Consider the following 72,089-nt stretch of genomic DNA (forward strand, 5'->3'; position numbering starts at 1 on the left):
AACACCAACAGCTTTTATTTTTTTAATATCTAAACACATTTAAAATAAGCAGGAAAAAAAATAGGTCATCAGCAATTATAAGTAGATTTTGTTATCAATATTTTAAAACATGGAGCAAAAACAAAAAAAATCAAGAAAAAAGTGAAGACAACATGCAAGAAATGTTTTTATTAAAAACAAACAGAACACAAACACAATTTCTCTGCCATCCAAATCCTTCAATACTGTGTAATTCCCACATGAACTCACAATCATGTCTACAAAGAAACATCCATTGTGTTGTTAAGAGAACATGAAACAAATTTTTATATAATCGTGCAAGATAAACTCTGCCGTATGCAAAACATGTAAAACCAATAAGCAATTTCTATTTTATTTTTCTTGTCTTAAAAGCAGGTGCAAATCGTAAAAATAGAAAAACATTCAGTATCAAGCTGCTTTAGTACTGCTGCTATATTCCAACATGACAAACATAATAAAACACGACTTTATCAGTGGCAAACGCAGTAGTTTGAAACTAAAAGACCCCAACAAATATTTTCAGTGTTTAGCAATGATAGCCTCGATTATTCTGACAACCCAAATTACCTTAAATGTGCTGATTTTATATAAAAAACTAAAGAAATATATACTTAAACTGAACACATGCCAAATAGCAATACTAGCACAAAATCTACTATTACAAACACCTTCTAGGGATTTGGCACTTTACTTTTAAATACAGGCAAGAAAAAAATAGGTAGAAATTACAATTAAGTAGGCTGTTTGAGATACTTTAATGGCAAAGTAAAATAAATATATTTGTTTAGAGGTTAGAATGACCTTCAGGTAGAAAAAAAATGAATCAGTGTTCATTTACATGTGCATCTAAGTCGACCTAGGTGGATCTAAAGTAATAAACCAGGAGGCTTCATCTAACTGAATTCAAACCGTTTGTTCCACTCCGGTTCAGTAGGTGGCGATATGTGCAATTTCAATTTGACATTCTTCCAGATAGCTTAAAGCAACACAAATAGTAAACAATCGCGGATGGGAGTGAAGCAGATGGAGTTATTAACATGCACAACAACCGAAGGAATGGACAACGATGCTGCAGCAAAGCTTATTTGGTACGTACTCTGTTTGATGGTGCAACACTTGTTACATTGTGGTAATGATATTAGAAGTCTGCTTGCACAGTCGTGTCATTTCCAGAAGTTACCGGTATCAGCACGACTCAGCCGCTTACATGCATATGAAGGTTTTCTACCGCATTAACTGGGTGCTTCAGCACAATTACAACCAGTTTACCTTCAGCAAGACTAACGCGTTTACATGGGTTTAAAATAGCATCAATCTATTTGGGGCAATAGTTCAGTTTTCTGATGTGCATGTAAACCCACTGATTACAGCTGCTCAGCAGGTTTGACGTTACAAAAAACAGGAAGTTACTAATCTTTGGTTAAAACAGAATCAGAACTTATAGAATGTCTAAATAGAAACTATAAGTTGGGAAGCAATTTTTAGTTGAGATGTTTTGTACATTTTTAGTTCTAGAAATAAAAGCATCGTGTGTAAATAATAGTTCACTCATTTTCCCTAAAAAACATTTTTTTCCTCAATAAATTTAGCCATCATTATCATTAATGTAGAACAGATATCATGTACACGTATCTCAACATAACAGTAGACAGAGTAAAGCTTCAGGTCAAGCAGTTCAGATCTTCATATTTTCTTTTAAACCCCAAATCTATTTGCAAGAACATTTGTACAACAGTGCATTTCACTCAACAAATATATACATCATGATGTGTCAATCAGGCACGCGTGTTAGTCTCAGTGACGGTGACTTTTTTATGCTGCACAACCACCCTCGGGCTTCCCTGAGCTTTGGGTGTGGTCATGAGTGGAAAGTCCTCCTTTGAGCCTGCTGAACCACGTGAACTCGTGGAAAAAGATTGCAACTGCACACCTTTACCCCTCTTGTCAAAACCAGCCTCTAGAGAGCCCAGACCTGTTTGACCAAAGCCCTGCACTAAATTAGTGCTCTGACTTCCTCCAGCAGATCCATTCTCCACCAACAGCACTTGACTAGACTCGGAGACAACTCCCTGCGAGACGCCCTGTACTTTTTGTCCTTTCACTCCACCCACAGCTACCTGTCTTGTTGCTGTTCCCCCCATAGGTACCTGACTTGTTGCTCCACCCAGAACTACCTGCCTTGTTGTTCCACTCATAGGTACCTGACTTGTTGCTCCACCCAGAACTACCTGCCTTGCTGTTGTTCCACTCATAGCTATCTGACTAGTTGCTCCACCCATTCCAACCTGTCCTTCAACAAGGACCACACCCTGAGAGCCTTGGAGGCCACCAACCTGCACTATCCCCTGACTGAGCCCAGCTTGGCTCACCTGACCAACTGCCTGCTGAGCTCCTGACACAAGCACCATCTGGGGATTAGACTCAACTACATACATAGGCGTAGCAGCATAATACATGGTGGGCTGCTGTATGAGCAGCGTTTGGTTAGGGATGATCACGTTTTCTTGAACTTGTACTTTTGGAAGAGTTGTGAAACCTTGGGACCTGTCAGTGACTCTCTGCTCTTGGACGATTGTAGACGACTCAGATGCTACTTTGGAGGCACTGAGCGTGTTAACGCGGTCCCTTTCTCTGACGGTTTCAGTGTGAGTGTGAACGTGAGTGTGGGTTGAGGCGGAGGGCATAACTGGAGGTATGGTTTTAACTGGAGGCTTTGAAACTTCAACAGTCACCGAGTTGCTGGTGAAGGTTCCTCCATTACAGATTTCAGCCAAGGTTTTGAATTTTGGCCCCAGGTCATCAAGGAATGCAAGGTCGTAATTATTTTCAAGGAGGCTGCAGCAGCCTACGGAACCTGCCGGCGATTCTTGACCCTCGTAGTTGTAAGCCAGAGAATTTTCCTTCTCCTTATACTGTTCCATACTGCCCAATTTCTGGAAAAAAAAAAGAAAGTTATACATTTTATAATTTAATTTCAACCCATCTTTCTATATTAATGAATACAACCTAGGTATTTACTCACATTTGAAAGGTACTCCCCCAGATAATGATCCGGCAAAGCCATCTCGTTTAAGCCATCAAATTTGTATTTAGAGATCTCCATTCCTTTTCCTGCTCCCATCAGCACTGAACCCATCATTCCCACCTTCTCCTGCCCGTATCTGTATTGGTTGTACATGTGCATCTCCTCCGCCGTCATGGTCGCTCCTCCACCCATAGCTCCTCCTACACCTCTATCTGTTTCAACCACATTTGATAGATATCCATTTCTCCCTGACACGAGAATGTCCTTTGTGCTCATATTGCCATTTTCAACAATCACCGGGATGGGTAACATAGGTACAGCCTGTGTTTTCCAAGGAAACAATTTACAATTATAAACTGAGCATTTTCACTTTTATTTCCATTTTAAACACATTTTATCTGTAAATAAGTACATACCCTGTCTTCTCCCTGTCCTTCTGTCTGGTATGAGATGAGATGTTCTCTTGCTTCATAGGGGATAGCCTTGAAATCGCTTGCTACATTTCCACACAGACACAACAGCAGAAGAAGGGGAATCACTGCAAAAAAAGAGAAGTATTAATTAACCTGAATAAATCAAGTTTTGTATTTAACTGGAAATTGCATTTCTGACATTTAGCTTCTTTAACTGTTTAATTTGATTCCTAAGAAGGAAAAAGCAAGTGATTGTGTAGTGTTTACAGTAATCATCACATTTCTCTTCCCAAGCTTGCATGGCCCACCCTTTTTACAGGCTACAACTTGCTCCATTGGGCAACTTTATGAAGCTAAGGTAAAGCATCTCATTTAAAAAAAATAAAAATAAAAACAATTGGGGGAAAAATGGAAAAGACCATCAAACATTATCTGCTCTACTTACACAGGAGAAGCAGCAGTCCAAGCAGCAGGAGCAAGATGCCAGCAGCTCCAAAAACGGCAGAACCTTTCCTGCGCGCCACACAGGATTTGGTGTCCTTATCGCATGAACACACCACTAAATCTACTATCTGGAGATCGTCGCAAGACTTTCCCTGCTGGTCCTTAATCTCCAGTTTGACTTTGTAGTTGCCTGGCCACAATTTGCCTTTGTCTCGCAGAATCACGGTGGTTTCTGAAGAAAGATGATTCAAAATGTATGAAACATTTACACAAACAGTTCAGTCATCTCTTTGATGTTTGCAAAATGCAATTTTAAAACTGAACTTTCTTAACCAATTGTTCCTAAGAACGTCTTGCTATTAAACACATTTACCATTGAGAACCTCCACTGCCCAGTTCTGTTTACTGTCGTCTTGAATTACATTGAAGTCAAAAGGTGCTGAATTGGGGAACTCATCCTGATCTACAGCCGTGGCATAAATCACACGATCCTCCAAGCACATGGTCTTAACTGTGCTGGTGAGTTGTGGGCAGTGATCATTGAAGTCCTCCACCTGAATGGCTATAGTCCCAGTTGCAGTTTTGGAGGGAATTTCTGAAATAAATAAATAAAATAAATAAATCAAAAAGTTGAAGCTGAATTGAGTCAGTTGTATCTCTATAAAGCAGCAGGAGTGTGAAACATGTTGCAGAACTCACCATTGGAAATACATAGAATTTCAGCATAATATGTTCCGTTTTTTAGGTATATGGACTCTCGGTCAGGCAATTTATTCAGTTTGATTTCTGCTGTCTTTTCATCAATAGACAACCAGTTGTCCTGATCCTTTAGCTTTAAATACCTGCAGACAAAATAACATTTCAAAACTGAATGCATAGGTGCATGTTCTACACAAATTATGACAAATTATTACACTTCATCCATCCATTTTCATCCGCTTATCCGGAGTCGGGTCGCGGGGGCAGTAGCCTAAGGTGAGAGGCCCAGACTTCCCTCTCCCCAGCCACTTGGGCCAGCTCCTCCGGGGGGATCCCAAGGTGTTCCCTGGCCAGGTGAGAGACATAGTCCCTCCACCGTGTCCTGGGTCTACCTTTAGGCCTCCTCCCGGTTGGACGTGCCCAGAAAACCTCGCCAGGGAGGTGTCCAGGAGGCATCCTGACCAGATGCCCGAGCCACCTCAACTGGCTCCTTTCGATGTGGAGGAGCAGTGGGTCTACTCTGAGCCCCTCCCGAATGACCGAGCTTCTCACCCTATCTCTAAGGGAGAGCCCAGCCACTCTTCAGAGAGAACTCATTCCGGCCGCTTGTATCCGCGATCTCGTTCTTTCGGTCACTACCCAAAGCTCGTGACCATAGGTGAGGTTAGGAACGTAGATCGACCGGTAAATTGAGAGCCTCACCTTCTGACTCAGCTCTCTCTTCACCACGACAGACCGGTACAACGCCCGCATCACTGTAGATAGCACCAATCCGCCTATCGATCTCACACTCCAGTTTTCCCTCACACGTGAACAAGACCCCGAGATACTTATGGGCCATTCCCATCTGTACCGGGTCGGCCCAGGCCGGGTAGCCCCAGTCGGCCCCAGCCTGGCCCGGTTGATTCCACACATACTTGTCTTAAGCCCATGTGGGCTGATTCTACCCACCAATCAGAGGCTTGCTCTAATGGAAGGTGTGAATTTGCTGTCAGCAGTGGGTGTGTTGGCCCTGGTCGGCCTGAAGCAGACCCCCTCGAGAAGAGGGCTGAGAATGAGCCTTGGTTGGCCCGGAAAAATACCAGGCCACCCAGATATGTAAACAACCTACGCTACCCGGCCCGGGCCGACCCGGTACAGATGGGAATGGCCCATTTAACTCCTCCACTTGGGGCAGGACCTCATCCCTGACCTGGAGAAGGCATTCTACCATTTTCCGAATCAAGACCATGGTCTCAGATTTAGACGAACTGATTCTCATCCCAGCTACTTCACACTCGGCTGCGAACCGCTCCAGCGAAAGCTGAAGATCACGTTCTGATGAAGCCAGCAGGACCACATCATCTGCAAAAAGCAGAGACCTGATCCTCAGGCCACCAAAACGGATGCCTTCCACACCTTGGCTGTGCCTAGAAGTCCTGACTATAAAGGTTATGAACAGAATCGGTGACAAAGGGCAGCCTTGGCGGAGTCCAACTCTCACTGGGAACGAGCCCGACTTACTGCCGGCAATGCGGACCAAGCTCTGACACTGGCCATAAAGGGACCTAACAGCCCTTATCTGAGGGCCTGGTACCCCATACTCCCGGAGTACCCCCCACAGGGCCCCCGGAGGGACGCAGTCAAACGCCTTCTCCAAATCCTCAAAACACATGTAGACTGGTTGGGCAAGGATGGGCAAATTCCGACGCACCCTCAAGGATCCCCCTAAGGGTATAGAGCTGGTTCAGTGTTCCACGGCCAGGACGAAAACGACATTGCTCCTCCTGAATCTGAGGTCTGACGGACCCTCCTCTCCAGAACCCCTGAATAGACCTTACCAGGAAGGCTCAGGAGTTTGATCCCCCTGTAGTTGGAACACACACTGCGGTCTCCCTTTTTAAATAAGGGGACCACCACCCCGGTCTGCCAGTCCAGTGGGACTGCCCCCAATGTCCACGCGATATTGCAGAGTCGCGTCAGCCAACACAGCCCCACAACATCCAGAGCCTTAAGGAACTCCAGGCGGATCTCATCCACCCCCGGAGCCTTGCAACAGAGGAGCTTTTTTACCACCTCAGTGACCTCAGCACCAGAGATTTGAGAGGCCAACCCAAAGTCCCCAGACTCTGCTTCCTCACTGGAAGACGTGTCGTTGGGATCGAGGAGGTCTTCGAAGTATTCTGCTCACCGATCCACAACGTCCTGAGTAGAGGTCAGCAGCACACCGTCCCCACTATAGATAGTGTTGGTAGCGCACTGCTTTCCCCCCGAGGCGCCGGATGGTGGACCAGAATCTCCTCGAAGCTGTACGGAAGTCTTGCTCCATGGTCTCACCGAACTCCTCCCATGCCCGGGTTTTTGCCTTGGCGACCACCCGAGCCGCGTTCCGCTTGGACTGCCGGTACCCGTCAGCTGCCTCTGGAGTCACACAGGCCAAAAAGACCTGATAGGAATCTTTCTTCAGCTTGACAGCATCCCTAACCGCTGGTGTCCACCAGCGGGTTCGGGGGTTGCCACCACGACAGGCACCGACAATCCTGCGACCACAGCTCCGGTCGGCCGCCTCAACAATGGAGGCATGGAACAGGGTCCGTTCAGACTCAATGTCCCCCGCCTCCCCCGCAACATTTTGGAAGTTCTGTCGGAGGTGGGAATTGAAGCTCCTTCTGACAGAAGACTGCCAGACGTTCCCAGCAGGCCCTCACGATACGTTTGGGCCTGCCTGGTCTGACCGGCATCCTCCCCCACCATCTGAGCCAACTCACCACCAGGTAGTGGTCAGTTGACAGCTCCACCCCTCTCTTCACCCGAGTGTTCAAGACATGCGGCCGCAGGTCAGATGAAACAACAACAAAGTTGATCATCGAGCTGCAGCCTAAGGTATCCTGGTGCCAAGAGCACATATGGACACCTTTATGTCTAAACATGGTGTTCATTATGGACAATCCATGACTGGCACAGAAGTCCAATAACAAAATACCACTCGAATTCAGATCGGGGGGCCGTTCCTCCCAACCACACCTCTCCAGGTCTCACTGTCGTTGCCCATTTTAGCGTTAAAGTCCCCCAGCAGAACGAGGGAGTCACCGGAAGGAGCGCTTTCCAGCACCCCCTCCAAGGTCTCCAAAAAGGGTGGGTAGTCTGAACTGTAGTTTGGTGCATAAGCACAGACCAGTCAGAACCCGTCCCCCCACACGTAGGCGGAGGGAGGCTACCCTCTCATTCACTGGGGTAAACCCCAACGTACAGGCACCAAGATGGGGGACAACTAGTATGCCCACCCCTGCTCAGCACCTCTCAGTGGGAGCAACTCCAGAGTGGTAGAAAGTCCAACCCCTCTCAAGGAAACTGGTTCCAGAGCCAGAGCCATGCATTGAGGTGAGTCCGACTATATCCAGTCGGAACCTCTCAACCTCACACACCAACTCAGGCTCCTTCCCCACCAGAGCGGTGACATTCCATGTGCCAAGAGCCAGCTTCTGTAGCCGAGGATCAGGCCACCAAGGTCCCCGTCCTCGACTACCACCCATCACACACTGCACCCGACCCCTTTGGCCCCTTGCACGAGTGGTGAGCTCATGGGAAGGGAGACCCACGTTTCCTCTTCTGGCTGTGCCCGGCTGGGCTCTATGGGTGAAAGCCTGGCCAACATGCCCCACCTCCAGGCCTGGCTCCAGAGGGGGGCCCCGGTGACCCACGTTCGGGCGAGGGAACACGTTTTCCATTTATATAATTCATCATAAGAGGTCTTTGGGCTGCTCTGTCTGATCCCTCACCTAAGACCTGTTTGCCATGGGTGACCCTACCAGACGCAGAAAACCTCAACTTAGCTCCTAGGATCTTTGAGACACTCAAACCCCTCCACCATGGTAAGGTGTAGGGATGCACCGATCAGGTTTTTTGCTGCCGATCACCGATACCGATATCAAAGAATGCTGATCACGATACCGATCACGAGGATTGGCCAGAAATTTTCTACAACATTATAATGAGTGCTACAAACTACATAATCTGGGAATAAAGGAAATGTAACCTAATCTAAAATGGTCTGCTGATCGGTCTGCTTTGATCTATTTTGAAAACTCCGATCAAAACCGATAGGGGCGCTATCGGCCGATTGGGATCAAATGCCGATCCATCGGTGCATCCCTGGTAAGGTGTTCCATGAAATGCTATGTTTTCTATATATGAACCAAGTGACAGCTGTGTGGTGAGCATTACCTCACGTTGGTGGCAGTTTGTTGAGTGTCACTGTCGATAGCGGTGTAGGTCGCTATGACTTTGTTGAGAGAGATTGATGACTTATCCTCTGAAACGGCCACCACTTTAACAGTAGGCTGGAAACGGGGACCCTCTTTCTGATTGACAACATTTATTTTGATGGGATACGATTTTGATGGCATTGATGCCCCTGTCATTCCACTGCTGCCCATGTTGTACTTTGCTTTGTTGGAAACCCTCACATCTAAATTCAGTGTCTTTAGTTCCTCGTAGTCCACAGCCTGTGGATTCAAAATAGAATCATGGTTAAATGAAACTTTAACTTTTACTCATAGAAAATGCCATTCAGTAAAAAAAAAAAAAAAAGCTTTTACCTTGTTAATCATGATGACTCCCTCATTGGTTTTGGCATCAGTTGTGATGGTGAAATAACCAGCCTCATTCCCTGAAGCAATCTCGTAGACGGCAGCCCAATTGTCTGTGTTGACTTCATCCAGATCGTAGGCTTTTAACCTCAAAACCTCCACACCGACAGTGTTCTCCTCCACACTTGCCTCATACTACAAGAAAAAGCACTCGTTTTTAGCATAATCTGATAAAGGCAAGCTAAACAACCAAGTACTGGAGGCTTACCGAATTTTTTTCCAGGTATGGAACATTGTCATTTATGTCTGTAACTTTAATTGTAATTTCACCAGTTCCCATGTTTCCTCCTGCTCTTCCATTCAAATCAGAGGCAAAAATAACCAGCTTATATACATCTTGTGTCTAAAAGAAAAATGGTAAGACATGGAATGCACTGATTAATGTTTTCTAAGTCATATTTTATGCAAAGATTTTTGATCTAAGGACATAAAATTTTTATTTCTTTAAAAAAAATATGTCAAGTTTTTATTGTAATTGACTACATTCAAGTGACAATTAGTTACTTACCTCCCTATCAAGATTGTTACTGCTAACTTTGATCTCTCCGGTGCTTGCATCGATGTAGAACATCCCAGCTCTATTGCTACGCTCATCGATTCGGTAAAAGATTTTTGCATTTTCAGTGTTTGGATCATCAGCATCAGTCGCGATCACTTTCATGACAACAGTGCCTAAAAAGACCAAATTGTGCAGTTGTCTGAATGTAGTAAGGAGATGTTTTTGAGCCGTAAAACATGAATATGTAGCATGTCTTACCTGCTTTGCAGCCTTCACTGACATTTCCGACTTGCTGTGTTTGGATGATTGGTGTATTGTCATTCATATCCAAAACTTCAAATTTCAGGTCAAGATCTCTTTCAGCCCGAGACCTATTGGCGAAGAAGGCCACACCTTTCAACTAAAAGAAAAAAAAAGTTATTTTTTACTTTTTTCATTTGAAAAGTGTTCATTCAACAGCAACATTTTAAAAAGGAACTTACTAAATAACGAGCCCTTTCTTCTCGGTCCAGTATGGCATGGACTTTCACAAAGCCAGTGTCTTTATCAATGCTAAATATACCCGTAGGGTCCTGGTCAACACCAGGACCTTGTATGGCATATATTATCTTTGTGAAATTCTCTTTATCAGAGCGAATCTGAAACAAAAAACATACAGGATTAGTGTTAAAACATGCTCTATACAAACTCGCTGAGTCTCATTCCACAGATTATAATGCCTACAAGTTCTAACTCACAGTAAATGTGACTAATTAAACATTCCAGCGATAATCATAAAAAAATATTAAAAAAAATTCATATTTCGTGAAAAGTTTGAATTTGTTGATATAACATAAAACTATTTTATTTTTTATTACACAATTGCAAAAGAAAAGACAGATCTGGGCATCATTTGTGTTTATTCCTTTGTTGGATGCTGTTTTAGATGTTTTGGATCGTTTGTCAAAAGTAATATTTTAGGTCTGAGTCAAACTTTATCTGGACTGAGTTAGATTAATTTTGATTTGGTGGGTGAAACTGATTTTTTTGGTTTGTTTAATATTATTATTTTAAAATATGGCATCAGATTAGAAAATCAGTGAATAAATGAGACAAAATCTTATTTACAAAAAAATTCTTTGATACTTTTTGCAACTCGGTCTGAAAACGTTATGGCCTCAGCTGTATTCTGCTTAGTGATTTAAAATAAATGTATTCAACAAGGTTGACAATCACTAATAAATAAATGGAGACAGTCCTAAAAGACATTGTTGTCCCAACACATATGTTGGCTTTAAAAGAATAATGTGAAATTAGTTGTAATTTTTAATTTTCACTAAACAAGGTTCTTTCTTAGGTCTGGAGCGAAAAAACAAGCAAACACAATTGGGACATGGGACATTTGTTTATTTGAGACTACTATAAAAACATCATTCATCATGTTGGGAATTTTTAATAAGAAAATGATTCAGTAAACAACATTTCCATTGTCTCTTCCTGAAACTGTTCTCATGCTAGGTGTGTATTAAAGAAACAAACCCAGCTATCAAAACAAAATATTACTCAGACATTTTTTTAACAACACACCTAGAATTAAAACACCCTACCATTTAAAACAGGGTTATTTGTTATAAAATAAAATATTTTCTTTAAAAGAGAAGAACAAACCTTGGCAAGAAAGTCATAACCGGTGTAATCCGTGTTCTCATAAAGAGGCCGGGGAGCCAGAATCCACTCTCCCCTCACACAAACGAGCTGCAAGTAAACAAAGGAGAAGGAAAACATTCAATTTAATTATGTATATGTGTAATAATCACAACAAGCCACCCTTGTTGACTAGTTACTGATAACAAGTGTAGGGACCTTTTATGCAATAGTTCGAGACAGTTTTTATTTATTTACTTTCTGTGCTCTGACTTTAACACTTTAATAACTGGAAGATAGTGATAATAAGCATACCTAAATATATCCAAGGACATTATTAATGTTGCAGACATTTTTTTAAATGTTTAAATTTACGTTTTTATTTCAGAGGAAATAAAATCTGTTAAGACATTTTATTTTAAATGTCAATACCAAAATACTGAGTATTTATAAAGGCTCAATTAACGTGAAGGGAACAATCTGACACATGACACCAGGACCTAATTAAACTCAGTGCCTCCAGATACTTTTCCACATGTAAAATTTATGGGAAAAAAACAACTAAAAGCTGTCACGTGGGAGATGAAATGAAACAATTACTCGGTAAGAGTCACTTTAATCAAGGAATGGATGAAAATGTAGTTTTAAAGTAAACTATTCTCCGATTTTCACCTACAAACCGAGTGGAGCCACACCTGTCCGGGATCCGAGTGTGTCTAAAACACCCTCTGAAAATAAGTAAGGGTTTAACGTTTTACTTACAGCGAGGTAGAAGAGCAGGAGGACAAAAACGCTGCATTTCAGCAGATGCGCCATCGACTGTAGGTGAAAATCTACTTTCAAGTCCTGGATTTGGAGCGAGGAAGACTCCGTGTGAATTCCGCTTTAGTCTATTGTTGGTTGGGACAGACTTTAACCCTGAGAGGGAGGAGAATGGAGCTTTTAGCACGCGGGGCGGGACCAAAAGTTTCTGTTTGATACGTAGAAGATTAAAAAAATGCTGTTTGTTTTCATAGCTACGCTCTTTCCTGTTGCTAAATAAATAAAATCATTATAAACAGGTGGGAAATATGGACATCATCAGGGCAGGCTGGTCAGACATGTTGGTCCGGTGGGCGTTTCTGTGTGAGGCACCAACAGAGAACAGACCCACACTTCTCAGATTACAGATTAGATTAATCCCGCTAACAAACAGTAGCAGATACACCTGCACAGCTAGCAACACGTTAATTTCAAAATAAAGGTGATCAAAAGCAAACTCAAATACAGAATAAGTACTGCCTGTCACTCATTTAAAACAGACAGAAATATGTTCTATTAAATCTTTGAGAAAAACTGTTGACCACAATAGGGATTTATAATGGGAGCACTGATTTCAACCTCTGTGTGCAAATTAGAGCCGTTACCACCATTACACCTAAACACACACCTTTAATAAAGGTGTAGGCTACACATTGCAAACAATAAATAACAACATGTAAGCAAACTGTGGTGATTACATATAAAAAATATGGGGATAAATGTACTTTATTTGTGACTAGAAGTCCTCAAAGATAAAGCATTTGGTTATTTATAATGGAGTATCTTAGCAGCAAATTAAAGCAGTAATAATGGAGAAACAAACAGGAAAAAAAGTATCTAAAAAGTAGTTTAACAGTATAAATTGGGTATTTTTTTTCCAAATATTTAACAGTTTCTGAAATCATGATGAAAGTTTGTAGTGGTTTTTAGTTTTAGGTTTCATGGTTTAGGATCTTGCCGTAACTCATTGTTCAGAGTTGCACACACACACATACACTGCAGAGAAACACACACCTCTGAGTGCAGCCACTGACAACAGAGTGATTTATCCAGCGTTGGAGTACACATTTAACCTGCTTTGATGCTGTGAAACTACATTTTGCTATCCTTTCTCAAAGTGCCAATCTGCAACCAAATATGAGCTTTAATGTTTTATTCAGCTCTTTTTAAGGAAGGTAACCAAGGAAACTGAGTCTATTGCTGTGAAATGTAAATTTCCAATAATAACAACAAGTTTATTCCTCTTAAAAAAGTGATTTTTATTGTGTTTTTAAAATTCAAATGAGAATTAGATTATGGTGACTTTTGGCCTGTGTTTTCTCACCCACCTGTAATATTTCAAGGCTGAAAATGAAATTCCTTAGTTGACAACCTTTGGGCTGTGTGCAAGCATGAGCTTGTAGGTTCTAGTTGGTCTGTTTTCTAGCTAAAACATGCCTAATTTTCAAAAAACAAAGAAAAAAAAGGTTGAAACAGGCTCACTGTCTACACCACACACAAAAAATAAGCCTCTCCATGGCGACAGGTGTGTGTGGGAAAACACAGTACCGGTTTTATCTAGTCTGAGATCCCTTTCAAGTAGCCATGAATCACTGATCGGTCACAATGAGAGCGGTTTAATTTGACTTTGTTTTTTCCCATCGGCAGAAGTGAAGGAGTGCTTTTGATGAGGGGTGACCAATACACGTTAAAATAAACATGGCACCATTTAAAGTGTCTACTTTTTACAAACAGCCTTTTTGTGTTTTTTTCATATATTTGCACTAAAATGTAGACGAGCGAGTCTCATTTAATGATGATGCTTGTCTTTAAAGCTCCAGGGACCAAACTACTTTCGGAGAATGTCCTCAGGTGACACAATACCACTTTATGCAAGTCAAAGCAGAGCGATAAATCTGCTCTTTGAAGTATTGATGTGAAAAATTTTACTGATGACATATAGGATTTAGTCCGACTCATCTGATGTTTGTGAAACAGTTTGGGAGCATTTGAGGTAACCTAGAAAAGTGAACAAAACTTGATTTCAGCTGTCACAGTTTCAAAACACAAACTAAAGACTATGGATGGGACAATCTAAGGCTAATACCAGGACTAACGTGTGCACATGATAGAGGACTGAAACTGTACTTACCCAGAGGGCAAAAGGTGTGTGAGGGGTGGAGCATTTTGGCTGTGGGCATAAAATCCACCCTGATAGTGCACGTGTTCACAAACTGACAGGATCCATGGCAGCTTCCTTGACATGAATGCATGAAGAACACCGTGTAACTAACAACCCTTGAGGCATTTTTCACTTGGCAGCACAGACACCTTTACCGTGCCGACGTAAGTTCAAAACATCATCATTTGGAAGTGACACGCCCATGCCAGCCACTTGAAACTGTCTCGGCAGCCTGGGGCAGGTGTGACCCTATATTCCAGAGAATAACAGTGAGCAGTACAAATACTGTATGTGATCATTTAATTTTTTAAACTTCCATGTTATCACATCCGTTTTTTTTTTTTGCAGTGTAATTATGTTGTGGCTTTCTATTCGTTTTGTGGCTTTTGTATTTCCTGGCTACCGTAAAAAAAATGACTCACCTATAGCTGTCTGAGCTACTCAGCAAAATCTAAGGCTTAGATTATGTGCAAAATCTAAAACTGGCGTTTTATGGCTTATTTTCTCGTCATCATGCTGCAGAATGTGTGGCGAGGAAGATGAAGGGACACTAGAATCAATAGCAGCAAAAGCACTGGTGTTTACTCGTCAAACAAACTTTCGTTTTAGCTGGAGGCACTCTCAAAAATGACTATTTGCTGAGTGTGTTTTGTTTTGTTGGTCCCAAATGTAAGCCTTCTCCTTATGTCCACACCCATGACTCACAGCGAACAAGCTTCCTGACATTTTTCTCACCTTTCCTGTTGTCCCCCCCCCTTGCACACAACCCCCCTACAGTCTCAACTTCCCAAGGCGCTTTAAACAAGGCCTTCTTGTCTGGCTGACCTGAATGGGGGATGCATATTTTAGAACGACAGCCGCTTTTCTTTTATCAGTAGTTTATAGTGATAGTGAGCGTTGTGTTGTGGGAACGCAGCCTCCCCCACACCAGGCTTGGTTTAGGCTCACATTCCTGCGGTGCTAAGTGAGGATCCCAGTTATGTTTCTAAAGCCAGAAATGCTTGACTGAAACTGCTGAAGAGGAGGAGGAGGAGTGCGAAGAGGTCAAACGCTGTGCAGCTCTGGGAGACGACTTGTAAAAACAAACTTAACTCTTAGGGGACACACAGAAAGGGGCAACAGAGCGCTTTCACCTTCATCATGTGTGTTATTTTAATATAAATATGTTAAATACAACAAATGTAAAATTAATCTGCCTGCGTTTGAACAACAGGGGGCTTACAAAGTTTTAAAACTTAGGAAATGTTTCCCCCTGCTGGAAGGAAAAGGAATATTTTTGTGTGCTTTTTCGGTTTAGTTTGTTGAAACCATCGAACATAGTACATACTCCACCCAAAGGTGCAGCCAGCTTATCTGGGGTGTGTGTGTGTCTAGGTGTGTCGACTTCCTGCTAGTGCCGACTGAAGAACATATCTGAGCACACACACACCTTAAAAAGTGAAAAAGAGCGTCGGATGACAGACAGACCGTAGCGAAACCTCGATCATTTGTCATTTTATGACTCAGTGAGCAGCATCTAGTGGACTTTCATTCCCTTGGACCGGGTCGAAATCCATATTTTCTTTAGTTTTAATTAAAAAATGGCAAAAGTTTTAATGCTCACCCTCTTCTTCACAGCGCTGGTAAGTTCTTATTCCGTTTTTATGACATTCCGTTTACCAAACAGCTTTGTCCACACATTTATGCCGTGAACGCGACGCTTAAATAATACCTTTTAAAAGCTTGACTTCTGTGATGTGTCGAATTTCTTTAGATGTCGTCGCGCGGACAGTCCTGTTATGTTCAGAGTCCTTTTTACGTGCGCGTGCCACTAACTATTCCAGCTGGATACGTCGCAAAAGGTACATAAATGATTGACATTTGTACATTAACTCGACATATTTAAAACTCTTTTCGTATGGTTTAGAGACGTGTGTCACTTATTTTATTACTTTTTCCATTTTCATTTTCGAAGTTGAAACATCCGGCTGCGACCCCACATCTCTGTGGTTTTCATCAAAGGACCCGAGTTTTACTGTCCGAAGTGATGGAGTTATTATAGCGCTGAGGTCTGTGACGATGGAAACCGGAGAGCGGACATTTTCTGTGGGAGTACATGACAACAATGGGCCGGAAAGTGAGATGGAAGTTCACCTTGTTTATAAAAGAACAAGGAAGACAAATGTAAGACTGCTGATCACTATTCTGCTTTCATTTGGGTTGTATGGGCTCTAAATAAAAATCTATATCGATATATCTATATTGGTCGATCTTATTTGACTTCTTTGTATTTCAGGAAAAACGTGAAGCAGTTCTGAAGCGCACCAAAAGACACTGGAGACCTGCACCCTTCCACATACTGGAGAATGGCAAACCCCCTTTCCCCATATATATTGATCAAGTATGTCAAATATTCTCATTTTAACTCAGTTTTAATGAAATTCAAACGTACCTTCTTAATGTTAGTCATATCGGGCCACTGAAAGGCCAAGGTAGGGCTGGGCGATATGGCCTCAAATCTATATTGCGATATAATCTGAAGCATGTGCAGTAACGATATATATTGCTATATATTTTTTCCTCTGTTTACCGGGTATATATGTCAAAATGACATGCTTTTAAATATCCTCATGTGGCAAATCTATGCCACTTGAGGCATATAGGCCTCCTCCTCCGCCCACTCCATGCTTGCAGTCACTGCCATTCTGTTGCCCCAATGTCAGCAGGGTGCACATCTCAGTGACGTCATGTGTTATAGTGATATTGTGGTTTTGTGATATAGCCAAAAACTCTATTACCCAATTTTATATTGTTTCTACCTTATATGGTTTATATTGCCCACCCCTAGGTCAAGGCTTTTGAATTTTGTAATTAGATGGTAACTCTAGAATAAAACCTTAATTGGCTTTGTTTGTGGTAAAACGGAACACCTGTGTACAGCCCGAATTTGGAGTGAAGGTGATGATTATCTTGGGCAGTGGCAGTGCAGCAGTACTGTTTAGACAAAACTTTAATATACAACTCATCCTGAATAACTGTTCAGATATTATACAAGATTTTTCACTATAATCAATGTAAACACAACATGTTTGAGACCATTTTTTGTTTGTTTTTTTATAGTTTGTGTCAGATTCAAGTCAAAACTACAGTGTCTTCTACACTCTCAGAGGACCTGGAATAGACGAGTACCCATTTGACATCTTCTCATTCAATTCTGAGAACGGAAAACTTTATTTGAAACAATCTGTGGACCGTGAAGAGTATTCAGAGTTTCATGTGAGTGTTGACAAACAGAACCCACCCAGCTGTGAACCATAAACAAATGCATTGCTAAGTGTACCATTCATGGTTGTGCATCAGTTTTTAGAGGAAAATAAAACCATATAAAACTTAGTTTTATTTTATGAAATATTTTTAAGGGTAGTTGAGTTTCTTCAACATATAAAAAAGTGCAAAGTGCCATAATGATAGAAACTGAATATTTCTCCCCTGATAACAAGTCTTCGTAAATGTTTTGTCAAATCTTTATTTGCAGTTAACTGCCCGTGTCTTTGACAAATTAAATCAAAAAGAAAGAGACAACCCTGCACCCATCACAGTCATTGTTGATGATGAAAATGATAATGCACCAGAATTTATAGGCCCACTGCAGTTTGTTGTAGATGAGCAAAACGGCCCAGGTGAGCAACAGGAAATGCACATTTGCCACATTTTATTAGACATTACTGTGCTCTAAATGAGAATGATTTCCATCACAGGCACATTGGTGGGGCAGCTGAAATCAACAGACAGAGATGACCCAAACACTGATCATTCTAGGGTCCAGTACAAGCTTCTGTCTGGATTAAATTATTTTGCCATCCACCCAAAAAGTGGCACCATCACTACTGTCACCAACACGCTGGACAGAGAGGTTTGCAAATGTTTTACTTGTTTAAACCCAACAAACTGGTTTCGTATCATCTCAAATTTCAACATTAGATTTTCTTTCTTCTAATCTGGTTGTTTTGTTTGCATTTTAAGACAACAGACAAGCACTTTGTCATAGTAGAGGCCAGAGATAGGGAAGGTGCAGCGAACGGCCTCTTCACCACCTGCACGGTAACCATTAATCTGAGAGACGTCAATGACAACCCACCGACTTTCCTAAAAACACCAGTAAGTAAACAAGGGAAAACAAATTAAGGAAAAAAGTAGTTAGGGATGCATTCTCATTCATTTTAAAAAATTTTCCCCAGTACAAAGCAACTATAGCAGAAAACGTGGGGGAAAAACTTCTCCTGAGAATTCCTGTGGAAGACAAGGACTTAATAAACACACCCAACTGGATTTCCAAATTTATCATCACAAAAGGAAACGAAAATGGAAATTTTAGGATTGATAGAGATCCTGCAACAAACGAGGGATGTCTTTATGTTACTAAGGTGGGTATAATATTCAGATATTTTCAGAAGCAATTCAAACATCATAATTATTTCATCCAAACTGCCTCTAATAAATGAAAGTAATGCATGTTGCCCACTACCTCTCAAGGTGGAGTTTTGCTTACAGAGAATTTTATGTTGGTAAATCTAGTTGTTTTTTTGGGGAATGCTTGAAAATAACATTATGCATATCACTAGAAATTGCAACATTTTGCCTAAATTGATAGCAGTCATGAAATAAAATGCGTTATAAATTAGTCTCAGCTACAATTGCATTAAAATTTAGCTCAATATCAGTAAAATTGACTGATTTATAGCTTGTTTTTGTTTAGTTGTGGCAGCCATCTTGAAATGTAAAGAGTCCAAAAGTGAACCACTTGTAGATGTACGAGTCTTTCTTCAAAATCTGTCCTGTAATTCATGAAATATTTGATTAACCTTTTTAATGTGTTTCTTTTTTCAGCCCTTAGATTATGAGATCAGCCCAATTGTCAGGCTGGAGGTTTTGGCTCGTAATGAAGCGGAGCTGAATAGCACCTCGGCCCAGTGGCAGACAGTTCCTGTAAATGTCACTGTGACCGACGTTGACGAAGGCCCGGAGTTCTCAGCTCCCACTATCACCTTCACAATCAAGGAAAACACACCAAATGGCACACTAATAGGAACATATTCAGCTAAAGACCCTGAGACCAAAAAGAGTGATGGCATCACGTAAGCTCTTTTAATTTAATCCTTCTAAGGAAGTGGTCTTGAGTTTCTGTTCGAGCTTTTAAACACTGGAGGGCAGCCTCTGACTGCTGAACCTTTTTACTGTTCCAGCTATTACAAGTCTTCTGATCCAGGCGGTTGGGTTAATGTGGATAAAAACACCGGACAGCTGACGGTTGCAAACACGATTGACAGAGAGTCAGATCTTGTCCGCGATGGGATGTACAACATCACCGTGAGGGCTGTTGATGCAAGTAAGTTACCTCCTGTGGTTGCTCTTCTGAACGCTACACAAATATTCATGTAAAAACAAGCATTTCCCACCTTCCTTTGTTGATTCTTTAACTTCACTATCTGACAAAGTAATCAAAGTCTTCAACGTCGCGCCTCTGGCTCAATCTCACCCAAATAGATGCTCGTCAAACCTGAATGGAAATCTTGGTTTGGAAGCATGTCTAGTCTGCCCGTTCTGTTACATCACAGGACATAATGTTCACAATCTTTCCTTGTGATGAAAGCTGTTTAATAGTCAAATGTTCAAAGGAATCACAGCCCCACCTTATTCCTGCCTGAACACCGTCTTTGTTTCACCTGAGAACATCTGTTTACCAGCAAGTTCTCACTTACACTGACCTCAAGGGTGTTTTTAATGACTCATTCTTGGTCCAGTCTTGTTTGAATTTCCATGTAATTGAAATCTCAGATGGACTAACAAAAGCAAAACAGACTATTCCTTTACTACTTGCATTCTTTACTGATCTAATCCCATCTGCATTTCAGCTTCCAAATCCGGAACAGGAACTGTCATCCTTAAAATTATAGACGAGAATGACAACATGCCAGTATTCCCCCCCGGACTGGTGCTGTGTCAGAAGACGGAAGACGAGCTTGGCTCTGTGGTGGTCACGGCCGAAGACAAGGATGGAAGTCCAAATACTTTCCCCTTCAGCTTCAGACTCCCACCTGACAATGATGGCACTTGGTCTCTGGAACCACTTAATGGTTGGTGTCTTTAGTTTAGGTCATTTTAATTATGCCTGTTTTTTTTATTATTTTCAATGCATTTTTATAACAAGTCATTTTTTCTGAAAACATAAAAAAAATTAACTTCTGTGACTTTTTTTTGTGTGTTTTACAGCAACTTCTGCTAAATTGAAGCAGGTGAAACCCCTTTCTACAGGGATATACGACGTCCCGATAACTGTGAGAGATCAGCAGGGATACGGTGCTGAAAAGATAACAAAAGTCACCATCTGCAGGTGTAGAAGTGGAGTCTGTTTGGCCCAGAAAAGAGCTGTGGCTTTAGGGCCAATGGGTGCTCTGGCTTTGTTTTTGCCATTGCTCCTCCTCCTTCTGCTCTGTAAGTCCTTCAGATTGTACTCAAATAATTATTTGAAATGTAGACATCGACAGGGAAGGTGTGCTCTTATGTATTTAAAGTGGTACTTCACTAAAAAAAACATTTTTAAAATTTTATTTCTGAATTCAATCAGTCACTCTGAGTTTTTCATGCAGGCCGGACATGAAAATAGTCTCCTACACCTGTCTCCTGCATTAGATTCTGATTGAAAATAGACGGTGAAACTCTAGGATTTAAAAAGCCTGATAGATCCACATCACACTGTCACTTAATATTCGCGGACTCATCCATCTTGACTCGCGACGGGGAAAGCTGTTCTTGGTTTAGTGTCAGCAGAGAACATCTCGATTAGTTAAAGCTAATTGTTAGCATTAGCAACTCCATAGCACAGCAGAACTCCTTCAGACTTGGTGTTATTTGTGGAGATAAAACATCAACGTTGCAGAGCAAATGGAGTCAGTGATAGTTTCATTGCAGTTAGCCAATCAGAAGCAAGGCGTCCAAAGATCCAGACTCCAAATCCTGCCATGTTCAGCTCAAGTCTGATCTGGCTTCCTTCTAGTCCCTGAAATATGAGTAAAGTACCACTTTAATGCTGTTCTACCTACTTTTGTACACCTACTGAATGTGTCACACTCTTTCTTTGCTATTTGCAGGTTTGTTTCTCATATTTATCTGTGCAACCAAGAAACAAAAGGCCCAAATCATGGAAGCAGACGACTACAAGGGAACACTGCTAGAATCGAACACAGAAGCCCTGGGAGACAACGTGGTAAGGCCAGAAAACCATCCTTTGTACATGCAGCTCTTATAATGAAACTTTTCCTGAAGATATACTGTATGTATAAACCTTTTATTTAGAACTAATTGTGAATTATGTTCCTCCTCAGGATGCCAATTTCCTCTCTATGGGGCTTGACCAAGGAGCAAAAGGCTCAAAGGTTTCTATAATGAATCAAGGATGGGCAGGAAACAAAAGCTTCAGTACAATTGGAGGCCATAGCATGCACGACTTTGGATATAACCAGTCTGGTATGACCATGACTAACATTCAGGATGTCTACTCTAGACAGTTTGACCACTATGGTACTCAACATGTTGGAAGTACGCTTCTTGGTAACGGCATGGACTATAGGGGCCAGGATTCATCTTTACTTCACTGGCAAACAGTAGAGCTCATGCTACAGGAGGTAAGTTTGCCCTATATTGTATAGACTTTGATATTTATAACAGAAAACAGTAGTTTAACAATGAGTATTTCCACTTCTCATATCTGACGGTCAGTCATATCTCGAGCTACCTTTCTATCCAGATGTAGTCCACAAAAATAACACCCACCTTCTCCTTTCACTTTTAGAGAATGAAGTATATGGGGCAAAAGGAAAGGGAGGAGGAGGAGGTCAACGACACCCTTCACTGCTATGGTTATGAGGGGGCGGGCTCTACAGCTGGCTCTGTGGGATGCCACAGTGACATCGGCGACAGAGATAACCTCGAATTTCTAAACACACTCGGACCAAAGTTCAAATCTCTTGCAGAAGTTTGCACAAAGTCATGAACAAAGACATTCATCTGTGTTTATTTTTCTATTCTACAGGAATTTGAGACAGCAGAACACTTAGCACACCTTTGGATGTTATTAGTATTTCCGTTGCCTTTTTTGTGTTATAATTATTATTTTGAAGCTTTTGGTAGAAGTCATTTGCACTGAGAACAAAGTAAATGCAGTCAGCTTTACAAGACTTGCATTGCTGTGTGTTAACATGCCTCTAGAGTTCTGGTTTAACCCCTAAATGTTTGAATTCAAAGAAGGGATGCAAGGTTTTATATTGATTTGTAAAGAAAAACTTGTGGTATTTTGGTTTGTTTTAATCTGTTAAAATGTTTTGTAACTTGTGTGATTTTTGTCTAACTTTCATTGATTTGTTTTTATTTTGTAAATATGTTTTAAAGTGAAAACCAACCTAAATGTACAATGAAATCAATGCAGCTGCCTTCATTGACATTTCATAAAGTATTTCATGCAAATTCACATCTTTCTGAAGGAATGGGCAGATTGGGCTTGGAGGGTTTCTTCAACTTGAAGTCGCTTCATATTTCTTGTGTCTTGCTGTAATTATCAGTGTGAACGCGTTCCAGCCACATTGGAATGTGTTTACGGTTAACTGGGTGTGGTTTCGCCGCAGCGTCGGTCGGATTTTTGCAACATTCCGACAGCGACCTTGTGAAAGTTACCATGAGGGCGTGAACGCTGGTGTGAGGCGTGACTCCTCAGAAGACTTTACACTGTTCAGACTTGTATAAGAAACCTGGCCATCATATTGCCTATTTAACATGCTGTAATGATTCATTAAAAGAATATTCAATTTTTGCTGTTGTTGCTTGGTTTCAATGAGTTATTAATGGGTAAATAAAATTCAAGATTTGAATTTACTGTGCTAATACAAACTCAAACTGCTATCTCTGAGGTTCAGATTTCATGTTGGGACCTTTATTCTTCAAGCTGAAACAAGCCACTCTGTCTTTGTGTACTTTGAGTGAATGATTCACTGGGTGTGTCTCTTGAACTACCACCATGTTAGAGCACACGCAAAATCCCTTAACAAGCTAATATTGACCTGCAAGTCGGAGCACTGGGATTATCAAACTTCCCTTTGCGTATCCATGACAACTAGGCCATGCAAAGTTCTGCAGCACACAGAAAAAAAATGTTTCAGCAAATTGTTGCCATTTTCAGTGACATTTTTGTAAATAAACAACCGCGTGCTAAATAATTCACAGGTATCTGTAAATAATTCATCAAAAGTTGAAATGCTAATATGAATCCCTGCTGAGCTTTAGATCACTAATTGAAGGATCATCAGCACACTGCTTTCATTGAAACATAATCAGTGTGATTAAAATCTATAAAAGACCTTCGGTCGTTTGATCGTTTAGGAACAAACAAAAGTAATGATGGCGAACAGCAGGAAAAAAAAGGATTGGGAATTTAAAATCCTGGAGTGAAAAACAATCTCCCTTCATGATCAAACACTGGGATCTTGTTAAAACTACCAGAATATCATCTGCATAGATTAAAGATAATACTGGAACAATTAAGATGTAAGTGAGATGCTAACATCAAAGCTTTCTTTTTTTTATATAAAAGACTCTTGGAGAGTCACATCATTTTTAAAGGTGTGGAATACTGAAAAAACATGTTTAATGATTATCTCTGATATATTTGGTCACTGAGCTTTTCATGCAGGCTGAACATGAAAATAATCTTCTACCCCTATGTCCTGTGTTAGCTTCTGATAGTAAATAGATGTTAAAATGGAAGGATTTTGAAAATCCTCACATATCTATGTCACACTGAATTTACGTACATGGCCTCGCCCATCTTGTCTCACGCCTGCCCACAGGAAGGCTTTTTTTTGCTGAAGGGAGAGAGGGCGGAGAGTGTTTTGGTGATGGTGACTTTGCAACATGGTAAATGGTAAAATGGCCTGTATTTGTATAGCGCCTTCTTAGGGTTCTACAACCCCCCAAGGCGCTTCACAGCACAATCAGTCATTCACACACACATACTGTATGCTTTTGGGGATGAGCTACATTCTCCCTGGGGCGCACTGACAGAGGCGAGGCTGCCCTGCTGAGGCGCCACCGGTCCCTCCGACCACCACCAGCAGGCAAGATGGGTTAAGTGTCCTGCCCAAGGACACAACAGCAGCATTCTCTGGCCGGAGCCGGGATCGAACCTGCAACCTTTTGATTACTGGACAACCTGCTCTACCTCCTGAGCTTCTGCTGGCTGAATGCGTTCTGCTAGCCAATCAGAAGTGAGGTATGTGCATATGATTAACAATTCCATTCCATTCCATTTTTTTGATAAAGCACATTTAAAAACAGCATGTGAGCTGACCAAAGTGCTGTACAGGGGTAAAAACATATAAGGTTAAACGAATAATATAAAAGAATAAAACAACTAGAGCATAGCACAAAGAACCGAACAAGAGATGAACAATAATGAGTAATCCTGCTGTTTTCAGCCCTCATCAACACCAGCAAACTTCTGCATCTCCGAACTGGAACATCATACCTTTTTTAATGACTCACAAGGCATTGGTTTACAATAGAAAACACTGCAAACGTATAGAAAAAGTGAGTAAACCACACCATTTAAGAAAATGTTAAATAACTGACAGTTAAAGGAGAATTAGGCAGTTTTGGCTTGCTTTTAGCACCCCCTAGTGTTAATTTGCATCTCCTCACTGTGCGTTTTTAACACGTTAATCAGCTTAACTGTCTCCCCAGTCTTCCTCATCGCTAAATTAAACAAATCAGCTGTTTTCATAATTTGAAGGAAACATGCTGGAAGCAGACTGTAGCGCCAGGTATGTCAGCTCAATTTTTTCGAACTCCCAACAGACTGGACCAGCAATTCTGAAGTTTTGGCCACAGGGAATCTACAAGGGCTGGGTGACCTTTCATTAAACCTGTAAAGGGTCATTTTAACACATACTGGTTCAAGAAAATGATTGGAAAGTATCCCTTTAATCAAAAATGTCCTTCAAAAAGCAGCATTGACTTCTACTTCACTAATCTGTAGTTTCTAACACCTATACATTTTAACTGTTGCAGTGAGTTTTTTTTCTCCATTAAAACAAAAGTGTCAGATAGAAAATGTCGTGATGTAGTCATGTTAACCTTTTGTAACCTCTCACAGTGATGGCTTTGCTCTGAGGTCTGGTTGTATGAACAGCAAAATCATTTGACACAGTTTATTTATAGATGGTTACCACTGCGTGAGTGTGAAATCTATCACCTTCCTTTAAACTGAGAACCAGGGTGCAATGAGTTTCACATAAAACGGCAGCATACCTCATCATAAAAACCTACTTTGTGCAGTGCAGTGATTTAAAATGTGTAATTTTCTTGCGCAGAAACAGCCAGATATTCACAAAAAATAGTGTGTTGCTTGCAAGCAACACACTGACATATCCTAATGAGGATTTATTCAAAACAAATAATCCAGGCTGATCAAAATGCATCCTCAAATTTATAACGTGTCAGATTATTTGCATAATTCGGTACACCATTTTACACATCCACCCGTATAAAAGGACTGCTTGAGCCATCACTCCCAGTCACCTCTGTGGAGATGCAATTAATTTTAAGGCAATAGCGTGAAATTCATTTAATGCTTGTAATTAGTTTTCGTCATACTGCGAAAACAATCTCTCCTCATAAGGTGTATTAGATTTCCCTCCATCAAAAAATCTGAAGCCACTTATCCTCCACGTGAGTTTTATTTTTGTGCTCGGAAGTTAACAAACAAACAAAATGTCACATGTTCCTGATAGCTCTTTGAATGACCTCATGCATAGTTCTGAACTGACCTACTAGCTAGAGTCCAATCAGGATTGGGTGAAGAAAACGAGTTGCACATTTATGCTAATGCTATTTTGAAAACCTTTAAAATGCATCATGCATATATTGATCATTGTGGCAAAAATAATAAAATGATCTGAACATACAGTAAGTGTTGTACAGGAAATGCTACAGAAAGCTAGCTAGCACTGTTTTTAATTTCTTATATAATGTGTTCAAATAACTGTGTTACGTAATGTAAAAGTTTATAAAAATTATTTTCATGAATTGTGACAAATGTGACATTTAAGTTGTTTTAGGACATCAGTAATCCCTTTGGAAATGAGTCTGGTCAGACTAGTTGTTAGCTCATCGATCCAATCCAGTTTGTATTTCTCCAAAATGATATTATTCAAATAACTGACAATAACATATATGGTGCTATTTGTCCTTGAGCTTACTGCAAAACCCTACTTAACTGGCATTATGTAATTCTTTTAGTTTCTTTGGCATCATTTGTGTGACAAGTGAGCATAAAACAGGTCATGCATGTATGCAATTTAGGTTGATTTATGAATATTTAAATCACTTGTGTGTATTCTGCCCCATGCAAAATGACACACAGGCCACTGTAAGAAATTCCTGAGGGTAAGTTTGTGTCAGCTTCCCCCTTTTGCATTTTCTTTTTAAGTGGATGCAATGAAGTCATTAGTGTGACAGACACTAGGTGGCACACTTACCCTCCCTTCTGAGCTTCTGTCCTTGCTGTGGAGAATATTTTTAGAAGCCGGCTGCTGGTGTCAGTGTAGACACTTTTCTGTTTGTCACATCTGTATCCAAACACCTGAAACAACTTCAATTAAGCTGTGAATTCACAACAGCACATTAAAAGTTTGAGTTGGAGGCAGGAAACTCATCCCACTTTGATGCCAGACAGTTGTCACATGCTCCGTTTCCCCCAGTGGTGCTTTACTTTCCTAACAAGCCCAGGCTTCCCACTGCACTACACGTTCAAATGTGTAATCATTATGGCTAAGTGAGAGTGGAGCTGGCCTCTGATGGTGGTCCAACCTGTCAAGATGGTGTTAAGTGCAGTTTAAACATCTAGCCAAATGCATAAATAATCAGACTAATGTCTTTAGATGAGTTTTTCCTGAGTAACGTGTATCTTCATGATAGTTAATACGTAAATATTCAATTCTGAGTATTTAATTTAGGTTTTTATCCCTTAATTTCTTTGGATAATTCGTTTTTTTTATCTCAGTTAAATGTTGAATTTTGAACAATTTAATAAAAAGGTATATTTATAAAAATGCTTCCATGGGGAGTTTAAATGTGTGCATAATGAAGGTACAGTATTTCCTTAAAAAGCCATATTTTAATGAAAAAAAGTCAAATGACACCAGATTTGCGTTTAAATCTTCCAGCCAGTAGAGGGCACCATTATGAGTTGCCAAACAGTCCGTTCAGCACAGCGAGGCTGGCGCTGTGGAAAATGGAGGTCTCGGCAAGTCAAGCGGCTACTTCTGAGCCCAGAAAATGTCGTTTTTCTTCCCACAAGAGGGACGACCATAAAATATCTAAAACCAGAGAGAGTTTAGGTAAAGTCTAAGGCAGAGGTACAGAAATAAAAAATGTCACGTTTTAGCAACAAAGCTGGTATCCCGAAGGCTGGAAACCTTGTTCTATTGTTGCAAATACAACCTCCACACACTAGGTGTCACGATGGTGTTCCATATTCTACCTTAAAAATTTTGCACCTCCTTTAGTTTTTTTACTCCCACATTTATTTTTTTCACACATGAATCAGTTTATGTCTCTTCAAGTTTTTTTGTGATCATTTCATTTAGTACTTCACGTCAGCACTCTCTTCGTATTTATTCGTTGAGTTTTTTTTTTGCCTTTTTACACTTTTTTCTTTTAAATTAAAATAATGTTATACTTAATTTTTTATCCCTTTGGTCACAAATGACTTGGACACAGAATGAGGGCGCATCCTTTAGTCCATGAGCACCTCTATAAAAAAAGAAAACGTGTAAGAGAAGAAAAACAAAACCTTCCACAAAGAAATATAGAAAACTTCAACTTTCCTCCCATTAGGCATTTATGAACTTGCATTATACATAGTTGGCCTTCACACTTTAATATAATATACAGCTTTACATTTTAATTAGACACTTTTGGAAAGCTCAAAGCCTCAGACACCCACGTATGTCTCAACTCAAAAGGATTCAAATGCTGTGTAATGTAAACATTTCATTAATAAATTCAAGAACTTTTTTTTATGCTAACTTTTAATTACAGGTTAACAGTAAAGTTTGTGTTTGGGAAATAAAAACTGTCTAAAAAAAGCTCAGAAACACATCACAGAATGGACAAAGAAGCTGTCGATGCTCATCAAGCAGCAAAGCACGGGAGTGCTAGTATCATGCTATGTAGATATATGAAGCAGAAAGGGGAATTTGTTTAAAATAGGAGCCAATTGTTGCAAATGTTGACATTTACTTAAATAAAATAAAAGATAAAAAGCACATGCTGCACCTGAAACCTGAGACTGGAGTAATCTATTTGCATTACAGGGGAGGGAACGCCAACGCTTCCTGGAAAGATTTCAGAAACAGCCTTCGACTGTCTTTGAGTGACCTCGCCAAGCCTCAGCTTTAAATCCAATCTAACATCTGTGGAGAGATGCTTCACTTATAATCTGATGAAACCAGACAGGACCTGCCAGGAAGAATTGGAGGAATTGTAATAAATCCAGGTGTACAAAACCTGCAGAGACTCACACCGAATCCTCAGAGCAGCGATGACTGCCAAATAAGCTTTTTCAAACAAGACTTTCATGAACAATACATGTCAACTTTTGGTTAATAGTTTGGTTCAGGTTTTTTTAATCATCTGTGGTGATCAACTGAGTCGCTAGAGGATATTTTCACCATCGCTGGAGGATGGAGCTGCTGCACTCATCACACCTGTTCTCCACCATCGAGTATCCACCAGCAACAACCAGGTGAAGGACAAAGCCTTGTACTCATTACTGTGCCAGATGAATGGCTGAGGGTGGCCACTCCTGATGCCATTCGGATGCACCGTGGCACCTCTGACCTGCATCAAAAGGCTGTTAAGGTGTGTGGGTCGAGATATCCACCTGTGTTTGCCTTTATTGAACAGAAGTACTGAAGTGCAATAAACTGGAGGTCAAAGAGCAGCGGCGGGACACGGAACACGAAAAAAGAAAATCCAGTTGAGGTTTACATTACTCGGCTCACTGTTGGTAGACATCATCACAGTTTGGAGTTTCCAGCTGCAGACAATGGTTGCAGTATCAGTTTGACAGCACTGGTGCAAGAAGGCTTTTATAGAAGATGATCCGTGTGATGTCGTTGCCTTTCAAAAGCGGCGTATTGGCCCATTTTGTTTGATGGAAACCAAAAAGAGGGCGGCTGAAAACAAGTTTTCTTTTTCCTCTCTCTGTATTTATAATAATCAAAGCGAGCCTCTGCAAAGCCAATCTGTCATGTTTTACTAACTGCTAGAATTTTAACAGCCGCGGTGCCGGGATTTAGCAGCTGAGCACGCAGAGATCAGCTGAGTGTGAGTCGCCTGAGTTGAAAGAAGAAGCAGAAACTACTAGACAGGAGAGGATAAACAGGTAGATTAAGAGTATAAAGAAGAAAAGCAGAGTGCCTGACACACACACACACACACGCTCGTGAAGATGTGAGACCGTTTTAATGTCTGTGTTTGGAAGTTGATTTTGGGGACTGATGTTAGGCATTAAGCTGGTGCACTAATGGAAGCGAAGCTGCCTCAGTGTGAAGCTCCTGCAGAGAGCATCTATAAGACTGATCAGACCACCGTCTGTGTGAGCCGCCGCAGCGTTTGCCTCATCGCCTGTTTCTTGGCTGGGTGTAGAAGGAGACTTCAGCTGACTACAAAACACACTCTCACTCAGGGGTTATGCCCTGATCACCGCACAGTCTTAGTGTGCAGTTTAATTGGCCCACTGCACATTTCACTTCTGGGAATGTTTTGACACTGTAGGTGTCAAAACAACACGGGCTTAAGGTTGAAGCTTTAGATACGCCATGCAGCCAAATCTCAACCCCCTCAAACTTCTGAGCTCAATGGCCATAACAGCAAAATTTACATGTTGATGAGGATACTTAGAAGTTTCCAGACTGTGCGGAACTGCTGGAATTTTAAACAGAAAAATTAACTTAACGTAAAGTTTCAGGATGAAGTTGTTTTTGCTCACTCTAACATAAAAAAGAATCAAAGATCTGTTTCTGTGGGTAAAAACAAAAGAACTGCAAATGCTGCATGTTACAAAAGAACATATAGGAACACAACTTTATTATCTCTGAGCACACGAAACCACAGTAGAATCAGAAAATCCAATACTGCTCAGCAGCAAGCCTCTTTATAAACCCTGTGACCACTTTCTTGTGTCTTTACATCAAAGTCTGGGAAAGTTAAACCACACAGACACCCTTTACATTTCTATTCCTTTTTATGTTTTAAAACTGGGTTTCAGAAGATATTTTTCTTCATCCAGTGAAGGGTGTATAATTTATTGATTTTCTGTCAGGCTTGGATCAACTGCATCCCATCAAAAGCCTCTGCGTGTACCAAAAACAGTCATGTAGCAGCGAGCGGAGCACTAATGCCCAAACAAATGATGATGTGTGCTGTGGAAAATGCACGGGGTGACCCCCATATCTCATGCAGCTGGCTCCACATGAGGAACATCTGACAAATCTGCTGCGCTCTGTCAAGTTCACTTGGCTTGAAATTTCAGACAACTGGCAGCCAAGTGATTGATGCCTGTAAGGATCTGATTTGACTAAGTTTGCAAATCGGATGATCAACAAAAACAACAGAAAATTCTCAGCAGCACAACAGACTTTTACCAATGTCTTTTGGTATAAGTGAAAGGTGTAGCATCTACAAACAAGATCCATATGGTTAACATTTAGTAAAAAAAGAAAACAAAAGTAAACCCGCAGTGAATATGTGCTACAGGTGGTCTTCCTAAACACAGATGTTTCTCCAGGCTGCTTATGTCAGTTTTTGACATCTTAAATGAAATAAGCTATAATTGGCAAAAAACAGAAAAGACAATGAGTGGATAGCATAACACATGATAAAATCTCACTTGTTGTAAATAACTATTTGAGCAACCTCAGCTTGAAGAAACAGAGATAAGAAGATTGACGAGCTAACGGCTAGTCACATGCAGGACCAGTTAAAAGTGGTTTGTATCTAACTCCAAATTCACATTGGTTTACACAAATGTCATTATATAAATATATGCCCCTCCAACAATGTTTCATTTCAAAAGTGCAAACTAGCAGCAAAACCTACTCAAAATAACGGCAAAAACCCAATCTGTAAACAAGCGTGTAATATGTGATTTAAAGTGGTGTAAAGATCTTTAAAGATTCCGGAACTGCACTGCTCTGGGTGGCTGCATGTTGGAGTAGCTCTGTTGAATATATGTAAGTTTTGCCTTTTCTTGGACATTTTTTTCTTCTAGTTTCTCAAGAAAAACTGTATTTTTTTTTTTGGACATTTTACTTTTCTGTTTCTGGTGCTGTGAAACTTAGAGGAGTTTTACTGCTATTTTTTCCACTTTTTTCACTTTTTGAGCCTTTGTTATGATGCATAACCATGACAACAAGCTGGTTTACAATCGGGAGCAGCTGATTAACATGGGAAAGGCTGAAATAATACCTCAACTGAAGCCACAAATCCCAAAAGAGCTAAAACGCAAGAAGCGTGGGTGCAGAGCGGGAGCAAAACAGAGACAGAGAAAGAAGAAATTCAAACCATCTCTTCCATCGATCATAATGGGCAATGTGAGATCACTGGCAGACAAAATGGAGGAACTCCAGGCCCTTTCAAGGACTCAGCCAGAGTTTCAGCAGTGCAGTGTTATGTGTTTCACTGAGACGTGGCTGCAGGGCCATATCCCCAATTCCAGCATCTCTCTGCCAGGATTCCTGACTGTATGAGCAGACAGAGATCTGAAGAGGAGCGGGAAAAGAAAAGGAGGTGGAGTGGCAGTGCTTGTCAACAACAGATGGTGCCATCCAGGTCATGTTTCAGTGAAATGTCGTCTCTGCAGCCCAGATGTTGAACTCTTGGCAGTAAGTTGTCGCCCATATTATTTGCCAAGAGAATTCACCAGTGTTGTCTTTGGCAACCGTTTATATTTCATCTTCAGCCATTGCTGAAAATGTATGTGATGCCATCAGTTCCATTGTCGCTAAGCCACAAACCCAGCACCCCAATGCATTTGTGGCTATATCTGGTGATTTTAATCATGCCTCGCCCTCTGCTACACTTCCAGCATTTCAACAGTTAGTCAGCTGCTCCACCAGAGAAAACAAGACATTGGATTTGTGTTATGCAAATGTAAAGAATGCATACATGTTCAAAACAAGACCTCCTCTGGGATAATCAGATCACAATCTTGCTTTTCTCTGCTCAGAATACAAACTATTTGTTCAGAGGCAGCCTGTGACAAGAACTGTGAGAAAATGGTCACAGGACGCTGAAGAAGCCCTGCAGGGTTGTTTTGAGACCATAGATTGGATGACTCTCTGCCAAGGATATGAAGAGGACATCAATGCCATGACTAGATGTGTCACTGACTATATAAACTTCTGTGTGGACAACATCATACCCACAAGAACAGTGAGATGCTTCGCTAATAACAAATCCTGGATCACCAGTGAACTGAAGAATCTGCTAAATGAGAAAAAAAGAGCCTTCAAGACGGGAGACAGGGAATTATTGAGGAGTATACAGAAGCAACTGAAGATCAAGATCAAAGACAGCAAGGAGGCACACAGGAAGAAGCTGGAGAACAAACTACAGAGGAACAATATCAGAGATGTCTGGTCAGGGATGAAGAAGATCGCAGGCCTCAAGCAGAGGAAGGATTGCACAGATGGCAGCCTGGACACAGTCAATGAACTGAACAAGTTATTCAGTAGGTTCAGTTTAGGAACAAACCCAGCATCCTCCTCGCCTGTCCTCAGCCAATCAGACATCCCGTCCTCCTCTGATCCAACATTCTCCTGTCACACGCCAGCTCTTTTGTTCTCTAATCCAGTCATGTACTCTTCTGGTTCTATGAATCTGTCTTCAACCAAGTCAGGAGATGCTGCTGCCCCATTTACTTCTCCCTCCCACCTATCTGTCTCTAGAAGTCAGGTGAAGAGGCAGCTGGAGAGACTGAACAGGAACAAGGCTGCAGGTCCAGATGGTGTCAGCCTCAGGGTACTGGAGGCCTGTGCAGAGCAGCTCTGTGGGATTCTGCAGCAACTCTTCAACCTCAGCCTGGCCCAGGAGAAGGTTCCAGTCCTGTGGAAGACATCCTGCCTTGTTCCAGTTCCAAAGAAAACTCGCCCATCAGTCAATGACGACTACAGACCGGTTGCCCTGACGTCCCACATCATGAAGGTCCTGGAGAGACTCCTTTGGTCCAACTGAATAAGCAAACTAGAACATATCAGGACCCGCTGCAGTTTGCTTATCGCCATGGAGTTGGAGTTGAAGATGCCATCATCCAGCTGCTTCAACCAACCCACTGTGTTTGTCACTGGACAAAGCACGCAGCACTGGATCAGTAACATTAGAGCACCACAGGGGACTGTACTCTCACCATTCATTTCCACCCTGTACACCTCAGACTTCCAGTACAAATCAGAGACCTGTCATCTACAGAAATACTCAGATGACTCTGCAGTTGTCGGGTGTATCAGAGATGGACAGGAAGCTGAGTACAGGGAGCTGGTGGAGCGCTTTGTGGCATGGTGTGGAAACAATCATCTGACCTTGAACGTGAACAAAACAAAGGAGACAGTTTTAGACTTCAGAAGAAACAGGGTGGAGTCAAACACTGTTTCCGTCATGGGAGAAGAAGTGGAGGTGGTCGAGGAATACAAATACTTTGGAGTTCACCTGGACAACAGACTGGACTGGAGAAAGAACAGCGAAGCCGTTTACAAGAAGGGACACAGCAGACTGCACTTCTTGAGGATGCTTAGGTCCTTCAATGTCTGTAGCAAGATGCTGCAGATCTTCTACAAGTCTGTTGTTGAGAGTGTAATCTCTTCAGCCATCGTCTGTTGGGGTAGTAGCATCAGAAGCAGGGACCTGAAAAGGCTCAACAGCCTAATAAAAAAGGCTGGTTCTGTTCTTGGGACGACTGTGGAACCAATGGAGGAGATAATGCAAAGAAGGATTCTCCAGAGAATCAAGAAAATGATGGACAACCCTGAGCATTCTCTTCACAAGACTGTCCGACAACGGAAGAGTGTCTTCAGTCAGAGGCTTCTTCAGTTTCACTGCAACACTGACCGCTACTGGAGATCCTTCCTGCCAACAGCCATTGTAATATACAATAACTCTTTGATGAATTTATTATTATTATTATTATTATTATTATTATTATTATTATTATGAGCTACTACAGCAATCAATTTCCCTCTGGGATTAATAAAGTATTTTTGAATAGAATTTGAATTGACTTGAATTTAAAATATCATAAATATGATTTTTGTCTTTATTTCATAACTGGTCTTGTTGTGACTAGCCGTTAGCTTGTCAATTTAGTCAGAGCTAATGATTTTTGCTTTATTGGGACCTGCTTCAAATGATCTTTAACCTATTAATACAAGTGAAACTCAAAAAGTTAGATTATAGTGCAAACGTTTATTTATTTTCATAAATTCAACTTAAAAGGTGAACTATTGTGATGGACTCATTACATGCAAAGCCAGATATTTCAAGCCTTTATTTGTTATAACTGCTTATAGCAGTTTACAGCTTTCAACTCATGAAAACCCCACATTCAAAAGCTCAGAATATTGCGGACACCTGCAGATAATTCCTGAGCCTTTAGATGGTCTCTCAGTCTAAGATGAATTAATGAAATAAATTAGCTTTTGCACAATATTTAAATTTTATAACTGAATTCAATTCAGTTTTTTTAGATAGCACAAAATCACGATTTTTGAGTTTCACCTGTATGCATAATATCAGGTATAATATTCTACACAAATAGATTGTCACAAGAATCACTATGTGTGAACATTTTCTCAAATATGTCTAGATGGAAAGAAGTTTTCTCTCCTCCCTCCTGTTAACACAAGTTCGATGGCACCACCTTGTCTTACTCTTCAATTCTAATTATCCATATTTATCCAGATGCTTCACCAAAGGCACCATTCAATATCTAAAATGAATGAAAAAACACATAGATGGTTCAGCCAGGCATGTGGGTGTAAGAAAAATTCTAGCTGCATCGAAAACTGTGCCTACAGTTTATAAAGTGTTAGAATCACAACTTTTTACATAATTTCTCACCTTTTCATTTTACTTTGACTATTACTGAAACCATATATTTGTTTAAAATTATTTTTTTTTGTGTTTTATGCAAGCATTTCAAGAGATTTTTGCTTAGGTAATGCCACAACATGAATGAATTATAGCCCAAGAACGCTGTCGTTAGTGTAGATGTAACAACACCTGTCAACCAGCAGCTTCCCAAACCTCAGTAATTGTGTGCAGATGATAATTTGCCATTTAGTGTTGGGTTATGTGTGGACTGTTTCTTGGCCGAATGCATTCATTTCCTGGAGTCTTTGCATAAAGTCTGGCAGTTTCTCAGAAAGTCGGTGGCAGAACTTTGTGAAAGATGGAAACCCCTTTCTTCCTTCACTTTTTAAGAGGATAGCTAGACAAGTACAGCCAAATGCATTCTCACAGCTTCCATAGGAATTTAAAGGCAAGTAAAAGCTAGATACTGCCACTAAAATGCAATAATTACCCAATCGTCATAAAGTGGAAGCACCACTATAAAAATTCTGGGTAGTATCCGAGTGTGCAGTTTTGCAGCTTTATCACATTGCATGCGATAGTGTGAGCCTTTATTTGAAAAGGTTCCATTCTCCAATAAACTGACAAGAACCCTGTCTACTTCTATCATCGAACACCAGCCCAGCATCCCAGAAATCACTTCGTCAATTGTGAGTGGCAGCTAAAGGAATAATGGAAAAGGAGAAATCAATGCAAGTGCACTTAGCAGCCATTCTTTTCCTCTAACCTTTCATTCTTTCAACCAAGAGGTCAAATCAAAGCTCCGTCATCAGCAGGTCCAACACTGAAGAATGAATTGTTTCAAAATAATGCATAATGAGTCTGCAGGGCCTTTGCATGAGGCTGAAGAGTGCATTTAATGGTACGGTTATGAATAATTGTCAACACTCCTTATTTTGTTGTACTTTTGTTGATAGTGTACTGCTGTGGAGACTAAAATATAAATTCAGTCATGGCAGGGGTCCATCTGATGTGTGCATAATGAGAAATGAGTAATTGGTTCTGACTGTAGATGCTCGCTATGCATCCTGCAAATACGGGTTACCTGGGGAGACTGACCTTTTAGAGGTCACTGTCCAGTGCAACTAGTCCATCTTTTAGAAGTTAGATGAATGACCAAGTGCTTTTGATTAATTACTCAAAGGGCCTCAAACAAATTGCTTGCACAGATGATTTTGTAGCAACATTTTGTTTCACCGAGCTCCATCATCTCCTTCATAACTCTGAAAGATCAGGGTTTTTTTAAATAAAGAATTTCTGTCTTCAATTTAGTTTTGTTTACAGCATAGAGCATCAATCCTCAACAAAATGTTGTCTCAAGCACTCATGCTGAGTGAGCACTTGGTGGTAGAGGGAAAGGGAAATGTTCTTTCAAGCAGACAGACACCTTTCTTTTAACTGGGAGGATGTGGACATGAAAAGAAACGCACCAACTTACATGAAAGAAGAGCACAGTTGGTGACATGATGCAATAATGATATTTGGCATCAAATGTAAACCCATCCTGTTTTAAAAGGAAGGCCCCATCTGAACGTAATTTCAGAATTTTTTTTAATTTCCTTTTATGATTATGTTTTGCAGGTTTTAGAGAGACTTGTCCAGACAGCACAAATTAAATGTTTACTAGTTTGGAAATCACTGAAGTTTGTAAAATCTATTATAAAACATGTGTGTTTGTCCTGAAACACAAGCTGATATACGACAGTCTAGCTGTCACTGTTAAAAGAATCATTACCTAACATATTTATTTAGGGTGGGACTTGATTAAAAATTAGTCTAATTAATTAGAAGCTTTGTAGTTAATTAATCTTGATTAATCACATTTTAATCATTCAGAACAATTTGTGCCCAAGCAATTTAAAAAATATATATAATTTTAGTGAGGCACAGATAAAGCTGCCTTGCCAGCTGCTCCAAGATGGCTGCAAGAGAGGACACGCCGTGAGATAACTATCACAGATGACTTACCTGCATTTCTGCAAATTGCAAACAAAAACATCCTATTATTTTGTTAATTACTAAAATCGGTATAATATAATTTGACAAAACTACCAGAGTGTGAAAACCTAAAGCTTGTTAGAGAAAATGCAGACAAAACAAAACCCCTCCAAGACCCCAACTATCAATTTGAGGGATCCACTGCCAGCGCCACAGTGCCAGGCACCACAGGATGCTCCCGGAAATCACACGCTCATTCACTGTAGGGTCAGAGCTGTTTTTAGCTGCACAAGCAGCCATATGCTACACATGAAAAATGGTTTTCATGTGACTGTACAGTAGGTATGTGTGTGAATGGAAAACATTCATGAATTCTGAATTGCACACAGTAAAGAACCATGACATTTTCCATTAATAACGTCCAATTATCTCTCCTGCAGAAAAAAAACTATGGTCTTTAGGTACTCGACTGCTTCCATTTAAAAGATATAATCTCCCAGCTTTTATACACTGGCATTCCATATAACAGTGTATGTAATTGGATTTGCTTCTTTTGCACACCTCGTGATTTTCCTTTGTAATTGGCTGAAATTAATGGAAACTGTGTATTTAATTAAAACAGAGCACAATCTGTAAACATCCAGTGAAAAAAGGAGATGAAAATAATTATTAATTTCTGTAATTTCTTCAAATATTACTAACATTTAGCAAAGAAATTCAAATCCTATATGCAGTTTCATTACGAAACATCTAAAAAGCAGCAAACTTAAGCTGAATTTATCTTTTAAGACCAACATAAAAATAATTTGTCTTTCACCGGAGTCTCCGGGCGACACTCGGTCCTTAGTCGCAAAGTGCTTTTAACAATGGAGGACAGGGCAAGTGAAGGTTGCATGTAATTACACCTCCCCTCAGGTCTAATTAGGTCACCCTTACACCATGTGGACAGAGTGTGATGGTGTGCACCTGTTTACATCTGTTAGTGTGTGTTTGTGTGAATTTTACCGCCCTCGAACACACCAGAGGGTCAAGTCCATGAATCATAGGATCCAAAAGGATCTATAGCAGTGTCTCGCTACTCTGCTGAGAGTAGCTCTGGTGAAAGATTTGTTCCTGATGTGTTTTGTCACACAAACTCAAGGTCAGTAATCAACAGCATTTGTGCCAAATACGTCGTTTCTCTTAAATGGATGCATCAATCTTTGTAATTCCTCTGAGTCCAACAGCCTAATCAGAACCTACGTGACACAGTCTGCAGAAACACTACGTCTCAAATAATCTGACATCAATATTTTCAATTGTGCATTTTTTGTGAAAATCTGAAGATAAGTATATTTTTTTCCATACATGAACAAAGTGCGGCAGTGCAGTTAAATGATACAGGCATTTCATGACACGTTTTTTTTTTAAGAAATGGTACACGTCCATGCACATTTACATTTGTTTGAGCAGTAACTCAACAGTTTTAGATATGCTTTGTGTGGTTTGGACATGACTGAAACACAAAACATTCACCCACACGACTAAAGGTTTGTTTCTGCATCATTTTGGGCCAAAAGTGGAGCGTGTTTGCAGCATGAGTTCATGTGGAGAAAAACGAGCTACACCCATTGTACTTTTCCTTTTACACTGAGTGTCTTTTTATGTGGCCACTCTGAGCACTTCTGGATGTAAATCCTCCCAAGGCCACGGTGCTGACACTGCTGCTATTCTTAAAACAACTAATCACACAGACAAAGCTTATCGCTATGGTACCAAGAGACAGTAGAAGCAGTAGATCTTGCCTTTTTCTCCCCCATCTTGTGCTTGTTTATTTACAATTTTATCGAAGCAGAGAAAAAGAAAAAGAGAAGAACCTTGTTTAAAGCCTAGACCCAGACCGGACATTAAATGCTGCAGGTTGGTGTTATGCTTTTATCAGATACTCTGCAGGGGTCTTAGGAAATGTGCTGTGCACCTCACACCTGCAAGGCAACTTTTGTGGTTGTAGCTGTAGAAAAACAACATTTTTGTTACACAAATTCAGACAAATTGTATTTAAATTAGGAAAACAAGCATCCTTTGTCTTGGAATATCTTCATTTGGACTGTCTGAAAATCTCAGGTATGGTACCTATCGCCTGTAGAGGCACTTCATTTTAAAGGTGTAGGACACTCGATCATTCAACACATTTGCAGTGGTCTCTAGTAGGAATGAATACCTTGCAGTCTCCTTGGGGTTCCTGTGTTCTGGGGCAGCGCCTGGATCTCTGGGACTTGGAGCTCCCCCCGTCTCCTGCGCATCTTTGGGGGGCAGATCTGTGGTCCCTCACACTCTCTGTTGGACGCTCCTATAGAGAAACCTTAAATAAACAAGCGCGTGTACAGACACAGGTGCTCACATGGTGCTCTCAAAAGTATGGGCTTGGGCATGTTAAATACAGGTCTTAAGACTATTGTGGGCACTTAATGCACTGTGATTTGTTATCGTGATTCTTCAGTTAAACAATGTTGATTATATATTTCCTCATCAAGTTGACGCAGTGATAGCTAGGTCTTGTTGTATTGTTGTTGTGTCCCTTTTTTGTCCTTTTGCCTTTTTTTTCTGCAGGTCTAGAAGCAGACTCTTGTTCATTGTTTATTTTTGTGGACCCCCCCCCCCCCATCCCCACCTTTTCTTTTCCTTTCTCTTTCACCTCTGTCTCCGTGTCTGGTCGGAATTACAAAGCATTCAACAACAATAACAATAAAGTTTTAAGTATCAGGCGTGACATTAAAAGCAGGCGCTTTGATGCTCCACCTGAGAGTAAATCTGTAAGGCCTGTCACCAGCATTCAGACACCATTTCTGCTTGCTTCACAGCCAGACAGGACACGGTAAAAAAAAAAAAAGAAAGAAAAAAAAAAGGAACGAATGCCTTGTACGTTGGGGGGAGCTCAGATGTGCCTGTTTCATGAACTAGCAGCATGCCACATCAGAGGCATTAGGGTTAAGGCCGGATTTAGACTCTGTTTGTGCTGCAACACTGATGTTTGATCTCCATAAATAACACAAGCCAGAAAGAGTTCTGCTGTGTGGTGGAGTTGCTAATGCTTGGTTAGCTTCTACCATTCGAGGCATTCTCTGCTGTTTCCTGAACGCTAAAATAACAACCGCCTTCCATGTTGCAAAGGCCAGAGTTTCACCGTCTATTTTTTATCAGAAGATAATGCAGGAGATAGGTGTGGGAGACTATTTTCATGTTCAGTCTGCATTAAAACAACCCAGAATGACCGATTACAATCAGAAATAATGTTAAAAATTAGTTTTTCAGTGTTTCACACAAAGTGTTTTAGGTACATAATCTGAGCAACATTTGTATGAATATGAGATGCAAAAACAGCTGACGTTCTTAGTTTTGAAAAAATTTCAGTCATAGGCATGAGGAAACCTTAGTTTTGTTCGACTTAATAATTAAACTACTTGATTAAAGTGGTGATTTAGATCTTTAAAAGTAAATAATACTTATGTGATCTGAACTGATCGATGAGCTAACGGTTAGTTCAAACAAAGCAGCATTCCTAAACGTTTGTAAAAATCAAATTTCAAAGAGTTTGTTCTGCATTTGGTTCAGGGATGATTTACACATATATTAACAGTGTAAATGCTTCAAACATTAAGGCAAATGTTATTAGATTGTCAAGCACTTTTTAAATAATTAAATACATATATTTAAAGGAATGCTAAGAAGTTTTGGCTTGAATTTAGCTCCCCAAATGCTCCGTTAGTGAAACCAAAAGTGAAACATATTCTCACGCTGTGCATTTGTCTTTTTAACCCCTTAATCTAACTTAATTTTAAATGTTTCCCCAGCCATTATTCGTTTCTACAGGAGCGGTTTATCACTAAATCAAACAAATGAGCTGTGTTCATGATCTAAAACATGCAGGTTACATGCTGGAAGCAGAATTCAATGCCAGGGATGTCAGCTTCACTTTACAAAGTCCAACAGGGATCAAACCATCACTCTGAAGTTGCAAATGCGATATTCTGGCCACAGAGGGCAGTGGGGGTCTGAGTGGCATTTCAATATCCCTGTAAATTGTAATTTTTGCACATACTGGCTCAAGAAAAGGATTTATAAATATGAAAAAGTTGCAAAGTATGCCTTTAAAACTTTTCAATTTCTTACAGATTCCAGATAAAGTAATCCACTTTATTGCTACTTTTGGTTTAATAGTACTTGTTGTCAAAATGTTATAATACCTCGATAGGAATAGCCGCATGATGGTATAAATACATACAAAACAGTGTTTGCATGACTGTTTTACACATTTTAGAACTCCACTGAGACTTTCTGTTAGCTCATCAGAACGCATTTCTATTTTCAAAACACATTTAATTTAAAAGGTAATCAACTCGAATCAAATTCCATTTATAGAACAAGTTTCATGCAGCACAATGTGATTCACAGCATTTAAAACAACAAGTGCATTAAATAAAGTAAAATAGGGTAATAAACAAGTACAAATACATGCAAATCAAACTTGTGAAAAAGAAAAAATACACATATACATCAGTATATGCTTACATGCATGAATAAGGAAGGAATTCCCTTGTAGGAGATATGGATACCTCCTCTTTAGGATGTGTCCCTTTTATTATTTTAACAGTGTTGCGGCAAGGAGGTCAGTGTTGGCCTTCTGGTCATCTCGGGGGTACTCCGTGAGGCTGTGAGGCGGGCTTCAGACATGGGCCACCTCACCGTGCGCTGGTTTTGTGCTCAATTTACCAACCTTTGGTCCACAAGAAGACTAGTGTTGAGTTAGCCAGTGTTTCCCTAGGCAGCTAGCGGGAATGTCCTGAACAGTGTGGTGATTTTTATAGATTTTAATGGGACTTAATACACACAAACCATGGAAAGTAATTGGCTGTGAAAAAAAAGAATACATAAATAAAATACAAAAAGGGGGTGATGTTGATTTTTTTGGCTTCTATTAATGTGTTTATTTTTCTCTTTTAAAGGAGGGGGTGCTATGGTCACCAGTTTCTACATGCTCCTGTTCCTGCTCCACCTCCCTGCAGAGAAGAGCAGCCCCTCCTCCCTCCTGCCTTTCCAGCTGCACCCAATCCTTAATCAGCTCCTGAGTTTTAAAAAGGGCGTGGCCAGAAGAACCAGGGAGCAGAAAGAGTGGAGAACACAATGACTACGTTTACATGCAGCTAATATCCGGGTTATGATCGGGTTAAGGTCGGCATTCGGGTTTCTGAGTTGATCAGAATAACCCGTTTACAAGCACAAATAGAAAGAGTTACCTCTAACTTGCATAACCCGATGTAAATGCGGACGTTGGGGTAGCGTCAGGACGTATGGACTACGTCCAGACGCAATATGCGTCATTTCCGGTTCTTCTCCTTTCCAGTATCCGTGAAAACAACAACATTTTTCCCAGTTCGGAAGAGATAGCGACCGCGTTTGTTTGTGCTTTAGTTTCTTCGTCACTCCGAAAGTGTGGTGCTGTGCCGCGACTCGCCATGTCTCTCCCAACTTGTTGTTTACTTCCGGTGTTCTGGCGCATACAAGACGTCTCGCTACTCAAAAGACCAAGATTCCTTGCGAACAGAGCATGCGCAGAACACACGCTTTGATGGGGATATCCCGGTATGCGTTTACACGACCAAACATTCGGGTTAGAAAAGGGTTACCCCAGGTGTAGTAACCGGGTTTTTGTTTTGTGCATGTAAACGCACTGAATGAGAGTGCTGATACACTGAGAGTGATTGAAACCCAGACACACCTAGTGTGATCCCAGTGTAGTTTAATTGAGCTTGGTTTTGGTCGGAGTTCTGTGGAACTTTTGGGGATTGTGCTCAGTAGATGCAGGAAATTGGTTTAATTAAACCTACTTCTTGTGTTTGCTCAGTGGAGCATTTTTAGAGGCTAAAGCCGGGCGTACACCGTGCGACGTTTTCACTTTTTTGAGCCGATTTTCCACTTGTGCGAGAATCCACAAGATCGGGGCAAGTTTTGTGCCGAGCGTCGTGTAGTGTACAGGGGGTTACTAGAGGCGATTAACACCACGTGACCAGCTACCGATCGGCAATCGTGAGCTTGCATGGACTTCTGGCATGTTTGAAATTTTGATCGTCCCTCGTGAGGGTATCGCACTGTTGAAGCGGCGCAGCGAGCGGCTGCGACCCAAAAAGTACCAGAACCGCTCACGGCGCATGCGCAATCCTGCATCAACACCGCTCGCCCGCTATTTCCCTAATAACACACGCTGTTCGTTTTTATTTCTACATGTTTTTTTACTCACAAAGATTGTCAAGAAAGCGTGTTTGTCGTGTTCATGTCAAATTAAACTGATCACAAAACACAGATTTACTTTCTTTATTTTGTTTTCCTCATCCAACCCCCATAAATCCCTGTGTGTCCTCCTGCAGCACTCCCGAAGGACAACAGGCAAAACAAGACAAAAAAGTCCGACGTGTTGAGTAAAAACGGCTATTTTTAGCATATTTTTAGGTCCGACGTGTTGCTACCAGACGTACAGTGTGAGCAGTCAGGTTGCAACCGAGAACTGGGCCGTACAGTGTGAGCGCATGACTCGTGAGATCTGCCCTGCGAGGAAGTCGTACAGTTTGAGCTGAAGCTGAATGCTTCGAGTGAAAAGTCGCACAGTGTCCGCCCGGCTTAAGTTAACCTGTTCATTGTGTATGCTCAAAGGAGCTTTGATTTAGTAATTATTACCGTTTTTGTTACCATTACCTTAACAGCCCTGTGCTCGCTCTTGGTTTGGTTTGGACTTATTTGGTTTACTTTCGACTTTAGCCAAAAGGGAAATAGCAGAGTTTGAGAGTCTACTCTGACTTATTGGATTATCATTTTAGTTAATTGATCAAAAGTGGAGCTTAGCGCCTGCTTTTGTGTTTCCTCAAGTCCTTGTCTTTTCCCTCTTTAGAAGGTCGCCTTTAGTTCTGGTATTTAATTGACCAAGTTACCTTAAATGTGTTTGCTTTTAAAAATCCTGATCCCCCGCCTTTTATGTTACGACGTCCTTCACTAATACCACCACCAGTCGTAACACAGATATATGCAATACAACACAAAATCAACAAAAAACATCCCTGTCTCTGGGAAATATTCCCTGAATATTGGTTCCAACATGTTTTTTTCTCTTCATAGCTGTTGTCAAACTTGAAGGATAGCCTTGTTTTTAGAGTGACAAGAACTTTCCACCCACCTACTTTAGATTGAGTTGTATTGACTGTTTTCAGATAGTGTCATCCCAGGAAAATGGTTGAAGCTCCTCATTTAATCACGCTGAAATTATTCCAAGGTGACATTATGTCTAAAATCCACATCTTGCGCCCCCCCCCCCCCCCCTTTCTTCCTCTGCTTTCATTTTTCATTGTCATTTTAAGCTGCTAACCTTTTGTCCTGTGCTCTCTGGTTCTGTCTAGGAACACCATTATTACCATGCACGGCTGTTTGTTGGGGAAAAAAAGGAAAAAAAGCAAAAAAAAAAAAAAAAAAAGAGAGCGAAAAGCTAATGATGTTGGCTTGAGCTCAGAGCTAATTAAAATTCTATAAATATGGTGGAGGTAGGTGGGAGTGATGGATGCAGTGTGTCAGAAGTCTGGTGAGCAGGGAGGTGCGTGGCGATGTCCAGACAATCAATACTAGCAGAGTGAAGGCATGACACTGCATATGCATCTAATGAACCAACAGGTTTATCTGTTAATTACACGCCAGGACACACCTTCACTATTCTTCACACTGCTAAATCTCCCTGGCTGCACTGATAATGGCCAGCTATTTCACACAACAAATCTGCAAATGGTGGGAACATCCCTCTATTTTTACCCGCCCGCTTTATCTCGTCCTCTCCGGAGTGTGCTTTCATTTATTGCAGGTAATTCTCCTTGCAGCACTTTCCGTGCTGTACTGGCTAATGTAACACACTTTTTTGTACTTTGACCAAAAACCTTAGAATAGCATTTGCTTATGTGTATTCTGCAGGCATCATATCAGATTTTTTTTTTTTTTTTTTGTAATGAGTGCTTGAGAGATAGTGTGCCAACCAGCAGAGTGAGGGCATGGGTCCAAGCAGGCAACAACACTTGTGTTAAAGGCTGAGAATTCATTTCAGCAAGTAAAGCATTTCATTTTTTTTTATTATCAGGAAACATTCGTTCTCTTCATGGTGGAGGCTCCACTGAAAGGTGTTAAAAAAACTGAACAAAATAAAAAAAACATGCCAATAGCTCTATTTTCCCATTTCAACCATGACAATGAGGTACCCCATCACCGTTTGTACGTGAGATTCACTCTACTCAGAACTTGTGTTTTTTCTGTTCAGACTTTTACAAAAGCTGCAGCTGCAGTCCAATCCCTCTTTGAAAAATATGCAGTGATGATTTATTTCATGAGGTATGTTTAAAATACTTTGTGCATGCAGTTTTTAGTGTGTATTAGATGCTCATGTTGCACAATTTTTTTCTAACCAATGACGTCTGCACAGATAAAGTTTATGACACATTCAAGCTAAGGAAAGTGGCTCACAAAGGGTTGGATGGGATACAAGTTCAGGTGTCATTTCTTCAGACCATAAATCAAATGCAAACATCAGCGAGTGCAGCAGTGAAAATTTCATGTGTTTTATTTGATTTCATGAGCCTGGACTGAAGTAGGTCAAGTAGTTTCAGCTGAGAAAAAGTTAAAGTGGAAAGCACGGTGACTTAGCTGTGCTGCAGCCAAAGAGCTGTTGATAAGTTACGATTAGTGCAAGTCTTTCAACACATCTGCCCTGCCTGTCTGGCTTTCATTACCCGAGATGTGTCCTGACAGCTGCCAGAATTCTCTCATGTATGATATGAAAGCTTATTATTTCTTTTTTCATTCCTTTAGTTTTACATCAGCACAAAGATGGCTGCAACAGAATCCAAATGAGAGGAGATAAAAACATTTTTTTCACTTATCATTAGAGCTTAGCTTTATGCTGCTCTCACCTAATTCAGAACAGAGACTGGCAGATAAAAGAAAATGAATGAATAAATCATTTCATGTATTCCCAACCCCCAATGAAGGTTGATATGTTTTTTATTTTGCACTATCCAATAAAGTGTTGACACGTCTAGTTTATGTTTGATCAAGTCAGCATATCTGAGGCTAACATGATCAAATGAAATCTTTTGTTTTTATTGACTCTCGGTTGCTTTCGCAAAAGTAAAGTTTGTTGAGGTCTTTGCTGAATTTATGTGGACTTTCTAAGTCCGTTCTCCCCCGCATGTCCCTCACAAACACTCGCTCAATCACAGCATGACCTCCAGGCCTTCAGGTCGACCTCTCAAAGCCGCCTCTAAAGCTTCAGCCAACTCTCTTCCTGTAAGTGCGATATATGTTTATTTTTATCCTGGTAAACGGTTCTTGTCATTTCTTTCTTTCTTTTTTAAGAGTCAGAGTCATTTTTCACAGGAACTAAAGATGTATGAGGCGAGGCAAACATTCCTCTTTTGCTCATCCGTTCCCAAAATATGAAAACAAAGGAAAAAAATTGTTAAAACTGGCCAACCTTCTCTCTCTCTTTCTCTCTCTGTCTGTGTGTGTGTGTGTGTGTGTGTGTGGTGGCAGTAGAGCAGCAACGATTCTTGAGAAAGCCACCCTACTGCGGTCTTATTTAAGGAACAGTTTTTGCAGAAAGTAAATCAACATGATTATAGCAACACACACACACACACACACGCACGCACACACACACGCACACAGCTTCTACTAACACGGACCGAAAATTTTCATTTATCCCTTTAATTGAATGTTTTGTTGACCATCAAGGGTTAAGTTAAAGTGTCTGACATTTGTGTTACTTTCTTGCTTGTTTTATTTTACTTCCTGAACAGCCTCAGTTCAGAAAAATGGGGTTTTACATCCTTCATGATTGATGTGGCAATTGCTAGTCCATGTGCAGACAAAGCAAAAATGCATTGTTGGAATGTTAAAACAAGTCCGTTTCCTAAATTTGAGAACTGTTACACAGTCGTTAATTTTCCATGACATGTGTCAAGGCTTCTGCCTCTCTGTTGTGCTCAAGTCAGCCGGCTTCCTACTAAAACTCCATTTCCCGTCAACCCTCTGCCAGGACTCTCATCATCCACCTTCCACGTCATCATTGTCATCGTTCTAGCAGATCCATGATCATAAACCTATTCGCAGCTAACGAGTAAGTCAACCCTCCTTTTCTGGAACATCCCTTCACTCCTGTTTCCGTTCGGGTCACGCATCGCCATATCACGCTCGTACTTTCGCGTTTGGATAGCCACTACAGCTCAACACCAGCCAGTCACTTCTTCAGCCTGACAACGTGAAAGTAGCTGCATAATGTATCGCTGCTTGTGCATCCAAGGATCAGGTCCAACCAGGAATTTTAAATCATTTTGAATAAAGAGTCATGTTGTGCAAATGTAAAAGGGCCCAAAAAAAAAAAAAAAAAAAAAAAAACTCAATTCTTCTTCTTTTTTTTAACTGCTAAACAATGAAGCAAACATCGTTTTAATAATTAAAAAAGACACAGAAAAGTGTTTATTCCGGAGAAAAACGACCTGTCAATCTATGTAGATCCATTAGAATTATCATGTTCGGTCTGAAATATGAAAAAAATATTAAAAACAAAAAGTGTTTAAAATACTGAATTATTTATTTGGCCTTGAGTTAGTAAGATTCTCATTCCAATATTTTTAGAGTTAAGCATCTTCAGCTGCCAGTGCTGGTAGGCACAAATTCACAAATTCACTTTGACAAAAGCAAGTTGCCTACTGTCTTGTCTTTGGACACCCACTGGTGTAGTGCAAAACTCAAAATGGTAAAATGGTAAATGGCCTGCATTTGTATATTGCCTACCAGGGTTCTAAACCCCCCCAAGAAGCTTCACAATCAGGCTTTCACCCGTGTGCACACACATTCACACCCTGGTGGTGATGAGCTAGCGTAGCCACAGCTGCCTTGGGGTGCACAGACATAAGCGAGGCCGCTGAACACTGGCACCACCGGCCCCTCCGACCACCACCAGCAGGCAAGGTGTGTTAAGTGTCTTGCTCAAGAACACAACAACTGCGACAGACAGAGTGGGACTTGATCCCACAGCTCGAGACGGGCACTTAACTCCTTTGCCACCGATGAAAATGATTAGGTAAAGTGGTAAAATTGAACAAATATCATTAAGATAAACCAATGTTAAACTGTAGAGCACGGATTTGTTTTAATGGAATACTTTTCAAATGTTTCATATTTTAAATCATTTTCTTGAGCCAGTATGTGCTAAAATGACCCTTTGAAGGGTTAACGGAAGGCCATCCAGCCCCTGTATCCCCCTGTGGCCAGAGTTTCCCACTTGCAACTTCAGACTGGCAGGCCACACTGTTGGGACTTGAATCACCACTGTAGAAACTAATGAAGAGACATTTCAGCTGATAGACTAAGGTGTTAAAAAGACAAACGGACACTAGGGGGTGCTAAAAACAAGCCAAAACTGCCTAGTTCCCCTATTTCAGCTTTGGTCCTTGCTATACTCACACTAGCTGTTAGCTCATCAATCTTAAGGGACATAAAGATAGATTTTTACCAACAGAGGCCAAATTAGAAGCTAGTTCCAGTAGGTAACATAGAGATGATAACTTTTACAGCGGGACATTCCTTTAAGCCCAGAAATTATGTCAACATGACAGAAGTTCTGCCTGCATGCTGCTTACCAGAAATGTTGTCCTGCAAGTAGATTAACACTGAACTGGGGATGGTGGTGAAAAACCACCTGACTGTTGAGTCCACATGATGGGGATTTTCTAGATGTGGAGAAATATGTCTGCCTTTGCCAGGAAACTACCCAATCAGCAGATTGTTTTTTTTAGTATTTCTTTATCTTCAGACATGTTTCTATTTATAAAAACAACACTGTGCCATTTCTTGTCTCTGCCTCACAACTGCTTGAACTGGCCTTTATTGGAGTTGTTAATGCATACAAGGAGCAATCTTCAGAAATAAGAAAGCCACATGCAGTCAGGCGAGGTGCCTAGGAAAGCTTACTGCACGCCATTATGTGTGTGTGGTCCAAATTAAAATCTAATTTAAGGTGGCACCGAGATAAAAAAAAGTGTGTTTCATTTCTTTAATCTGCACAACTATTCCATTCCATTAGACATGTAATTTCTGCTCATCAGACACTGGATGAAATTAGTGCCCCAGAGGAAAGCTTTTTTTACTGAAAGTAATTAGTCCTGGAGAAAAGGGCTGCAAGAGTATGCATGTAGGTATTTTTTTTATACCTGTAGGAAGAAAGGAACAGAAAAAAAAGAAAGAGGGGAGGAAATGAGTTGTGGAGATGACGATATGAATGGGGCTGACATTTAATGACTGCGTTTTGATCTATTGATTCAATGTAAAACCTTTAAAAAAACTGTTCAAGACAAAATCTCCCGATGATTGCTTGAACCTTTTCCTCAGTGTGCCGTGCCGAACCTTTTAGACCGCCTTTATTGATTGACATTGTAATCTCTCACAGGTGACACTAACAAACCCCCCAGGATGACGCTGTACAATCTGTGTCCCCATCACGTCTCACGGATCAAAGCGCTGGAACCTGGAGGCAAAGACGCAATGTCTTCAGTCTTTGCTGCTTGTATATTTCAGCCCCCCGATAAGATACCCCAAATGCTGCCTTACCACTTCCAAGGCTTCTAAAAGTGACTCACCATGTGGATGACCACGCTCACACCCAGTATCCAGAGGCTATTCATGCAGGGTGATCATGGTGGGTGGTAGCACACTCATTTTCTGCTTTGTACTCAGCCCACATGCCCTGTCTCTGATTGGAACCATTGTGCTGGACTCTGTATGAGGGATCATTGATCAGGTCTCATGGCTCACCATGTGGATTAGAAAGAAAAAAAAAAGTCAAAACAGGTTTAAACCCCGTGGAATAAAAACAAGGTCTAAAGAGAGGAATGCATAATGACAAAGAGCATGCTGGAAACAGTAGGATGACGGCCAGCTCATCAGAAGCAACAATAAGGTCAGGAAGAGTGCATCACTACATTTGCTCACGATAATGTTTTAGATATTAGAGAAACCTCCACCAAGATCAGAGCCATTCTCAAACTTTCAGAACCTTTGGAAAATCTACGAAATGTTTTATGGAAATGGGTCCAGGTTGCAGGGGTACCAGCCCCAGCAGAGAAGGTCAAGCTGTCTTCTCTGTAGCAACTTCCAGCTCCACTGATGGGATCCCAAAGCGTTCCCTGGTCATTGTGGAGATATAATCTCTCCAGAATGTCCTGGATCAATTTGGGCCCTCATGCCAGTAGGACATGTCCAAAATACCTCCCCTGTGAGGCGTTCAAGAAGAATTCTGACCAGTCTGACCAAATGCCCAAAGCACCTCAGCTGACTCTTGTTGACGAGGAAGAGCAGCAGCTTTACTTTGAGTCTCTCCAAACATTTTACCTTATCTTCACTGCCATTGACGCTAAAGTCGTCATCTGCATTTTTTTATTACTGTGTTGGTTGTCGGAACGAGCCCCCGCACCGTGAGAACAAACATCCCAGCTCTAGTGTCAATCTTTATCCGCGTACGTCACATGTCACATGATCAGGAAGCAGAAAATCCATGTGTTAGGAGATCGTTTTGGGCCGCTGCTGTAAAAAAAGTGAGGCGCGAACCGGAAAAGCTTCTGCCGATCTCAATTCGACAACGGATTATGAAAGAATGGATAATGCTCAAAACGCGCAGATTCTTCCTGATGTAAGAGGTTGTTTGTTTAATTTAAGACTGAAAGAAAATTAAATGAATAAGAGGTAAAACTTGGGGGTAGGGACAAATAAGTAGATACTTCTGCCTACTCCTTTTCAAACAAATAATGGAATTATATTTTGTGATGCATGTGTGAAATGTTTGAAATAAAAATGAACTGAACTGAACTGAGTCTCTGCTTTGTTTTGGTATTTTTGGCGTTGACATCATCCTAGAGTGCAATGTTTTGTGACTCTTAAAAAACCGTGAAAATGCTGAAAAATGCTGGCAGCGAGGGGCTTTTCTGATCAGGAAACTTCTGGCATTGAATGAGTCAATGAAACTTCTTTTGGCCTCTTTTATTCTCAGTCTTGTTCCTTTGGTCATTCCTCAAACCTTCTGACCATAATAGAAGATTGGCACGAATATCAACTAGTAAATCAAGAGCTTGACTTTCTCGCCAAGCACCTTATTTAAAAATATTTCATCAAAGATTGAATATAGAACAGTTGAATATAAAGTTATATGTTTTAAAATACTGATCCCTCCACGGAGCGTTTAAAGGTGTGCAGAATGAAGGTACAGGATTTCCTTTAAAAGCTATAATTTAAATAAAAAATAACGAAGTATTTAGTTTGAGGGGCATGACACTGGGTTTATGTTTACATCTACCAGCCAACATAGGGCACCATTGCACATTGCCACATACAGTAAACATTCCGCTCAACACAGCGAGGCACAGTGGAAAATGATGGACAAGTCAAGATGCTTTAACGGTAGTTACTGTTGTAAAATAAACCTATTAGTAGAAATTAGTCCTTACCCTCTACTATTCGTTACTGGACATGGTGCTGTCTGCTCACTTCTCGTATCGGCAGCAAACCTGACATCTAGACTGTTGGAAACCTTGTTCTATTGTTGCAACTACAACTTCCACACACTAGATGTCGCTGTGCTGTTCGTGTTCCATATATTCAACCTTTAACAAATTCAGTTTAATTGATTTTACTACATTGTGTGGTTTTCTTGTCAGTTTTCACTCATTGGTGCATCTTTTTATAAAATGTGCACATTTATGTTAAAATACACTTTGGTTGTCACTTTGGAACAAGATGCCTTGTGGTTAAAACCTCCGTTTCCCTGACCCTTTCTGCATTTATATGTTCTGTCGGTGTGTGGTGGATTTTTTTGGGTACTTGGATTTCCTCCTACATTACATGAACATGTCTTGCTAGAGTAATTGCTGATTCTCCATAGACAGATGTGAGCGTGTGTGCATGCATGGTTTGTGTGTCTGTGTTGACCCATTGGTGGATTGAGAACTTTTCCAGGAATGCTGAGAAAATAAACCAAAAAATGCTGCTTTTGGAGTCTTAAAGAAGGTTTCTGAATGTTTTGTGATGATCTATTGTGTTACCGTGGAAGCAAAGTCTACGTACCTTTGTTAAGAACGTTTGATTTTAAATAAAGGTATTATTTGCTAGATATGTATAATAGTGAAACATCAACAATTTAGTCAGAAAAAAACATCTGCATATCAACAAATCATTTTATTTAGCAGAAGCATCAGAATTTTTAGGTGACACATTAAAAAAGTCTTGCTTCTTTGAGTGCAAGGTGGACCAGCTGGCCTCCCAAAGCCAAGAAGAGAAACCAGCTTCCTGAAAAGACACTTCCCCCTTCTGGGGGAAAAAATTAATTTAATCATCTGCAAAATTTTGGGCTTAGACTGTCAGACATTTTCAGTGCAAAAGAATTTTCTTTATTCATGAACTTTCAAACACTTCAAATGCATGTCAAGAAAACTTAAAAAGGTTCCCACAAGCACTCCCTTTCACATAAATAGAAAAGCATCCCCACTGCACATTCTGGGGTTTCTCCATTTCATCTTTGTCAAGGTCAGTCAAATACAGATCAAGACATGGAGAAAATTCATTAAAACACCTTGTGACAAATGATAATAAAAGCTAATTCTGTTTTATTTCTGGTAATGTTTCCTCCAGCTTTCTTCAAAAACCAAGTGTTTTAGCTCATAGAGGCAGAGCTCCTCACAAACATGCACTAGATTAGCGTCATGTGCTTTTGCCAGCAGCATCCTTTCACCTGCTAGCAATCAACTTCACCAGAAGAGGTTAATGCCATCTCCCACGGCTTTACTCTCTCCACTATGCAACAACAAGGACACCCACTCACAAATTTGGTCAAAGGTTTTTTTCCGAATGCTCAAGATGCTATTGGCAGGTGGCACAGCCGGGAGGAGTCACGTTGTTTCAAAGGAAAGTCCTCAGCTGCTGAAACGTTTCCACTCAGGGCTGCAAGAAAAATTATTTTGGTAACTAAATGCGGACGTTCTTGAGTACTTTTTGACTCATGACAGGAAATGTCTTTCAGCGTTTCACCTTTCAGGACAGAATTTTGAACGAATATCATCTTTTGTTGAGAAATAAACTAAGTGAAATAAATTTTGATTAAATCTTAAAACTAACATTTTGCACCATATTGCTAGATTTGGAGCAGTTAGATCGCACTCAGAAACTGCTACATCAAATTTTAATCCAGTTTCTGCAAAATTGACAGAATTAAAAAGTTTTTTTAAAACTGTACAAATAATTGTTGAAATCAGTTTGTTCACCAAGGCCTAATACTCATTTTATGTTTATGTATTTAGCAGACGCTTTTGTCCACAGCGACTTACATGTACAAGTGATAATGAAGCCAGCAGGTTGCCCTTAAGGCAAACAACAAAACACTAACCAGTCATAGAGGGAAATCAACAAGGCGTGCACAGTAGAGCAGGGGACGGGTGCAGGGAGGGTGCTAGTTTAGAAGAGGCTCTCTGAAGAGCTGGGTCTTCAGGAGTTTCTTCAAAATCGACAAGGACACCCTCTGTTGTTTTAGGTAAAGGATTTAAAAATATCAGCGTCTTTCCTTGTGATAAGTCAAATTTTCCTCAAATATGCATAAATATATCTTAAGCATAAAACTCATTCTAAAAAAACATGTCTTAAGGAAATAACCTCGAAGTCAAGTTAAAGTCCCAAAGTCATCATCACACACTGGTGAAATTAATCTCCGCATTTGATTTATACCCATTAAGGGGAGCGGTGAGGTGCAGCTGTGGCCGCACTCGGGAACTATCTGGTAGTTTAACCCTCAAATCCAACCGCTTAAGTTGAGTGTCAAGCAGGGAGGCATTTAGTTCCTTTTTTAGTCTTTGGTATGACCCGTCCAGGTTTTGACCCCCAATCTCCCAGTCACAGGGTGGACACTACCATGGGCCACTGAGCTGGTATTGCTAGTAAGAAGTAACATTTTCTTCTATTTTGGACAATATTGTCTAGTTTAATATCACACAGCAGTTCGATTCATTTGTTATTTAAAAAAATTCTAGTCAAGCAATCTTTCCTTAACTCATTGGCAAATTTTTTATTGTCCTCAAAGCAAGAACATTTCCATCCATTGATTTTCTTCCGCGTATGTAGATTCAGATCACGGGGGTGGCAGCCTAAGTCGAGATGACCAAAGGTGAGGGTCGGCGTGTAGGTCGACTGGTAAATTCAAAACTTTGCCTTCTGGCTCAGCTCTCTCTTCATCACCACAGACCGGTACAATGCCCGCATCACTGCAGACGCAGCACCAATCCGCCTACCGATCTCGCGCTCCAGCTTACCCTCACTCGTAAACATTACCCCGAGATAGTTAAACTCCTCCACTTGGGGCAGGACCTCATCCCTGACCCGGAGAAGGCATTCTACCCTTTTTGACTGTCTCGGATTTAGAGGAGCTGATTTTCATCCCAGCTGCTTCACACTCAGCTGCGAAAGCTGGAGATCATGTTCTGACGAAGTCAACAGGATCACACCCGATTCTTAGGCCACCAAAACGGATCCCCTCAACACCTTGGCTGCGCCTAAAACCCTGTCCATAAAAGTTATGCTCAGACAATTTATTTTGTTTCAAGTTGTGCTGTTTGTGCAGTGTAGAGTAGTGCTCAGACTGTATTTTGGGGCTAACCTGAGCTACAAATACACCAAATTTGACCTGATTGTCAGCTAAATTAAAGTTTAGTCATGTTTTTGATTAGATGTGGTAGCCATTTTGAATCAAGTTGACTCCAAAGGTTAACCAGTTGTGGATCTACATCCAATGAAGAATTTATGAGAATTTGATTAAAATTCATCCAGTGTTCCAAATACATAAAAACACATAAAAAACCAACACACACAGGAGGAAGTCAAAATATGATTGCCCACCTATTTTCTTTTGGAAGCGGGTGATAATAAATACATAATTCATAATCAACAGAGCCTTTAGAGTGTGCTCTCAATGATGTGAGCGTAGGAGTAGCTGATGCCCAGTAAAAAAATGCAGTGAAGTCTGTCACTGCAGCGCTGATCACTGAGCCACATTTTAAGGAAAGAATTACCAGCTGCAGAGTGCAATGTGCTCAAATAACACGTCCCGTCAGCCCAGGCCATCCTGCCGGTTTGATTAAACCCTGTACATCAACAGGCCTGCACCCCAGAGGTCCTAGATAACACAAGGGCATGCCTTGGCAGAGTGGGTCAGCAGAGCGTGCTGCTGTCTTTTACCATCACTTCTCACTGCAGGATCAAAACGGAGGAAATAAAAAGATGGAAAATTACTGACACAGGCGTGCTTATATACGACTTATATGCAGGTATAAGTGGTGAGACCTCAAGTGCAATTCGGTGCCAACAATAGCCGTGAGAGCATGCACCAGCTGGTCTGTGAACGGCTTCAGCTCACAGCGCCGCAGATGAATCTCCGCTCAGCTGTCTTACCAGGAAATGTTTTATCTGCAGTGACACACCTGCTAAACAAGATACTTTTAAAATGCGTCTCACCCGTGTTCCCCGTAGAACGACGGCTCCTCGCAGGATCTCACACGAATGCCTGACCCGGTCTGCAAGGCCTGACCCAAATATGGCATCCCGCTGTCACATGCACCAAGCAGCAACATCAGTGGCGCTCGACATCTCTGTCAGGCTGGCGCACACTTCCTTTTTCCTCGTTCTCCCACCACCCATTTTATATTAAAAGAACAACACCCACAAAATTTACCCACGGGATGTCAGAAGTTTGCAAAGAGTTTCTGAGGAATTATGTGCATGTGTAAATACAACAGAGAGGCTAGATATTGCTCCAGTTATTTTTCTTTCTTTCTTTTTTTCATTCAATGTAATTATGGTAATTACAGTAATGTTCTGGGAAACCGTTGGGAGAAAGATAGTGTTCATTTACATCAGTGGCAACGGTTTAAAGACTTTAAGTCTCCGAGGTGAAAATTAGCAGCTAGAGTGTTCGTCTCTAAATGCAATAACAGCTCTGGTGGTTTTCCTTTCCACATTTCAAAAAAGGGTCTCCTGCAGTTCACTGCACACAATTCCATGAAGCACAAAACAAATAAGAGGTGGAAATAAAGGATATCAAATGTGATTTTATTTGGATGGCAGCAGCTGAAAACACAAATAACGTGCTTGCGCGCTGATATTCTCTCCAAATCAGGTGACTGCCCTTGGAAGCAAAGTTTTATTTTGTCCTTGTAACCAGTCTAATATCTAAAGAAGGGCAAAAGATGGCGTGATGTAAATCCAAGGAGGCTCCTCGAAATGAGAAATGGACGAGAACCGGCTCATTTATCAGCATTAAGTCAAATAGAGAAACGATGGAGAAAAGAAGGGATGCTGGAAGGTTTGGGGTGAGTGGAGGAGATAGCATGGGTGGAGTACGCATCAGTGAGACAAAATTATTTAAAAGGAGACATCAGTGCATCATTTATCACTGCTCCTCCTTCCACTATTTCTACTCCTGACACTCAGGACCTCACCGATCTTAGAATACCAACTACATTTTCTACACTTTGAATTATGATGTGTCTTGATTTAAGTTCTAATTTAAAAGTGAAGCTAGTTTCAAGTTCAGTTTGAGCTTTATAGCAAATATTTTTGTCCTTTTTATTTTTTGTGCTGGTGGTATTTTGGTCTCGGCTCCTGCTGGGGTTCCTGACACCCTCATGGCATGTTTTATTATCCTGGTCAATGGGACATTCACCTCTAAAATAAGCAGTGATCCTTTGCCGAGAGGACAGAAAGAATAAATCGCTGCTGCTGGACCCAGAGACACTCACATGAAGGCTTTTGGTAAGTTCAGGTCTCCGGAGACAGATCAAAGTCCCACTGGAAGGATAGCTGGTTAAATCATGACGGGCTCAGGCCGCTGACAGAGAGCTGAAGATATAACACATAGTATGATCAACACTGACAAGGTTTTGTCACAAATTAGCGACAACAAAGATTTGAAGTTGAGTCGTGAAAAAAAACATCTTGTTATATTTCCCCTTTATCAAGAATTGAGGGATTTGAAGCAAGAGGAAGTTGACTCACTAAAACAACAAGGAACATTAATTACCAAATCGTTTACCGTAGAAATTCTCCCAAGCAAACAAGAAACCAGTTTGAGCTGGGGCAACGAGTCTGAACAGCATGGAGGAAGGTACCAGACATCGTCAAGAGATGATCTGGTTGAGAACAAAACAACCTGAACTGGGTGGAGCGGTCGAGTGATTGAAAGAGTGATGAGACAGACAGAGAGAGAGAGAGAGAGAGAGAGAGAGAGAGAGAGAGAGAGAGAGAGAGAGAGAGAGAGAGAGAGAGAGAGAGAGAGATGGCAAACGTGAGTGAAGAGAAGGTGACTGAGGACATCTAGGGTAAAATCTGAGCAACCCAAACTTGATTAAATATAAATCAGTACAAAAATCAAGAGGAGCCAAAACCAACAGAATTAAATGGATTTTATGGCTGTTTTAAAGTGTTTCCTTGCAAAACTTGTAAATAATTACCACCCTAGAACCTGTTTGGAGAAACAACAGGATTGATCTAACAGCAGAGGACAGCCGAGACCAAAGTGTGTTGCTGCTGTTATCAAATCTAAAAAATCATCCATAGCTGTTCATGTCAAGTTCTTAAAAAATTTCTTAATCATCAATCAGAAATAATAAAAGTTTTAACTTGACTTGACCCGGATTCACCAGAATTATGATGCCAATTCTTGTTTTTAGGGACGATTGTGGCAGATTAGAATTATGATCAACAGATAAAATTATATTTATAATTTCTGATAAACTTCAAAACTGTTTGTTACTGGCTGCACAATGAATTGATCCTCTGGGGGTAACAAAGATTACCAACAGAAGAAACTGAAGAATAGGAATATGGTGCAAACTTTCATTTATTTCCATAAATTACCTTAGACTGAGAAAAACCTTTTAAAGGCTCAGGAACCCTTTGCAGGTGTTTAGGAAAATTATCTGATTAAACTGTGATGCTTTGAGCAGAAAATAGTGAACTTTTTCACAATATTCTAATTGTGTAATATTTAGGCTTTCATAAGCAATAATCATCACAATTATAACAAAGTCTTCAAACATCTGGCACTGAGTCTATCTCATGCATTAGTTTCACCTTTTATATTGAATTACTGAAATAAATTAACTTTGGTACCATATTTCAATTTTTCTATTTTCACTTGTACCTGTAAGTTTGGTGATAAAATCTCCCAGCGGAAGATACATTTTCTTTGAAGTTCAGATTTTTGTCATTGATGAATCTTTGATATTTACACCCAAATAATCACATCATGCAAAATGTGTAGTTGAAAGGGTTTAAAAGCTTTTCATGCTAAAACAAAAAGGAAATGTTGGTAGCTTGTTGTTTGTAGGAATGCATTTTGGTCTGGAACACACTCAGCCTAGCTGTTAGCTCATCAATCCTGTAGGAAACACATTTTCTTCAAAAGGAAGACACTCGGGGAGTTACAGGTGAAACTCAAAAAGTTAGAAGCCTAAATTCTTAATATCAGGCAATTAGAATATTGCAAAAAGGTTCAATATTCTAGGCTCATAGTGTTACACTCTAATCAGCCATCCATCCATTACCCTCTTCTTATCGAGCCATGGGGGCAGCAGCCTAGCAGAGAGGCCCAGACTTCCCTTTCCCCAGCCACTTGGGCCAGCTCCTCTGGGGGAATCCCAAGGCGTTCCCTGGCCAGGTGAGAAACAGTACCTCCAGCATGTCCTGGGTCTACCTTTGGGTCTCCCCCCAGTTGGACGTGTCCGGAAAACTTCATCAGGGAGGTGTCCAGGAGGCATCCTGGCCAGATGCCCGAGCCACTTCAACTGGGTCCTCTTGATGTGGAGCAGCAGCAGATCTACTCCGAGCCCCTCCCAGATGACAGAGCTTCTCACTTTATCTCTAATCACCAAAACACCTGCAAAGGCTTTCAGAGCATTAGATCAGGGGTAGGAAACTCCAGTCTTATGAGCACATTTTAGAGGTTTCCCTGCTTCAACACACCTGATTTTAATCAACAGGTTCTAAAAAGGCTTCTACAGATTTTAATGAGCTGCTGAACTGGTGAATCAACAAAAATATGCTGGATGGTGGCTCTCCAGGACCAGGGTTCCCTACCTCTGATTTAGATGGTCTCTCAGTCTACGCTGACCGAATTAAATAAATTAATGTATTTTTTTTGGGAGTTTCACCTGTAAAATAAGTACAATTGTAATAATTTCTAACTATTCATCAACACTCAAAAATGCCAAAACAAAATAAACATGAATAAACAAAATATATATTTTATTACGTTTTTAAGTAATCTCGTTAATTTTGTTGATATTAGAGCATAAAATAAGTTTAAACATGACTGGAACTATACCAAGACAGTTTGTGCTTTAAAGTTACCTTCTGAAGAAAGCTCTTTTGACACAGCTTATTTATCTCTATAGAAATAGCTGGCAGACAGAACACTTAGAAGATGTTTGGTGATGCAACAAAGCCAACTAAATAAATAAATAAATTAATAGATATATAAGTAAAAAATACGAAGAAAGGGGTTGCAACTAAAGAAGTTTACACAAGTTTCTAAATTCAAATGTTGTGACATTACAGACTAAGTTTGTCTAAAAGCATATCAGAAGTTTTTTCACATGTGGAATAAATCCCCACAAACATTTCTACTTAGAAATGGAAAAAGACCAAAGAATGTGGTGAAACATCAGAAAACAACTACTGAAATACTTCTGAATAAACAGAAAACTACTTAACTGGTGGACGCTTTCTGGTCCAGTGCTTTCTTTGTTTCCTGTAAGGTTTTTGTATTGCCTCATTGAGAATTTTTAAATGAGTGTAAAACCGCGGAGCAGAGATAACACAGCACAAAACTAGCTAGCTTCATTTTAAAAAAAGGAGGGGAAAAATTGTTTGTCCTCCCAGTTCCATTTGGCCATTAAAATCTGCTGTTACACAACAGTTTAAAAGCTTTCACAGATAACGGCACATTTTTCTCAGATAGTGCATTAATAGCAATCATCACAGCATGTTTATATGAAAAGCTGCAGTCTCTGCTGGCAAGCTGAACAATTTCAGGCAATATGCTGTTCCAGTACAAACACCTTCCTTTTTTGTTAGTTAAGCAAAGAGAAAACACGGGGAAAGACTTTGGAAACTTTATTTATTTATTTATTTATTTTCAACCCAAGCAGTGATTTTAATCACATTCTTCCTAATGAAAATGCTTGAAAACTAATTCCGAGTCTGCATTCATCTTCCCTTCCCGTCTAATACCCAGATAAACATTTTTAAGACGTGGCTTTTCCACCCTCCTTATCAGCATAAAACAGTAAGACAGTAGGAGATAATTGCACTCCATTCTGTGTGCAACAAACTTCTTAAGCTTCTTCAATCAACCTCAGTTAGGATTAAAAAAAGGAACAATGTCTCTGTTTAAACAGCAGTGACAGCTTTGTGTTCGTCACAGCAGGTAGAGACAGAATTCACTGGAAAAATGGAAATGAAACGATAGATTTGCACTATTCTATTTAGGGGTTTAAACATTAACATGGCCCAATAATTACAGTGTATACTGCATTGAAAAACTATGTATAGGCATTATTATAGACTTGGTAGGCATATTTAACTCTTTTTTAATCCAGTCAAGTTTGATTTAATGGCACAAAAAATAAACTGTGAAACAAACGGATCCAGAAGCAGGAGAAAACGAATCGATCAGCGCTTTTCTCGGGCTTGAGAGTTTGAGCTTGGAAGATTTCACATCTTACAGTTCAAGTGCCCTCCAGTATTCCTAAGATTTAATGTTTTTCTCATAATTAATGCACAAAGGTTGGCAACATTTATACTCAGCGCCAGCAGAGGATTAGATCAATGTTTAAGTAAATCTGTTCTCCAATGAATGTGAAAGTAAAATTTTAAACCTTTACAACAAATGCTTATGACTGTCAAAATGTTTCTGTTTTGAAGACTGACCATGATGACTGGAATGAGCTACTTTACACAGGTTGTTTAACAGAACCCAGTGGCTTAACAGTTTTTCTTTTTCAATTTGGTGATGGCTTTAGTCATCTAGATGTATTTCTCCATCCATTCTTGAGAATTCATTTACTTTAACATATTTATTTCATAAGCCCTTTAAGGTGCCATGCATTTTAAGAGTTTTTATTTATTTATTTATTTATTTATATTTTTTTGAAAATTCCAAAAAGAAAGAAAATATCAAGCAGTTTGTGAAAGAGGGAAAGAAAAAAATACGCTGACCCCTACTGCACCCTGGAAGCATCAGCGGTGCGGAACGGCACTGCTTCAAACGGATTTTATCAATATGTTTATCAATAACCCATTTCCTGTCATGAAGAGAGAATGAGACAATGAACAACAAGTCAAACAGTTATAACTGTGGCAAGATGCTCGAAGCATAATGCACAGAGAGAGGGAGAGATTGTGTGTGTGTGTGGGAAGTCAAGAATATGTGTGTGTGTGTGTGTGTGTGTGTGTGTGTGTGTGTGTGTGTGTGTGTGTGTGTGTGTCTGAATGAGTGAGCATGCAGAGCGGCATAGGGCAATACATTTACATTCAGTTGATTGAGTCCATGATCAAGAATTAATAAACATACGTTTTTCCATAACATTCCCTCCTGTTTATCCAAATAGGATAACCAAACAAAGGGAAACAACAAAACAAAACTAAACTAAACCAAATAAGGAAAAAAAATAAGTAAAGTAATAAGGAATATTATCCACTTCGATAACTTGTCACCACTAACTATGAAAGCTACATCAATCACAAATCAAGTAATAGAAAGGGGTAAACCAGGAAAGGTGATCATCTCAGTAGTCAGAAGGGCCGATAGGTTACAAATCAATTAACTCAAGACCAAAATGATAAGCATCAAAACAAGAAAAATAATAAGTAAAGTAATCAACACTATGATCAGATATAAAAGGTCAGAATCAACACAATAAGGCAAAAACAGCATGAGGTGCTGCAATCACATATCTATTGGGGATCGTAATCTCAATCCCGTCAACTTGTCCAAAGAATCATTCCATACAAAGTTCAATACAAAATCAGCAAAATAAGAAGAATAAATAAAATAATAATGACGAGTCCGATGAAAAATGATAAGTACAAATAAGGTAATAAACACAAATAAGGCAAATACAACAGATAATAAAATCCTACAGCAGTTCACAGAGATAGAAAATGGAATCAGCTAAATCAGCACAATTATAACCTTAAGAAAAACTATTTCATGCAAATTAAAATGAATTTACTGTGATGCACAATTCTTCAACTTATGGCAGTTCCTGTAAGGAGATTGGGAAGGGTTAGCAAAACCATATAATACACATAAAACATCAGTACAGTGTATTGAAACCTCAGGTGAATTTAGTTTAAAGCTCCAAGTTGCAGACAAATCTTCCTGTGAATGAGGAAAAATGAAGGTGCAATATTAATTTATGCAGCTCTAACTACGGAAGGCTGAGGCAAACCAGGCGTTCTTCATCAAAGGGCTCGTCCGTGGACTGAGAGTCCCGGTTGGAGAATAGGGTTTGGAAGTCAGGGTCCTGTTCCGTGGATCAGGATGGTTTCAGTCTTACGTTGATCCAGATCCGCGTCCGGAGCGTGGTAACGTAGGTCGGAACATGAAGCGCATAGTTCAACTTCTCAATAGGAAGACTTCAGGGTCCTTCCATGGCATGTCGAGGGGGTTGTCCAATTGTCAGGGAGCTGATCTTGTCCCTGAAAATGTCCTACAGGTCTTTGACCGTGAAACCAGTCTGGAGATTTGGGTGCAGGCACTTTAAGTAGTTGATCCTTTTCCAGCGTCTCTTCTTCGCTGTGTCCTGTTGTAGTGGCGTCCAGGGGGTCTTCAGCCGAGGTGGATGCAGGTTACATCGTCCTGTAGGCGCGTAGTCAGGGAGGAGCCCCAATCTGTCGTTTCAGTTCCAGTTCTAATACCCCCTCAAATGCTGCTGTCTCAGTTGCTCCATCAGGTGCTGAGAGGCGGCCCAAGTGCAGGGCCATGAGTGCGACCACCAACATCAACAATGTGTTGAACCCAGCAAGCTTGAAGCAGATCTTTATCTTATCTTATCTTGATCTTATCTTCACCGGGTTTGAGAGACGGCACCCTAGTGGTGGTCCACCCCTTTGTAGCCAGACATCGTTGCCGCGCTAGAGTGGTTAGTTGACGTTGATGAGCTGAATCCAAGATGGCCTCTCAGCAATCTTCACAGCAGTAGGAGTAATGAGGAGTACTTCGAGTGGACCTCTGGCTACCCCATCTGTTTCGCTTCAGCACCTTCATCAGAACCCAATTTCCTGGTTTCACGACCTGTGGGAAAAAGCACAAGAAAATTCTGGGAGATCACTGTTGATTTAGAATTGTTTTCAGCAAAAATACTTATCATCCAAAATTTACAGTAATTCTATCCAGGCAGTGTAATAATGTGAGGAAATCATTATCAGCCTTCCCTTCTCTTGAGGCAGGAGGCAACTCATGGCTCACCAGAAATAAACAGAAACAAAAAGATCCGATACTGGCAAGCATTGCGCCAACCCGATGTTGAAATTTGACCACTTAACGTGATAAAGCACCCATCCCCAGGAACTTGCAATAACTAGTTCACGTCAACAAGGGGCAGAGTCGTGCAACACAGTGTGCATAAAACAACAAAACAAACCAAAACAAACTAAACAACTAACAAAAAAGCCATAATCAGTATAAAAAAAATTGAAAATAAACACAAAAAGTGATTTACATCACCTAAGACTAACAGGAGAAATTGTAGTAAAATTACTGATAGCCAAAAAAATAACTAATAAAATCAAAAAGAATCTACCCATCTGGGAAAAAGGGTGAGCTTGTCAACGCCCCCAAGCACATATCAAAAAACAATATCATAGACTCTATGTGTTTGCTCTCATTATGCCAGAAACATTCACCTCTAGTGACTTCTTAATTTAATCTCTTTGCTTCTAACACTGGAATTAACTAACAACGAAACCAGTCCCAGTTATGAAAATAATACTTCAACTCCACATAGGTTCAGCAAGGTAAGGTTGCTTCAGAGTACATCAACAATATGCAATGTCACTCAACAATGCTGCTGAAATAATGTGTATAATTTGTCAACAGGAGATAAATACTGCTAAATCAAAGCTCCATAAGTGAAATCGGACAACATAATTATCTAAGGAAAATAAAACTCAGTATGTTAAATTGAACAACAGATTCTTCTAAGGAAAATAAAACTCTTCTGTCACATAGAGACAGTGAATGATCAAAAATGAAACAACTGATGGCGTTCTTGGATACACACAACCGTAAAGGTGTTTGAAAAGATGATAATCGCTTCAGGAAGGGAAAAGACGTACTAAACAAAATAAATAATTCATAATTTACAAAAGTGTACTTTGTATCAAATGGAAACAAAGAAATGCATGAGGAAGAACCCTAATTAGTTTAAAGGTCAATCAGAGGAGTATAACTAAGTGTGATTATGCACGACTAAAGCATTTATACTCACCAAACAACAAGAAATAAACAAAAATAAAAGACTGACTAACGTAAGAACTACTAGATGCATATGCAATCAGGTGACTCTCAAAACAATGTGACCATCTAGGAGCATCTGTCAGGTCATCATGCTACTGATCAAATCTAAGGGTCATTTAGGACAAGTGTCATCCTACAATGCTTGTCTAGCAATAACAAAACAATGATGATGAGTCAAGGGCGAGAGCTGCTCTCTCTTTGTTGAATTAAGAAGGTGATAAGAAAGTGTGAGCTGATCTGCTCAAACGTAGAGGCAAAATAAAGATTTGCCAAAAATAACAGAAAATATTCACTAACCTACACAGAAGGAGTTCAATATTTAAGTACAGGAACAGTTATTTTAGATACGATATAGCCTGGTAGAGGTATGTGTACAACTTCTATACTCATCATAATTAGTAGAGAACTAGATTCTACAAATATGTAGTTAATTTCAGCATCCTCATATAGAAGTAACTGATCCGAAATCAATCCTACGGAACTTATGGACACTTGAATCAAGGTGTAGGTAACTTCAGTCATAAAAAGGGAAATTTGTTTAGGAGATTCATTTGTCAGGAAAGTCTCAAGGTTATAAATGGGCTTGAGTCATGGTTCGAGTGGTTGTCTTGGCCCTCAAGATGTCTAATGTCATAACATAATGTAAAAGAAGAAAAACCCTATGGTAACTTAAAAACCCATCCATCTACAATAGATAGTGAAGATATTGTATAATCTCTAATGGTATTGATATAATGATTGTACTTAAGAATCTGCTCAAGGGAGCGAACCAAGCCATTCATAGATGATGATTTAAAAGGGCATAATCAGTACTCATGAAAGTCTAGGACATCACACATTGTCCCTTATGTCCTAATGATGAGGTAAATCAGAATAAAAATACAAAACATTTATCATCACTCCTGAATTTGACATTTCAGTACTGGTCACTTAATCTTCGGTCAGGGGTCACACTCTGCTTAACGTTATCTTGTTTCTTCTCATAATCAGTTTTTTATTGGTATTTAACAGACGCACAAGCGTCAGATAGTTAGGAGATTGTCAAGAGGAATCAGATAATTATTTTACTCAAAGAAGGACGCCTGATCCCTCCTGTCTGAGTTTACCTGTCCAATTACCAGATCGGCTGGTGATGAGAGCTGGCATGGCGGGCGTGGCAGCCAGGCCTGGTGGCTGGTGTTGAGAGGATTTGTGGACTCTCAGCTGTTTGTTTGTTTGTCCGCTATTTGTTTGTTCGTCCTTCAGATGCTGGTTCTCCTGCTCCAGCTGCTCAATCTGCGTGCAGAGCTCGGACAGCTCTGTCATCAGCGTAGTGTTCTGCCCAGAGTTTCCCTGCAGTTCTTGAAGCAACCGAGAAAAACATTTCAGCATTCAGTTAAATAAATTACCAACTAAAACCCACGGAAAACCTTTGCCTCTGGTCACGGATGTCTGTCATTTGTTCAGCTCCTTCTTGTATCAAGCAAATGGAGTTTCACTGAAACCAGGAACCTTTTTGGTCCCACAGGAAATGTTGATGTTGAACTCCTGGGGAGTTAATGACCTCGATATATGAGTCGCTTCCTATAACTTCCAATGAGCTATGGGAAGCTACTCAAGTGTTTTTCTTTATGCCTTGAATAATTTAGCTTTTAAAGCACAATTCTGTCAAATCAGAAAAATCTGCGCTTGCATGTCTTGACAATTGCTATTTATCGGATTTAATGCTGGAAAATCTGGGAACCACTGTTTTGTACAAGAGTTGATTAATACTGTTGCCTTGCAGCAAGAAGCTCCAGGCTTTCACTCCTGGCAGGTGCTTTCTATATGGAGTTAGCATGTTTTCCCCCTGTGCGAACATATTCTCACACCCAAGGTGTCAAAATGTGACGCGCGTGACCAAGCCTCAATACATGACGATCCGGGACGCCCCAGCGCGTCAGGAGGCGACGATCAGGGACAAACAGGTGACACAGCGTCCCAGAGCGTCGGTATCCTACGCCGGTGGTGAGACGGACATTAGAACTACTTGTAAACTACTTAACCTTCTCCTCACCCCGATCCTAACCTTAAAGTCACAGTTTATGGGCCTTAAGATTAGGATTGGGGTGAGGGGAAGGTTAAATAGTCGAATAATGTCCGTGTGACCACGCGCATCAAACAGTGATGCCAGCGGAGCCACGTGACCCAGCGTGTCCCTGATCGTCGTCTCCTGATGCGCTGGGGCGCCCCTAATCGTCATATATTGAGGCTTGGTCACACGCGTCATATTTTGATGCCTTGGGTGTGAGAATGTGCATGTGGGGTTTTCAGCAATGCTCCAGATTCCTGTCAAAGCTCAAAAATGGTAAAATGGTAAATGGCCTGTATTTGATATAGCACCTTCTAGAGTCCTGGAACCCCCCAAGGTGCTTTACAACACAATCAGTCATTCACCCATTCACACACACATTTACACACTGGTGGTGATGAGCTACGATGTAGCCTCAGCTGCCCTGGGGCACACTGATGGAGGTGAGGCTGCCGAGCACTGGCGCCACCGGTCCCTCCGACCACCACCAGCAGGCAACGTGGGTTAAGTGTCTTGCCCAAGGACACAACGACAGCGACAGACTGAGCGGGGCTCGAACCTGCAACCTTCCGATTACTGGGCGAGCACTTAACTCCTGTGCCACCGTCGCCCACACTCCTGTGCCACAGGCTACTTAGTGATTCTACATTGGTCATTGGTGTGAATGGTTGTGTGCCTCTAGGTGACCCTGTGATGGATCAGCAACCTTTCTGTTGTAAACCACACCTCTCACCCAGTGATCGCTAAACAGGGACACCAGCTCCCTATGATCTTGAACAGGATCAAACAGGTTAAGACATCAAATGAATGGTGAGCTCAGCTTCTGTTACTCTGAGTCCTCTTTTGCATGAATTTTTGAAAACTAAGGTGGATAATTTCTTCGGTGGTCCAGGAGCTTCATCACCTCCTTCTCTGACTCTGAACTGATGTCATCTCATCCCTCTAACACAGTCCGACACAAGCATAGGGATTTTTGATTAGTACAGTGACCTCATTAATTCATGATCAATTTGTTATCCTGCAGCCTGGCTGAACCTGCCATTTAAGCTCAATACCAGCTTTGCTCAAGATATAATGTGCAGATGCCAATATAGTTTAAAACCTGATGAAAAGCTCATTATCACCTAAATCAGTGCCCGCCGATCACGTGTCACATGCTAATCAATACTGGCATGAAGAATTTTGCTTGATGGCTTATCAAAATATCTCGTCTGATATATTTCCTAATGGAGAAAATTCTGAACTTGGTTTAAAAAAACTTGCACTTGAAACATATTGTTTTGCAGTAGCAGCTTCTGAATGCATGTTACTAATCTCTCACAGCTTATAGTCCTCATCATGACAAGGTGGAGCTGATTGAAAAATGTCATCAGGAACTTTCAAAGATTTTATAACCTTGTAATGAAAGAGACAACCAACATCTTCAAATTATGCTGCAATCTTTTGGGGGTTCTAAAAACACAACAGTGTGCAAATATCCAAAGACTAATAACTGATCTAGAATGTAAATAATTATCCCCACGTGGTTCTTTCACGTGTTCAGTTGATGCCTGTTTAATGGAATCTCAAAATATGCTGAAATAATTTATGTTTTACTACGGGCAGATAACATAGCTGCAAACAGCAAGGATCCGGGTCCAAGCAAATTCTACGCCTTACATTTGTTAAACTCATTAAACCACTGAAAGCACTGCAGAATGCATACAGACATAAAATTGACAAATTTTAGTCGTCCCATCCGTTCCAGCCAATTTTGCATCGAGTCATCGGCTGCACTGCTTGGGAGACATTGTTTTTGGCAAGTCTATAAATGATCTTGAGTCATTTTTATGACGAGGGGTTCTTGGATTACTGACAAGTTGCTGATCACAAGGTTCACGATAGCTGGAAAACTCAAAGAATTGCCTTTTAAAAAAGTGAAACAAAAGATCAATACAGAACTGGTGAAAGAAGTCTCACTGAGCTGTCTCTGAGATAATCACACAAACATCCTTTTGACTAATACAGTGCCATTTAGGGTTGAAGTACCTCAAGCTTCGGGATCTGAGTTGTAGTTGGTATTTGGGTCATGATATTTTATGTTTCTAGGTCATATAGTTTTTGCTGAATGCACACTCTTAGGAGAAGAAAATGAATAAAATCAAAAACACAAAAAATTGGAACAAAAGCAACAGGGCTTCTGCAGCTTCCCTGCTTCCAAAAAAAAAAAAAAAAAAGTCTTATTGGTTCCAGATCTCCGAGTTGCAGCCTCCAGCTTTTAATTGCACAGTGTTTTGTGTTGGTGTGCAAATTTTTAGGTTTGCTCTAACAAAGTGTTGCTGACAGGAATAAATCCATGTTAACATGGATGGCATAGGTTGGGCTGTATGGCAGCGTCGGTGCATCTACACAGGAGGCATGCTGGCAGTTTATTGAGTAATTGTGTAGATCACCCACATGTTGGAAGGGCTCACCCTGGTATGCAATAACTGTAATTGATGCTGAAAACCAATTGCCAAAAAAACAAAAGAAATAGTTAATCATTCGGCTACCAGAGAGAGCACAGAGGTTGTTCGTGTATGAATAACTAGCAAATCATCATACATGCAGATTGAAGCTGTACAAGTTTGTTGCACTCCAACCTGTTTTCCACCTCATTATGTGTTTTATTAATAAAAACTGACTGGATGAATGGCAGAAGGCAGCTGCCAACATCACTTCTAGATATCAAATTACTCCCACTCACCAGCACATCTTCAATCCCACACCATGATGCAGTTTTCATTCTTTGTCTTAGAATGTGCTTATTTTCTGATCTCAATAAATGGTGTCCTGCATCTGCTGCAATTCTAAACCAAATGCAGCAAATGACAGGGAAGTGCAGTGACTGGGTGAAATGGTGCAACGATGCATTTGCACTCACCTTAAAGACCAGATTCACTTGTTTTTTTTTTAATTTACGTTTGAAGTGGTCTCTAGTATAAAAGAATGCCATGTGAGTTGATGTCTGTCCATTAAAAGCTCTGGCACTTCTGTGATGGGCACTTAACTCCTCTGCCACTGTAAATAACAAGAACATGTACTTCCTGTATATATTGAAAATTCTTGAAGATTATATCAGACCAAATTACCAACTGAAGTGAAATCTGTTCTTTTACTTGACTTCTAAAAATCGAGGTAAAAATGCACCCGCGTCAATAAAATTGAAACAGTCAAACCCTCTTTCAGTCCAAAATGCACATGCAGCTTTACTCAGGAAAAGCTATTAATATAAACACTGATAATTACTTCTCACTGACGAAAAGGGGCCCACAACATGTTTTCCACAATCGCTACACCATCCAATTATCTACAGATGTTAGCTTCACAGAATCCTGGTCTACTACATCTGTTTGTTTGTGGGAGATCTCATTATGCCACACGACTGTTTTCAAGCCTGGCTTGAAGCGCTGCTCTACATGTTTTACTGCAGCATGTTGAACATTTACAATAAACATTCCTCACTGCTGTAAAAGTTTGCATGTTAGACTCGATGGTTTCCAACAGTGAAGTTCCCATGGTGATTAAGTAGACCGTTTCCACGTCAACTTTTATTGCATTTATTTTTTGTCTGAAAAAAGAGACTGCTGTGCAGAAATATATAAAAAGCTTCTTTGATTGACAATGTAAAAAAACAAAACAAAAAACTCTGGAAGTTTAGATATGAAAACTGTTTAGCATCATGGATGATTAAAGAATAGCATGCAGTCAGGATTCGCTAATTGATTCATTCATTTTCCAAGCATCATTTGTTTGGAAGCCAGCATCTACCAACTAAAACAACCCCTTACAAATAAATAAAATAATTAAATGTAAGAGAAAGTTTTAACGCATTTATTTTAAAATCTCTCAACTAAAACTTTACAAAAGTTCTCCATTGTCAAACATCAAAGTACAGTCTTAAAATGCAACTAATCTACAAGTATTAACAAATAGGGGTTTTTTGCATCATAGAGCAGTATTTCATAATAGCCTTGTATACAACTTTTTTCAGTTTTAGCACTGAAACATTGACACGCTGGCCACAATTATGTGTAGCACGTTGTTAAAACTGTTTGCAGACGGATGCACAAATTAGAGCCTGGGTGGTCAAAACTGCAGCAGGAAGTTGTGAAATTGTGGTAAATCTGTTTAAGTGAAAATGAAAGAGAATGTTCAGATCTTTGCAGTTGGATTCTGTTGGAAGCTAAATATAAACTATGTGTTACTTGTTGCAGATACAGCTTATAAAAACTTCATTTTTCAGAAACAGATTATTTTGCTAATTTGAGCATAGCAGGGACAGACTGACTGGGACTAAAAAACAGCCCTGGACTTTGACTAGGCCCAGCCCAAAATAATCGGCGCGCGGAAATTCGGCAGAAAAAACATGTGGTCAAACCATCAAAATTATAGCAACAGGGCTAATTTTGACTATATGTTGTATTAAAAGCTGTATAACTGATAAGATTAATAATTTATGCAGTAATTAATCTTCTTATTGCACAAATAATACCACATCTAAATGAAAATGCAACATTACAAATGTAACTTCTGTATTTAAGATTTTCAAAGTTTGTGAGCGTTAACTGTAACACTACTACCAACCTTTTTACGTAAAGCCACAACATATTTCTTATTACCCACTGCATGTGGCCTTTTACAGCTAAAATGTTGAAATTTAGCTGCTATAAAATAAAATTCCAACCTAAACATGAATTCCTAACATCAATCCTTGCAAATGTTTCTCCTCTTACATTCCATACTTACTTCCCCTGGATCTGCCTGTGGAACCAGCGCATCTTTCTGTCCCTCATTACTGCTGGCATGTTGCTGTGTAGCTATCTGCCTGACTTCTTCACTGCTGTGAACCTACTGCAAGGCACTGCTAAATATGTTGGTTA

At 40.5% G+C, this 72,089-nt stretch overlaps 2 protein-coding genes across 2 annotated transcripts; one reads left to right on the forward strand and one right to left on the reverse strand.

The window, feature by feature from the left end:
- Positions 1 to 1,440: 1,440 nt before the first annotated feature.
- Positions 1,441 to 12,282, reverse strand: LOC107383924 (desmoglein-2-like protein). The gene is made up of 14 exons (XM_015956824.3): positions 12,115 to 12,282; positions 11,377 to 11,463; positions 10,212 to 10,367; positions 9,988 to 10,129; positions 9,739 to 9,902; positions 9,439 to 9,573; positions 9,180 to 9,365; positions 8,806 to 9,086; positions 4,603 to 4,745; positions 4,277 to 4,498; positions 3,905 to 4,135; positions 3,463 to 3,584; positions 3,044 to 3,367; positions 1,441 to 2,954 (listed from the first exon to the last, which is right to left on the reverse strand). Exons 1-14 carry the CDS (start codon positions 12,166 to 12,168, stop codon positions 1,797 to 1,799), a joined length of 3,405 nt encoding a protein of 1,134 aa, XP_015812310.3. The 5' UTR covers positions 12,169 to 12,282; the 3' UTR covers positions 1,441 to 1,796.
- A 3,434-nt stretch (positions 12,283 to 15,716) lies between these two features.
- On the forward strand, positions 15,717 to 23,155 carry dsc2l (desmocollin 2 like). Its single transcript, XM_015956826.3, has 16 exons — positions 15,717 to 15,936; positions 16,068 to 16,155; positions 16,269 to 16,477; positions 16,590 to 16,694; positions 17,414 to 17,569; positions 17,829 to 17,973; positions 18,052 to 18,206; positions 18,317 to 18,451; positions 18,532 to 18,717; positions 19,181 to 19,428; positions 19,537 to 19,679; positions 20,206 to 20,427; positions 20,564 to 20,785; positions 21,442 to 21,557; positions 21,676 to 21,975; positions 22,143 to 23,155. Exons 1-16 carry the CDS (start codon positions 15,895 to 15,897, stop codon positions 22,341 to 22,343), a joined length of 2,673 nt encoding a protein of 890 aa, XP_015812312.1. The 5' UTR covers positions 15,717 to 15,894; the 3' UTR covers positions 22,344 to 23,155.
- The last annotated feature ends 48,934 nt before the right edge of the window (positions 23,156 to 72,089 follow it).

This window comes from Nothobranchius furzeri, chromosome 11 (assembly GCF_043380555.1).
Source record: "Nothobranchius furzeri strain GRZ-AD chromosome 11, NfurGRZ-RIMD1, whole genome shotgun sequence".
Classification (NCBI taxonomy): Eukaryota; Metazoa; Chordata; class Actinopteri; order Cyprinodontiformes; family Nothobranchiidae; genus Nothobranchius; species Nothobranchius furzeri.

Bases quoted from the DNA above. Each gene is read 5' to 3' on its own strand.
- dsc2l (XM_015956826.3), top strand. From the start codon at position 15,895: ATGGCAAAAGTTTTAATGCTCACCCTCTTCTTCACAGCGCTG. The intron at 20,428-20,563 runs GTTGGTGTCTTT...TGTGTTTTACAG, and splicing joins GTCTCTGGAACCACTTAATG to CAACTTCTGCTAAATTGAAG. The intron at 20,786-21,441 runs GTAAGTCCTTCA...TGCTATTTGCAG, and splicing joins GCTCCTCCTCCTTCTGCTCT to GTTTGTTTCTCATATTTATC.
- LOC107383924 (XM_015956824.3), bottom strand. From the start codon at position 12,168: ATGGCGCATCTGCTGAAATGCAGCGTTTTTGTCCTCCTGCTCTTCTAC. The intron at 9,574-9,738 runs GTAAGTAACTAA...TTTTTCTTTTAG, and splicing joins GTAACAATCTTGATAGGGAG to ACACAAGATGTATATAAGCT. The intron at 9,366-9,438 runs GTAAGCCTCCAG...TTTTTCTTGTAG, and splicing joins CATACCTGGAAAAAAATTCG to TATGAGGCAAGTGTGGAGGA.